Genomic DNA, 63,144 nt, shown 5'->3' on the forward strand with positions numbered 1-63,144 from the left:
GTGGATTAATTTTAAAATAGTTTCAGAAAGGTCTTTCAAAAGTGACGTTTCAATATCAATAGTGACATTTTTCTTATATCATCTTTGGCATTCGTCAAGTAGGCAGATTGCAATTTTACACAATAGAACAACTCGTTAATATTATTGAAACTTATTATGAAAAGAATTTCTCTTTAAGAGCTAATCTCAAAATTCGTGTCTCTTTACAGTGGAAATAAGCATTCGAAAGAGTCGTCAATTCAAAGGTTGGTGACAAATTTTAAGAAACTGGTTATGCCGAGGATAGAAAAAGGACTGAACGTTCTGTTGATGATATGGCTGCTGTAGCGCAAAGTGTTGCTGAACAACCTTCGGCATCGATATCTCGATTAGGCATTATTAAATCAACTGTTGGCAGACTGTACTTGTAGACGTGCTCATGGTGGGCATATACATGATGTAATCTTTCACATATAATTGTTAGGAACTGTATTTTGAATAAAAATAGTGAAGCCTTAAAGTATCTAAATATTTACATATTTTATTTTAAAACAACATAAACAACCTAGTCTAACCTTTAAAACAACATCTAGCGCGTTTTTTGATACACCCTGTATAAATACTCAGTTCGCGATCAATTTATTAATTCTGTAATTACTCAACTTAACAATGTTCCCCCAAAGCTCTAACCATTTTCAAATTCAACATTTCCGTTCAGACAAATCCGTCAAGTTGTGATAAATATTGTATGCGGTAAGTCGTATTTTTTTAATTCTAGTTTTGTTGTTTACGCATATTTGTACATATGCTCCAAATATTCAAGTGAAACATATGTAAATGCTCATTTGACATGTGTTAATTTCAATTAAACACGCAAAATTTTATTTGATTTCTACTCTACAGAAGCCGAGTAAAAAGGTTGTGGGGATGGATACTCATAAGTATTTCATATTCTGTCACAAATATTTGGAAAATTGTTTGTGGTTAGAGCAAATATTTTACGTTATTTATAGTGCACTTGTTATGCATAAATTAAGCAAATGTCAGATAAGATATCTACATACAAATACATACATATGTAACTACATACCAGCTATTTCGGTGCGAATTCGAACGTGTCGAGGGCAAAATATGCGAGGAAAAATGAAAAAAAAAAACCTAATAGAAATATCAGAATAAGTGAAGAAATGGCATTTGAGTACAAAATAATCAAAAAAAACAAATAAAATAAAATAAAATAAAATAAAAACAAATAAAATAGAATTAAATAGAACAAAATAAAATAAATAAATATATGATAATATAATATAATAAAATAAACTAACCCAACTTTTTTCCGGAAATTAATTTTGTTATTGTACATTTTTAGTGCTTAAGTTTTTAGGTTAAATAATATGTGTATGTATGGTCATTATAGATTCCAATATTTAATCGAGTATCTGAAATATTTCCTGGCGATCAAAATCACATGAAGTTTGATATTCTTGCATAACTAACACCTGATATTTCAGTATCACGTGACATCATGCCAGCGATGTTCAGTTTTGGCAAACGCTTCAAGCTTGAACTGAGCAATAAAAAGGCTTGAGAAAGGTTATCTAAAACAAAAACAAAAAACCAGAACATAAGAACCATAATATGGTAAACGGGCGAAACTCTCACCAAGGACGGTGCAGGGCCATGTGTGAAATTTGAACGCAACTATAACAATAGAAGCATCGCTGTCCTTACTGATATACAGACTGCAATCATGGCTTTCAACTCAACTGGTGCTGGAATGTTTTGATAAGCTTAATATCTTGGAATGGTAGATTGAATTATCATCTTATCAAACTGGGAATATACCCCAATGAATTTTGCAGGTTCTATAGGGAGGAAAATGAAACCGCCAAACATGAGCTGGCATCGTGCCCAGCACTGATACATAAGCGGATAGGCATATTTCACCAGAGGACGAAATAAAACTCAATAAAATAAGACAACTAAACGGACTTTCAAAAGTGACCTCCAAATGTCAGTAGTGAATAATTTCTACACACTTGTGTCATCTTTAAAATTTGTCAAGTAGACAAATGTACAATTTTAAACGATAGAAAAACGCGTTAAAAAGCAATGGAAACTACCAAACTCAATGAATTACATACACACACACACACTTTCTTTCCACGGGGTCATCGGCATAAAAACGCGAGCAAACGGCATTTGGAGGCTTTATATTAATTTGTGCTTCCATAATTCAATACACGGCACTTCGTTTTCATTAGGTTGCTTACTTTAAATCTCACAGATGACAATATTCCAAGCCAGTCACCAAATTTTCACAAACATGTAATTTCTCTACCTATTTTTTGTTTTGTGTTGGAAAAGAGACTGATGTCACACCTTTCAAAATCCCGTGAAATAAAGTACTTGTTTTAAGAAGACGCCACCTTCAGTATTTAATTCGTCTTAAGCGAAGACTGCGTGGATTTTTTTATAGCTAGCCAAAATTTCACAATCATTTCACACATATTCACACACTCGATCAATCAGTCGTTGTTCAGGCGGCACTGAAATGTCATTGGTTAATTTTTTTCATAAATCACCAACACAATCTCCCATGTTACGTCAATCTATCAGCTGACTTTGTCAAATTCGCACAGAGCCGAATAACGGTCTGCTAAAGAGCACACCTCTAAAAATCTTTTCAGCATGCACACCATCGTCCAATCAGTCGTTGTTCAGACGCCATCGAAGCAACATGAGCAGTGAATGTGCTGATTTTTTTCGTATAGTATATCACCAACACAATCTCAGTTTTTTCGTAAACAACCCGTTGGTTGGGGTTATCCCCGATTACGTTGGCCGAAGAGCTGATTCTTTTAAATTCGCTGAAAGCCGGTTAACGGTCTGCTATTAGCCACGTCTTATGAATTTTTTCACCTTTGAACATGTACTTAAGTGTTTTTCTTGAAAAATTGTGCACAACATTAGTTTTCGTATCGTTGTGTGATTACTGGTATTAAAGCCCTAATTTTTTCTTTAATTGCTTGAAAAAATATTTACCTGCCTCACCATCAAATTTGGCTTGTGAGTAATTAATTCTTCATTGCCACTTTGAGTACTGAATAATTAGTACAGGATGGGCCATATAGCGTTTGCTTTTTGAACTACCTATTTTTTGAGAATGGTAACACAAATGACATGTCAAATGTGTTCATAATTTACTTAAAGGAGCGTTACCGTGACATGCTCAACGAGTTTTTGTTTCCAAAAATTGAAGAGGATGACATGGACGACATTTGGTTTCAACAGGACGGTGCAACTTGTCACACTGCCAAAGTTACACTCGAACTTTTGGCTACCATTTTTGAAAATCGAATAATCAGCCGAAATCCCGATATCAATTGGCCGCCTCGGAGCTGTGATTTAAGCCCGTTGTACTATTTTTTGTGGGGAGCCGTTAAGGACAAATGCTATGCGAATCATCCAGAGACGATTGATGCTTTAGAACACGAAATCGAAGTTGCCATTCATGAAATTGGAGCCCAAACAATCGAAAATGTGCTTAAAAATTGGGTTGATCGAATGGCCTACTGTAAAGCCAGTCGTGGCAGTTATTTGAACGATATTATTTTTCATTCATAAATGACAATGTTCAATCTTCAAAATAAAAAAAAAGTTTGAAAAAATATTGATTGGTTGTTTTTTTTATTGCCGATTCAAAAAGCAAATTTTACCTGGCCCACCCTATAGATACCCACGAATAAAAACCAGTTTTTGAGCAGTTTTTGAATAACTTTTTTACTAAATAAAAAAAAAATATTTTGAGTGACTGAAATCTTTATTTTGACCTTTACGTGCCTCATTGTTTGTTTGTTTGCAAATGCAGCTCTTTAGTACACCAATGTCAAATATGATTGATGTGCGACTCTATTTATAAAAATTATAAATCTTCCGATGGTGTGATTGATTTTGCTCCACCTTATATATACTCTATATATAATACAATTCGGTGAAAACTTTCAGACTTTTCATAAGTTTTGCACAAAGTTTGAAAAAAAAACGATAGGTATTGTTTTGTTGCATGAGTTAAAATTTTATAAAAATTAATCGACACTACACAAACAAAAGTAATATAGCCAAAAATGTTGCACACCTATTTTATTGTGCCTGAGTTTATTTTTGAGCTAAAACTAATGAGACTGAAACTTTTGCTTATGCTTTATGTACTAATAAAAATATTGGAGTTTTAAAAAAGCATTACTTGCTTATTACTTAGACCCTTTAAAATGTTCGCTTCGGTTCCGCCTGAAATTGGATGCAGTTCGGTTCGGCCTTAAAAATCGATGTTCGGTTGCCTACCTAAATTGCATAAGTAATATTGGACTTGTCTTAAAAAGTAGGAGTATGAATTCATCTAGAACTTTTAAACAAGTCGAACCACAACAAAATAAACTCGATTTAAGATCCTTCATATGCAGACATATTGCCAAAAACCGTCGTTGCATTTAGCTCTGATACCTTTGATTTAAGGTTTTGATGAGTTTCACTAATTTATAAGTATCATATGCTTAAAAATTAGAAATTATAATTATAAAAAATAAAAAAGTATAAAAAAATAACATGGACGACGTTAGCTCTGGGTAGTACCAAATATCAGAGTATAAAAACTGAAAAAAATTATCATTAAAAATTCGCACCACATGTAAAACCGATTTTTCTATTTACGTTTTACACCCAAGTATTGCTTGAATGGCTAAGGCTAAAAACTATTTTTTGATTATTTGGAGAATGCGAGATTTTCAAAAACAAAGGTAAACGTTTTTCTTGGACATTTTTGCAAAACTTGTTGGCCGTTGATGACCACTGTGCAGCCTGACTAACAATAAAGAAGACGAGTTATCAAAAAGAAGGTTATTTTTGTACAAATCTAAATTTTTTATTTCTTTCCTTAATTAACTCAGCGGACTTATTTACACTTTGAAGATTTTTCAGCTTCTTTTGCGTGAATTGCATAGTAGAAAAATCTTGACGATAACACATTATTTATGTGCTCGTATATAAACATTAAATCACAGGCATATTATTAATTTTTACAACTCGACTTAGTTCATTAAATAAATAATATGCGCAGTCTTGGTCACTAACCGTATGAATAGAGACTTAAAAGACTTAGATGCATTACAACTAAAATACATTAAAAAATGTACGCTTAAAACTAATCTCATATCTGTCTCTAAGCGCTAATCTAATTAATATTCCAAATGATTGGCTGCTATGACAATTGGCCGTAGATGGGCTCCGAGTAGTAGAGCGTGGGCACACCCATACCCACCGTGTATGGTTCGGTGGGTGCGCGTGACGCTTGCAAGCTACGTTTTGAGTGTTTTTTATATCTGCAATGATAAAAAAAAAGGAAAGTGAATATGATTGGCTTTCATATACAAAACCACATAATACTTCTTCTTCAGACAACACGCCGTACACGCCGCCACAATGGCTGCAAGCCCAATAAAGGCCGCAAGTATGACTAGCCACGTGCCCGCCGAGGTCATCAAATTCGCCGCCACTGGAAACTTTCGCACCGAACACAATTCCACCTCACTCACGCCATACTCCACATACACATCGAACAATTCTTGTTTCATCTGTTCGGAATGCATTAGTTTGTGCATCTCCTGCAACGAGATTGCCGCGCCATTTTTGAATACTTGGAAGCAGGAGCTTGTTGCTGTAAAGTCCAGTGTGTAATCGGCGCGCGTCAGCACCTGCGTATCAAGTATGTGCAATTCTAAGTTGAGCGGTTTCAATTTCTGTTGCAGCTTCTCCTGGAATGGCCGTATAATGCTTTGTATCTCGGCTGGCGGGCGCGCAAAAACAAATTTTAGTAATGATTTGTCACGTATAACGAAAATCTTCAAGTTGTTGAAAGTATGCCGTTTTGTACGCTCCGAATTATTGGCTCGTATCTTCATGTGGAAATACCCATCTACGTAGTCGGCGAATGAGCCACCCGTACGCAGCTCGCCCGTTTGATTGTTGAGTGTGAAGAGGTTCTTCAGTGGTCTGGAGTCGATTTTGCGCGTGCGCTTATAAAATTGTGGCACGAAGGTGACATTGTCGATGGAGTAGACCACCGGTTGCGCTTCAGCATCGCGATCGCTTGCTTGCACCGTTGTGATAACGGTATCGACGGGCACATTTATACGTATGCCAATGGATGCGTCCTTATGAGCGAATTGCAGCAAATTGTCATCTATGTCGATCACTTTGATAGTGACTTGAATGAGTGAGAGATCATTACGCTCATATTCGTCCCCAATGAATTGGTAGTTAGGTGCACCATATTTTAAACACTTAACCGTTAACGTATACGCGTCCACTGATTCTCTGTCAATCGGTTTTGTGGTCTTAATAACAGCCACATTTTCCTTGGTACGTTCGATGGTGAACACATCTTCGTTATTGCCTTCGATTATTGCATAATCGATGAGTGCATTATCACCCACATCCTCGTCGATAGCGCTTACATTGCCAACAGTAGTGCCTTCAGGCTCCTCTTCAAGAATGCTGAAGAGCACAGGCACTGCATCCTGTAAGTAAATAAGTGAAATTTTCATATTGGTGAAGTGTAGATATACTTGTGAAGATAAAAGTCTTACAATTTCTCGTACAAAATGTGGTTCGTGATCGTCTACATCCAACACCATAACCTGTAGTATGCGTGTTACCGACTGTCGTGGCAGACCATCATCCGAAACTTCCAATATTATATTGTATAAATCTTTTTCTTCGCGATCCAAAATCTGTCGAGTCGTTATAAGCCCGGTTTTTTCGTCAATTGCAAACGCTTCAGCGTCTGGTGTATCCTGCAAAATTGTATAGGACAGCATGCCCGAAGGCGTGTTTGGATTGTCGGGATCACTAGCTACAACTTGAAATACCGGCGCACCGATTGGTGAGTTCTAAAGTGGAGAAAAAAAATAAAAAAGAAAATAAAACCTGCATTCTCGAATTTCACTAAAATTATACGAGGTATGACTAATACATAATGAGACTGACACTGCTATAGAGGAAGTACACAAATATGCGCCAAACGCTGGCGATTGTCAGCTGCTGAAGCCTTCTCTCTTGAATGAAGTACCACTCGCATCTTTAAACAGATTAGCAGAACCATAGTCTTTGTGCGTATTAGAGCTGCTTTTTGATTTGAGCAGAACATTATCGTGAAATTTCGCATTAAACTTGGAAAGCCCGTTAATAAAATTTTTAGTTTATTAAATGTTCTGATTCTTTCCAGAATAGCCGAAGAGGTCTTGCATGTCAAAAAACGGTTAACAATATCAATAAAATTGGTAACCTGGATTCAGGAAGGCCAAACTATAAGTCAAAATTATTACATCCACATTTTTGCTGAGTATCATGGAATAATAGGGAAAACACAATCCATATTATTCATTGACAACTTATGGAGTTTCTATTAAGAAGATGCGCGGGATATACTGCATAGCCAGCATCAAAGTATTGGTCCACATACCTTATTAGGTAGAGATTGCACTCTGCGGTTTCGAACTGATTCTCAAGGTAAAAATTATATTGATTGAAAGGAAGAAGTATTGAGTCAGTTGAAGTTGTCAAAGATAACGCGGTATGCAGCTTGATGAAGCTGGTAGTGTATTTAAACGCAAGACGGTTTCGAACCTCTTGAGATTCGCATGGTAGAAATAGAGGACGCTCGTATATTGAAGATGATAAAAAATAAATTTGTATGGTATTAAAATGAAATATTTTACAGTCTAAGTCTTTTTATATAATACCCACACCTCGTTGTCGTTCTTACCTCTGTTACATTCGCCATTTGTCCCACTTTGGGTGCTACAATGTATGGTATGCCATCATTTGCACTCACATCACCTATATAGACAATGACTGACACATCATTGGACAGCGACTCCTGCTTCGGCACCTGATTGCCATTATCTTGGGCCCGTACTACCAACTCATAAGGTTGTGAACGACCCTTACCAGTCAGCTCACGTTTTGTCTTCAGTTCCCCATTTTCCGAATTTATCTTAAACAAATCGTTTGCATCACCCTCATCCAGCAACTCATAGCGCACTTCACCGCCTGGTCCATCGTCCGGATCGTTAGCGTATACTTTCAGCACGAATGCATCTATAGGCGCATTTTCCGGTATTACCCCTGTATAGTTGCGCTGGCTGAATTCTGGCGAATTGTCGTTGACATCCAACACATCTATTTTTAGCTCGACGGTACTTTGTTTGGCATCGGTCGGCGCACCGGGTGAGTCTTCTGCCTTCACTTGTAGGTGTATGTGTGGTGTGCGCTCGCGATCAATCGTTTGATTTGCGGCTACCACGATTTCACCAGTAGTGCTGTTTATCTGAAAGAGTTCAGCATATTCGCCCTGCAATGAATAGATGATCTTGTGATAGCCGAGTCGTGCATCGCGCTCATTTAACGCTGCATCTTTATCGTAGGCCTTGACGTGCACTACTTTTTCAGGATGCATTTTATTTTCTATGATTGCGGCTTTGTATGCTGGCGCCTCGAATGTGGGACTATTGTCGTTAACGTTTTCTACTGTTATATTAACTCTGCTAATAGTTATACGTTGTCCATCGGCTGAAGTGGCTTTCACCTGAAAATCGAATTCCGTTTCACCAACTTCGAGCCCTTCATAATCCAAACGCTTCTTGAGTATGATTTCCCCACTGCGCTCATTAATTTGGAAGTATTCGAGTTCGGTGGGTTCAACCAGCTGGAAACTTGTAATCGCCGTATGTGTGACAGGGTCATCGGCTTGAAGTATGAAAAGCGCACTATCGATGGGCATTTCCTCCTTCACGATTATATGTATCACTGGTTTCGAACTACTCCAGCCTTTGTTTTTAAATACTGGATTTGTGTCTTTGAAGGATTGCACATAAATTGTTATTTCAGTTGTATCGATCTGTCCCTCTGGATCCACTTCTGCATTGAGGTCACGAACTTGCACGGTGAATGTGACCACAGCGGCAACATCATGACGCAACGTACTATTCACAAATATTTCACCAGTCACACTATCGATGCGGAAAGCTTCCTCCGACTTGTAACTGCTGCGATTCGCTATACTGACACCGGCTTTGGTGGTAGCTCTCACGACACCGGTTATGCTATATTCCAGCTTAGAATAGAGATCCTTATCGATTGCGCGTACTTTGAGTATACTCTCACCCACTGCGGTGCGTTCAGAGACGTAACCCGCATAGCTGGCGTGTTCGAACTTTGGCTTTTCGTCATTTATATCTTTAATATTTACATAGACTGTTGTGGTGGCGGTTTCAGGAATGGGCATGCCAGCATCTACGGCGTTTACAGTTATTTCAAAACTATCCATGTTGGCATCGCGATCGATGTGTGCATGCAAAGAAACTGTAATAAGACCGGTGCTGGAAAAAGTAGTAATGAAAAATAACTGTTATTTGAGTTTAGCTTAGCAATAATTCATTTGCTGCAAAACACTTTCTATCCTGCTCTAAATCTGGTAGTGAAGCACGTGGCCGTCGCTTCAGCACTTAGACTTAATAATATGGCGCTATGGAAGACCCGGCAGATCCGCCGTACTACTTATATAGTGTATGTAGTTATAATCAAGAAATCGACTACTCTTTCCCCTTCACCCGCCTTCGACAGGCTCTTCAAGACTAATATCCCGTCAAGAAGAGAGTGGCACACTCAAAGACCATGGAAAAGAGGTGAAATAAATTTTCACACGGATGGATCCAGCTAGCAAATAAAGTAGGCTATGCAGTTTTTTGAAAAGTCTCAGCCATAAAGGAGATAACTGTGTACTCCTATACACACGTCGTAACAAAAACTTCAATAAATATATTCCCGGACTGTCAAGCGGTCATCACAACAAAGGAGGCAGTTATAAGATCAAAGGTTGCTCAGTAATGCATGGCAGCTCTAGATAATATTAGCACTGTCTTCAAGGTCAGTCATATATGGGTTCCGGGACACAGAGGTACTTAAGGAAATTGCAGGGCTGCTTGAAAAGAGAGGCAATACTGAAATTCCTATAGCAACTTGCAAATTAAGGATAAAAAATATTATTCCCCAGAATACCAATAGGTCATGGATAGGAGAAAATACGTGTGTTACAACCACTGTAATTTGGCCGCAAATACGTAAAGAAGATCAGGAGAGTTGCTTAACCTCTCAAGAGAGAATATCTCGAAGACCGTGGCTTGTGTCACCGGTCATTGGCTTGTAGGTAGGCACTCTTCTAGCTAGGAATATTTTCTCATGAATAGAGACGTAAAAGAGGAAGAAACAGTAGAACACCTCCTCTGTAATTTTCCAGCTAGGAGTAGATCAAGGTTGTTAGAAAAACTATCTTTTGGCTTTCTTATGGAACTATCTGGTGCTGGGATAAGACCTATCCTACGCTTCATAAGAGATTCTAAATGGTTCAGTGATGAATAAAAACTGAGGTTCCTGTGTTACTCAGTGGTACACAACGGATCTACATGGACTAAGTGAGTTGGCTATTCTACATCGACTGCCACTAAAACCTAACCTAACCTAAAACACTTTCTGGCTGGTTGAAAACTGCGCTTTACTGTATGCCAAGTCTTATAAAGGAGAAATATTGTTGAATTTGGCGCTAGTTGCATTGGGCAATACCATACAAAATTTTTGCTGTCCGTGTTGCTCCTCCAAAGTATCACTCTTAATCAGTAAGTCATTAACATCTCGATGCATATATGGACCTAAATTCTAAGACGTGCAGTATAGAAAGTATTCCAAGTAGCAAAGTGTAAACTCTACAACTAAAACTTTCCGTACTCGACTTTTAATCTCGTATAGACAATCCACATTTTATCCTTCTCCGTTTTCTCTTTTTTACACTAGTGGAATTGCCATTCCTCGGCCAAGTATATATATCCGATCAAGTATTCTGAGCATTAAAGCCGTAATGAAACTACCTCGACAAATTCGGACTAAGGATTCTTCTCTAACTTTTTGGTTTTCCAAACGATCTTGCAGTTCCCTAGAATGCAACTTTAGTAATAAACTCTTCTTACACTTCATCAATTTCGAAATTATCGTTTGCTCCCACAATACGATATCTCAGCAGTTCATCGAGTCCATCCGGATCATGTGCGGAAACTGTGGTAACATTATAGCCAGCAGGAGCATTTTCCGGTATTGAAACGCGGTAACTCGGTGGACCAAGTACAGGCACGTTTTCGATGTTTTGGAAATGCCCCTTGAATATGGGGCGTTGATTACCGCTAATGCCAACGCGTATTAAGACGCGTGTTGTATTGATTAATGGAGGAACGCCTGTAAATATAATATGAGAAGACCGTAAATTAGATTTGCTAACATTTTTAAAACCTACCTAACATTTTTTAAAACTTACCAAAATCGGTAGCCGAGATAACCAACTCGTATTCGCCACGTTCCGTGTCCATAGATTTTGCAACTTTATGCAACGTTATCTCGCCCGTGTCTTCATCTATCTGAAAGACATTTCCGGAAATACTGTTCTCAGAGACAATCGCATACTTAACGCGTCCACCACCCTGCGTGGGCCCATCGTAATCATGTGCGCGTATGAAGAACTGTGGCTCGAAAGTTGCAGTACCCTCGCGTATAATGCGCGTATATTCATCACTTTCGAATATCGGATAGTTGTCATTGACATCCAACACATCTACGTAGAGGATTGCATTCGACTCGCGGCCACCACCATCCATAGCTACTACAGTCAAACTGTAACTGCTTTGCTTCTCGTAATCCAATGATTTCAGCACATGGAAGCCACCCGTTTCGGGATGCACGTAAAAGTTGTCCGAACCAAAGCCTTTCAACAAATAAAATATTTTACCAAACTCATTTGAGTCTTTATCGGTAGCCTTGAATACACCGAACTCTTCATTGATTGTAGCGTTTTCCGGTACAACGAAACGATAAGTATTTTGTTCGAAGATGGGAGAATTATCATTGATGTCTTGCAGGTTGACTTGCACCCTCGCTTTAGATTTTTCCTCGCCATTCACTGAAGCTACCAACTCAAAGTCAAACTGTCGCAGTTCCGGATCCTCAACATCATAATCGAGTTTCGTGGAATTTAATATACGTACGACCACAGGTGTGCGCCCTTGCGCTTCCCGAGGACTAACTGCGAAAATTCCTTTCGAATTTTTGACATTACGCAACGTCAATTCGTAACGGCTATTCTCAGCCATATCACGATCGTCCACAAATACCGATAAACCTGGCAATGCCATACCTTTTTCCAAATTTTCTGGTATGGAAATGTTGAAGAAGTTCTCATTGAACTCTGGTATGTGATCATCTACATCGGTGACAACGATCGTAACACGAGTAGTAGAGTAGTCTGCTTGTGGCTGGCCATCGACTAGTTCAGTGGCGCGTACGGTAAACACATAAACGCCACCGTTTTGTAATATCTCTGGTTTCTCACGATCCAAAGGTACATTTGTGGTTTTCAATACAGCTGTGCCCTCCTTTGGGTCGCCGAATGGCTCCAATTTGAAATGTCCGAATATCTCATCGTCAAGCGAAAGCGTGATATCACGTGGTATGCCAATATCACCGTCAATCGCCTTAATGGTTAAAACGTTAACATCAGCTGCTGTATTCTCCGCAACCGTAGCAGAGTATGGAGCATTCGTGAAGATCGGCGGTTGATCTTGTACATCGATTACGGTGATCGAAACGCTGGCGAAAGAGGTTAATCGATTGTCCAAAGCGCCGTCAGAAGCGGCCACAGTCATTATGTATGACGGGCGGCTCTCGTAATCTAATGGCTTCTTTAGCGTAACGCGCGCAGTGTAATTTCCATCGGCAATGCGTTCCGCGCGCACATCGAAGGTATCACAGATATCGTTTTCCTACGGGAAGTGAAACGAGTGCGTAAAAAAGTTTTATTTTTGAAATTACTTCATTTTAACTAACCTGCACACATTTGATTGTCAAAACTGCATTGATACCCTCATCACGATCGATCGCAATAATACGTGGCTTGATTCCCAATTCACCACCCACCTCCAGCGATTCGCTAACACTTGACGAATAGGGACGCCCAATGAAGGTCGGATGATTGTCATTGTAATCGCGCACTGGAATTTCTCGTCGCAGCGAGACCGTATTCGGTTCAGTGCCATAGATGCCCTCATCTGTAATGCTAATGATCACTTCAATGGTGTCTTGCGTTTCGCGATCAAGTTCTTGTCGCAGGCGCACAACACCTGTTTCACGGTCAACTGAGAACACTGGCCCAGATATGCTGTACTTTAAGCGGCTGCCCTCTGGGTCGATACCTGAAACAAAGGGAAGAAAGAAAAATAATGAGTAACGAACATGTGAATTAGGGCAGCATGCGCAGATTTGGTGTTCCGATAAAGTTGTGATTCGCGTATAAATTCAGTGATGGGAAGTGCGCGTTAAAACCACGCCGGGTAGCAATTCCATTCTACTAGTGCTGAAATGCATTATTTTGCAGCATTAACATTTTCATACTCTGAGATGTTTCTATGGCAGACAGTTGCTATAGAGGTAGCAAAAGTTATAGCCATTTGGAAGAAGCACACAAATGTATTAAGGCGAGACAAATTACATATGTACATATATGGGAATAAAAATTTGTATAATCTGGATGAGACAGAATTTTATGCTTTTTATAAATTTTTGTCAAATGAAAAAAAATTTGCTACTGTAGACACATATGTGTACTTGTCTAAAAAATCGATAACAAATTTCGACAAAGTAGAAGTATTTTATCATTCCTCGGCTAGAGTCATTCGTGGAAAGGTTAATTTTGCAGTTCTCTAGTGTATTAAACTTTCCCCTATTATGGAGTTCTACGGATACCGAAAGAAATAGAAATCTGAGTGTGCAAAGTTGGGTCATAAGTCGATGGATCAAAACTTCCTAGCCAAATTCTCTCAATTTCTATGGGATCAACAGAGTCGTACACATTTTCTGGCTGCAATTTGTATTATATACTTTAGTATCTATAACTGTTAGCAGAGTTGGAAATCAATCAGTTTACCAGATGGTAACAGCTCATATTTTATCATTCTTCTCCTTCTTCTTGATTCTTGATTGGTGCGAAAACCACTTATTTTGGCGGAGTTTAACAAAGCGCGCCAGCCGTTTCGTGCTAACCGGCGCCAGTTAGATACATCAAGTGTAGCCAAGTCCTTCTCCAACTGATCTTTCCAATGTAGAGGAGGCCGTCCTCTTTCTCTGCTACGACCAGTTGGTACCGCATCGAATACTTTCAGAGCCGGAGCGTTTGTATTCATTTGGACGACATGCCTCAGCCAGCAAAGCCACAGGTTCTTTTTTCGCTGCGCTATGGCTACGTCGTCGTAAAGTTCATAGAGCTCATTGTTCCACCGCCTGCGATATTCGCTGCTACCAACGTGTAAGGTCCAAGAATCTTCCGCAGGAGTATTTTTCTCTCAAGGAACGTCCATCTTCATCGTCCAAGCTTCAAATTTTTTCATTCTAATACCAAATATATTGCCATAGGTTCCTCGGCGTCAAACATGGATTTTATATAGTTTGAGAAGCAACCTTTAGCAAATGGAATTTCTGCTCATGAAATTTTTTAAGCACCGTCCGAATTGAGAAGTGCTTCCCCGAGCCATTTGTCTTTTTAAACAGGATGATTCCCTAATGAATGAATACTTTAATCTAATGTTGGAAGCTACAGAACTAGGCACTGTTAGTTCTATCATTTATACTATAAGTTACAATAGATACGGATAGATGTATCTTATGTCGTCAAATAAACACTCAGCGCTGGCGCACCTTGACACCAATGCCACTGTGGGCAGTTAAAATCTTTTAAGTACGTATTTTATTTACTTGGATCCAAAAATTCAAAGAAAATCCACTCATCCTCTTGTGTGGCAAGTAACCACGGGCAACGCAAGCATCCGATCAAGAGGTCCCTTGATAACATTAGGTTGATAGGTCTGTTGAAGGCTTACGGACTATTACGCTTTGGCGACGACGAACATCACAGACGATTGATACACATTAAAGTGACATAAGCTTGAAATAGTGGATCAAGATTAATCCGTTCCACTAACAATGTAAATAAAATTATATGAAAATATTCGATGCGGTACCTGCAGATGGTGGAAGGCCTCTAAAACGATGGAAAAACTAAATGATGAAATATTTGCCTGCATTTGGAGTTCTTAATTGGCGGCATATAGCACGACAAATAAATAGTTAAGAAATACTTTTTAGTTCGATTAGCAATAAAAGCGTGTTTTTTAGTTTTTTTTTAACTATTTTTTATTATGAATGAAAATTATTGTTATCATTGCAGTCAGTGAATTAAGAATTCGATATATTCGTGTTGTATTTAATTCTTTTCTTATCGACAGTGAGTCTAAAGCTATGCAGTTATCGGCCGTGATAAAGAAGTAATCGGGATGAAGAACTTATTTCGTGGAGGGAGCCTGAGAAACGGCTACCCCACTCCTGAAACGGAGAGGTAACAACAAAATATACTGACATAATCATTATGTTACATACTTTTTCCCATATAGATCATTGATTGAAGGTCGAGCCTTGTTTTTCTGAATGAAGTCAGTGATTTATAGTCCGATTTAATTGTGTTATATTTAATTTCTTCTTTACCGACTATATGTCCAAAGAAAGGCCAGCATTGGCCTTGACACAGAATAGATACTCTTAGCACAGAAAAAGGAGACCGTGGATTATATTGGCACATTCAAAACGAGATGTAAAGTTCCAGTTTGGTTTTTTTAGTTCATTTTTGTTGTGAATGGTACTTTAATCGATAAAATTTTATAAATGAAATTATGGTCATGATAAATTCCTTCTTTACTTGCCAAAATTTTGTTCCGTAAAATAATTTCAAAATTTATGTTTTGATTATTTTATTGTAATTAACAAAATCACATCTTATATGAAAATTACTTCATCTTATATGTATGAGACTTGTATAATAGTATCTACGCATGTGTAAAGACTATGCAAAGTGAGAATGCAACTACCCTGAAAACGTTTTAGTCTTCTATTCGTACTGCAGTGCCGCGTGCCCGAGCAAGTTCGAATTCGAAAAAGTAAGCCGTAGACTCCCGAAATCAGTAAGAGTAACTCGGAGAGTGCAGGCATGCGCAGACCGCGCGTTAGCTCTGTCTTTCTTACCCTTCTACAGAAGATCTAAAAAAAGAAAATATTAATCCTGGCAATCCTAATAAGGATAATGGAAAACTTTTATCAAATTATTGCATTGTCATCGGTCCTTGATAGGTGTGCACGGGTAGATTAATTTTGTGAATTTATGAGTAATTAATGCATTTGTGAACGTACTTTAAAGTAACTTATGGTTGTGTGTTTGATTAATATAATAAAATTAATAAGTTGTGATCACATTTGTGATGTGCGAATTTTTTCTTTCACTTCGAATTTTTCACCATTGTTTTGGTACTTTTTATATAGGAAATATAAATTTTATATCATTTTGATGACCTGCATTACTTTTCGCTTATGAAATTTTCTTCGTGTATTAATTTTCCGCGCATAAAAATGGCATCTCCCTAATGTTCACTGCTAATGTGCACTGACGAAGTTAGTTGAGTTAGCTACCTTCCCGTCATTTACTTTGCGGCAATAGTGATTGCCTTAATCGTGTGAAAAATGCTAATTACTTCCCACAACCTTGTTCACAGTTTTGCTTGCGAGAAACTTGTTGCTCTATATTTTGATTTGCTTTTGTTCTTCTCTGGACTTTACGCTTGTCTTGCCGGAATTTCCACACTTCGGCAACGCTAGCGGAACAACCGTGGAAATTGTGTTATAATATTACGGCAGTCAAAGTGTGACTACTTCGTACGTGAGAATGGTATGCATGCACCTACTTACCCCGTAAGGAAATCGACTTGTTATAAAGTGGACCCGTGAATTGTTATCGTTCGTATTCTTTTCCTATTTTTCAATATATTAAAACTATGTACTAATAAGTTAGGCAGATGAAGATATATTTAAAATACGGTCTATCCCTAATCACTATTTAAATCATCTTTCAGGCAATTTTTACATTTCTTCTCGAAAAGAAAAATGACCTGGTTTTTTGGTATAAATATGTAGTTGAAGAACAACGTCTGATTGGTTGAACCTTCCAATTTGTAACATTTGCCTGATCACTGAGCTGCTGGAATATGGCTCGACCATGTTTCGTGTTGGTTTGCTACCATTTTTTAGTCACTCGACTGGAGCGTATTTGCAATATATTCGTGAAATAATTGATTTCAGCAGCTTATAATAAATGGCACCACCTTAATCCCGCGAAAACTAAGCACATCTTTCAGACCTGGCGTTGATATAGACTTTGGTGTTATTGTTTATTATAACAAATGCTTCATATATGTATGTTTAAGGTGATATGTATGATACAGGGTTGCCCATATTCGACGGACCCGACGGATTTCGATGACTCTTTCGGCCCATTCCAATCGACGAGGCTTATCCGCAGGCAATAATCTTTACGTCAATTGAATCTTATACGGGAATAAATGCGACTCAATGCGGATACTTCGTTGTAAAGTGGTCCGAGCAATGCCCAACTGCTGAGAACGGCGATTTTGGGATGTCTTTGACGACGCCTTGGCCGTTTTTGATTTGGCCTCTTTGGATTAGAAAGAGCATCACCAGTCGAAAACCTTTCGTACAAACGTTTAATGGTGTTCTTAGAAGGCGCACTTTTCAAATTATTTAATTTTTTATACGCATGGTAAAAATTTGCTTGGACTGACGCTTCCAACGCGGTATGTCATTAAGCGATCTGACGTCTCTGTCAAAAGATACAGGGTTTCCAGATGGCTCCGTCGAATATTGGCAACCCTGTATGTAATCAGTGATGGTAACGTCGATGATCTTTATCATAGTACTTTATTCTCCTGAGATTAGAGTGTGCATTCACTTTTCATCTTCTGCCAAAATCCGGTGCATATAAACAGTATTTTGCAAGTCGAAACACAACTTTGAAAGTACATGGCAACGTATACGAAATTTCCTTACTTTTCACTGATTTATATTAATTTCATTAATTTCGGAGTAAATGAAACAAATTATTCTTGCTATCTTGAAACTTCTTCTGCTGCCCATGACGTTCATCGTCTCTCCCCTCAAAATTCCCTCAATTCCTTTCAAATCCTCGACATATTCCTTCACAAGAAATTGATAGCCTTCAACTGCAGGTTTTATTAATTTGGGATAAAAGAAATTTATTTATATAATTTGTTGCAATTTTAAAAGTATCTTCATATTGCTTCTCTCATAGAAGTCTTGGTCCTTTTTGGCGAAAAACTCTAGTAATCGATTTTCACAATGTTCTCTTGACACCAATTTCTTATCACTCAGGAAGTTGTGGAAAGAGAGAAAAAGGTGGTATCGCTTGGTTCCAGGTCCGGAATATATGATGGATGCATTAAAACTACCAAGCCTTGCCTTTGGAGATTCTGGCGAGCCACTACAGACCTGTGTGGCCTTACGTAGTCCTGATGGTACACAACACCTCTTCTGTTGGCAAATTCTGGGGTTCCTGGTCAATCGCTAGCTCCATACAGTAAAGATCTGATTATTATTATTCCTTTCAAGTTCCACCAAATACACAATAAAGGCTTGCTAGCCGTTAGCCCGGCTTCATCACGCTTAGACCACGATCGTTTTAGCCTGTTATTGTCGCATGTGACTCATTTTTCGTCCCCGGTCACCATCCATTAAAGAAATATGTTCGATTTCATTTCCGATTCGGGCTTGCCTGTGCTAGGTGCATCTTTAACATCAAAAATGCCGTAACGGAATTGACGAAACCAAAATTGCACGTAATTAGCTATTACAGTATCGGCACATCATTCACAATTTCAGCGGCCAGGCTTGCATTTTCGCCTTTATCAATGAAAAACTGTAAAGTAGGTAAGTAGGGGTCGTCCCTCGGCAGGCAATGGCAAACCTTCGAGTATATTTCTGCCATGAAAAAGTTCCTCAAAAAAATATCTGCCGTTCGGAGTCGGCTTGAAACTGTAGGTCCCTCCATCTGTGGAACAACATCAAGACGCACCACAAATAGGAGAAGGAGCTCGGCAAACACCCAAAAAGGGTATACGCGCCAATTATTATCATTACCATTATTATTATATACTTTATAATATTTACATAGCTATATAGTACTCTTACTATTATTAGATGAGGCGCATATTTTAAAAGTTTACTGAAAATTGAAATTTCAAACTAATCGAACCTTTTATGTTTATGTAAATTAGTCAATTTTTTTGCTAGCTGATGCACCCATCTTACCAAAGAGCCAAGTAAGTGAAAACGTATCAATGCCAACGTAGCTCGTATTGGTATTAACCAACGGCAAATCGACTCTTTCTGTAAAACCGCGGTAACTGATAGCTCTTCTAAGCAACGTTGCCAATTTTCACGCATTGATAATAGCTCAAATTTTCTAATTATGTGTAATAAAATTTAAAATAATTGCAAAGTTTTACTTTCCAAATATTCTTAGAAAATTTTCTAACTTTTCATAATAAATTTTAAAATAATTTAGTTATAAAATAGTTTTGCTAATCAATAAGAGTATGAAAGAAAATAAACAATAAATAAGTATGTCGCGGGTGCTATCGATGATGTAGTTTGGTTTACAACTTCCTTTTATCGCGGTGATGCAGGACATCCTATCGGAGCAGATTACGAATTTACCATTGGTTTTCGTAGTGTAGAGAGAAGCATTAAATTTTGCTGTTGCTCCTGCAGTGAAAATTAAGCATTCAGGATATAAAAGTCCTTGGGAAAGTACGTTTCCTTGTTCTGTTAAGACGGCATAAGTGGTCTGAGATGCCTTTTAGACATCGGTGAACTTCAGTTGCCAACCATTGAATTTGTACTTTTCTCTCATTACTAGGAAGTTGGATAAGTAAGCATCACTACTTGTATTCGCTTTCCTCAGATGAACCTCAATAAATTATATTATAGCACATTACGAAAGGGACTATCAGGTAAGGTTGTCGGCCTGCCTCAATAACCTTTTCGCTTAAAGTCGACATTGATCCGCTCGTGTGCACACTTCAAAATTTCGAAGTAAATGAGAAACATCGTCAACTTCGCTACACACACGCAACCGATTGCAAGTTGATACAATTTTTTGTCAATTTTGGATCGGTTTGCCAAATGCGCCATACACGTGTCAATCTGTTGAAATTTCAAGTATTGTTTCGATTTGTTTTCCGTCTGTAACCCGCATAAGGCATATTGCTGCCCAACTTTTTATACTACGCAATATAACGTACGAGTATATAAGTAGAAGATAACGCAAAGAGGATCAAAACTGAAAACGTGTTAAGATGGGCTTATATGAATATATATGTATGTATATGAACAAGTGTATGTATTTCCCCCACCATTTATATGCACCACCAATTTATGAATTTTGTGTTAATAGAAAGGTGTAAGTACACACTTTTTATACCCTTGGGCACAAATGCAAAAGGGTATTATAATTTAGTCCATATAATGGTTGCAAAGAACATCAAGAAATAATCGAAATAGATACAGGCATAGATATATATGTATATATGTACAAAGTGAAGTCCAAAATAAACAAGACTGCCGTCATAAAAATGTTCTTGATGGCGCCATCTTTTTAATAAGTTAGTGCGTTAGAAGTCGCACCCCTAGCTGACTTCTAGTAAAACCTTGGTGACATTCGGTTCAGTAGAAGGGAAGTTATTCCATCTAAGGTGTCAGTAGGTTTGTGTCATCGGTACAAAAACGAGTTTCGAAAAATGAGCTAATACCAGAATTTAATTTAAAATCGGTAAAACGCTTACCGAAACATTTGAATTTATGAAAAAATCTCCGCAAACTCCATTGAAATTCCATTGAAATCAACATTCGAAAGACCCCATTAAAGAGGCGAGAAAAGACGAGAACTTCCTTTACAACATTGTAACTGGTGGTGAAACGTGGTGTATCCAACACGAACCTGAAACTAAGCGTCAAAGAACCGAATGGAAGACCCCAGATGAGCCACCATTCAAAAATCGTGTTTAGGGAAGTCAAAAAGCAAGTCGATGCTCATTTGTTTTTAGGATTCCAAGGGAATTGTCCACAAGGAGAGAGATACTTACTTCACGGCCGTGGAATTTCGCCAGCAACATGCATTTGGCTTCTTGTGAAATGTTGCTAGTAACATTGATTGTCGAATGAAAACAAACGTCAAATTTGTGAGCATCGCCTCAGAAGCATTAGGCGCAAAAAAAAAAAAAAAATATAAAAAGATTCACTCACAATCTTTGCGAATACGTTTGGCTTTAAAATGCCATGTCTTCAGAGTAATCAAACTCAGGCATTTCACGTGCAAGCGAACTGTAAGTTTTCGCTCAATTTTAAATGACGTGTGAGCTTTACATACTAGGTGTGAAAAAATGTTGCTGGCATGTACGCTATATTTTCAGGGCGTGAACTGGGCGCGAAATACATACGAAATTTCAATGCAATTTGTATGGGTTTTGACAGTCGTTTCACGTGAAACACGAACTGAGTACTATGCCCCAAGACTAAATATCCGTCCATTCGTCTGAGTGTGTTTGATTCCAAAAAAAAAAAAAAAAACAGCCAACCAAATAAACCTGCTGCGGACTGAATTTAGTACTTCCTTACTAGTGATTATTTTTTGTCGTTGCAACAAAACCAACTGTACTCAGTAATCGCAGCAAAAACTGGTACAGCAATCAAGATGAGAGTTGAATTTTAGTTGAAGCTGTCAAACCATGAACCAAACCTTAAAAAACCTTCCGCTTGCGAGTACTGGCACATTAACCATAATGAAGTGTGGCATAGAGCTGCCTTCCGTTGTATCTGTTTGTTGTTGTGGTAAGTTAGACGGAGGTCGTGCGCATGCGCTCAATACAAACAAAACATTGGAAAGAAGAAAGGAGAAAAACAAATACACATACATACATACATATGATGTATACATGTGCGGAGGCGGAATAGTTGGCAAACTTTGGTGTCACAATCACAATTACATCCACATCCAAATCCACATAAAAAGTGGTGCATTGACCAGTTTAGATGCTTCTACCTTTGCGGCTGAAAGAAATTACCAAATAAATAATAAAAAGCAACAACAAAATGACAAGAAAAAATGTACAAAGTAGTGCAAAATGAAAAAAATGAAAAATAAGTGGAATGCGTTTCACACATTTTTCTATTCGAGACTTTTCCTGTTTGCAGCCAAATATTTATTTTACAAATGTGTTTATCTCGTGCACGCCGGTTGTGGTATTGATGGTCAAAAATAGCAAGAAGCAGTGGCGTAGATAGCTCTTGGTCATGGCGGGGACCGATAAATTATTTGGTCATAATTGAACACTTAAAATTTAAAAGTAGCCAATAATGAGAATATTATTTTGTAGATGTTTTTTGCAATTGTATTTCCGTCTATAATTTAAAGCTCGAAACCGAGCCTTAGCGTTTTTGATGACTTATCAATGACTTTGGTTACTGTGTTTCCAATGTCACGATGAGATGCCAGAGCAGCTGATCCATTTAAGCATTTCTTGGATATAGAAATATGATTGCGGTAGTACAGGAGTACGAAAAAGTGCTTAATTTAGTATTTTGTTGTTGTAACGTAATAAATTGATTACTATAATGCAAATTTATTTTTTCCTGCGTGCTTAAAAGCTTGATATGTACTCTAGGACTATTCGTCTGCCACATGTTTAAACTCATATTCTGTGTGGAAACTCATAATCTCACAAATTCAGTGAGGCTGGTCGTGGAATAAGGAATACCTTTGGAGTGTGGGTAGTAAAATAATCGTTTCTGAGACGTAATTTTGTTTTGTTTGTGTATTCCCCTCCGTTGCTCGCGCATGTCCCCGTTTAACGGCCTAGATAGGTTCCGGAAAGATTTTATTTGCCGTAAAGCCTTTTTTTTTAGTTTTTATAAGAATATTTTATTAAAAATAAAAAGTAAACCCAAAACTTAACCCATTTCTTATTTCTCACCTCCAAAAAAAAAAAAAAAACAACTTACAGAAATTATAAAATGCGTGGGAGCTGTTTTACTCAGATGAAATGTTGTCGTCGTGAATTTCTGTTCCTTTTGATGGAACAGAAAATATTCGTCTAACTTTCTCTGCTTTGCCCTCCTTTCTCTTTTGCTCTCCTTTCTATCATATTGCTTCGTTCTTCAATGGGACCATTTTGAAAAACGATGTTTATTCCCTTTTCGAAATAAGAAAGTGCATTTCTTAACGTTTTTATTGTTAGCTGCCTGGATAAAGAAGGCTCTGCCTCCTCATTAAGTGATCGCTCATTTACTAACGGGGCGCTGACCGTTTGAAAGAGGGGAGCCGTTTCACCGTCTCATTAAGTCATTCATTGCCCATATTATGAAACATTTTTGGCATAAATTGAAAAAGTGTCGTAATTTTATATAAAGAGCGGCCGTACAGCGAAGCATGGGTGTAATATTTTGCTCGTTAAAGAAATTGTTGCACTCCTAGTGAGAGGTTTATGGTCTTATTATACCCAGTGCAAGAATGAATGAAAGAAGTTTTGAATGCAAAGTAATGAAATATTATGATTTCAAATACTGGAAGATCTGGATTTCAAATGCTAAGCTTTCTGTATCAATTTAATTCGATTATTTCTGCAGTAGGAAGATGGTATATAGGTGAAATGGTTGAAGTACCAGTCTGGCACTGTTAAAGTATTACTAAAGCGCCGTTTTGATACCATTATGAGACAACAGGCAGATATCTACAGCCAGCCAAAGCTGTTGATGTTGCACTGCCCCAGGCTGTCGAAGAAAAGATCATCCAGTGATCTTAATTGTTTAGATGCCAAACCCGGACATTTACAGGGAAAGTGCTCATCAGGTCCCCACAACTTCTGCAATGGGAATAAAATATTCGTTCAATGACCGCTACGAGTGCGAAAATTAGATGGCGTGGAGTCCCTCGAACTTTCGGAGTTCTATTACACTGGGGCCAAAGGGTTTTCGAAATAGCACACGAAGAAAAGGAGTTTCATCTCTTCTGCGCTTTCTTGACAAACAAATTTTGCAATTCCGCTTTAACAACAGTCAAGTGGATGCCGATGACTGGGTAGGAGATCTCTGAGACCCAATCAGTCAGTCGGCTCATTCCTGGCAAGCTCATCAGCAATTTCATTCCGTCTATGTTCCTATGTCCTGGAATTCAGATCAATGAAATGTTACCTGAACTATTTATGCAGTAATTAAAGAAGATAACCCAATTGTTGCTTTGCAAAATGGATTCTTTGATAATTCAGAGTTAAGGGAATACAATCTGAGTTCAATCCCGCGATCTAAATAGAGCATTTCCTTTATTTTATTTGATAGTTCCTTAAAAAATTCTTTAAATTAATATAGGGATTTAAAAACGCTTTGTGAAAAAGATACATTAACGAATTGGTTATTTAAACACACGAATCAGCGATTAAAACTTATGGGAAAGGACGCATTATATTTGTTTTAAATAGCAAATCATTAACTTTGTTTATTTATTAAATTAAAGTATTGTACTTTTTGATGTTATGTATAAATAATATTTTCAATAACATAAAAGTAAAAAAATTAAAAATTAATGCCTGAATATTTTAACGTAAGTTGTAAGCGCTTCAGCAAGAAAAGCTAAGTATCATAACTGTGACAGAGAAATTGATGTAAGTGATAAAAGACAAACAGACAATTTTCTTATTGAACTTGATCGGATAATGCATTCAACTAAAATCAAGGCTACATACAAAAACTCATTCAAATTCGTTGCTTATAGCAGAAATAATAAAAAAAGCCTCCTCCTGTAAAATCTGTTATTTGCCACTAAAGCCAATTCGGCGCTTATGGTTCGATACGTACCTACTAATTTTTTTATGTATTATTTTGCCAATGTGTGTGAACAAGTTTATCCAACTTTGTTTTTCTAAAGCAAAGCTATTCAACTGCTATTGGCATCCGCGCCAGCGCCCAAGCCGTAAAATAGCAACTTTCTAATTTTTTGTACGAGTACTCCGCACTCATCTTCCTTCTAAGAAATAATGATGCTTTAATTCATAGCCAATTAAGTTAATCTTCAATTAAAGCATATTTGCGAGTGTGTTTGTTTATTGATCCCAATTTCAGTCGAAGTGAAATTAGTTATGCTTTTACTAAATCGTGTTTTCCTGATGTATATTTATTTGAAATAAAAATCGTTTACTGTTTAATGAATACACCGGACGCCACGTTTTTTTGGGCCTGGCTTCTAAATGTTAAAATTTGGTTTATTTTGCATAGAGAGAAAAATACTTTTTGTTTGATAAAAGATTGCTTTTGTAAAAACCACAAGAATTTTTCTAATGTCTAAAAAAGTTACTGATTTTTTCATAATTTTATTATATTGCAAATTACAACTAATAAACTTTTGCTGAGCATTAGAGTATTTTTAATTCAAATGTGATGATTAATAATATCATAAATTTGTAAAATAAAAAAATAAATACCACCTTGATTAAAAAGTTCCCGGAATATTTTCAGAAAATTCAAAAGTTGATTCCTCGAAATTGATATTATCGAGTACGCGCCATCAACTGCAACGCACTTATGCTAGAATCTGATCCAGCTCTCTTTTCGGTATTGAAATCAAAGACGTATTCGATTTTTCCATTACTTCCTTTCAGTTGTTAAAACGCATTCGCCACAGTGGTTTTTTGACTCGATCAAATGTGGTCAAAAACTCATAGATAGTGATGGCACTGGGCGACGATACGTTATGCTGGTCCGAAATGCACGAGTTATTTTCCCCAAAAACCTTTCTAAACGCCCAAATAATAGGCATTATGACTTCTGGCAAAAATTCGTTGTGCAAAATATCACTGTAAACCGAAAACTCGCGAGGATCGCTTTCTTTTTCGACTGAAAACGCCGTAGGTTTTTTGTTCTTGATCATTTGGAGCTCTCCACTTACTCGTCGAATGTCTATATTGGGTTTCGTATTCGTAAAGTTTTTTTATTAGTTTTATAGATGTTTATAGATGTTTTTATCAATTTTCGATGTCGATTGCCTGCCTCTACGTTCGCCATTCTCGATGGACCCACGATCTCTTCTGAGACGTTCATGCCACTCGTAAAACTTTTAAAACTGTAAAAAATCAAAAACTAGTGCGGGTTAAATATACTCTAGACGGCGTAACTTTTACAAATTTATTTGCATATGTTTTTATGGACTTCCTCATATTAAAGCATTTATCCACGTAAAATAGACAAAATCAACCTTAAAACTCTAAGAAAGGATAATTTGGTGCAATTCAATGCCTAGCATCAGAATTTATTCATTAAAACAGAAAGCAGGGCAAAAGGAACTTTTGTCGGAAAATATATGATTGCATTATTTTATTAAAATTTAAAAAACAAATTTTGGTGAGCATCGGACTCCAAAGGTAATAATCGCTTTATGATTTTGAGAAATTTGGGGCCATACAACCGTATAAATTTGTTTTTGTTTAAATTTATTATGTATTGGTGTTTCACCATGATTCGAACCTACATACTCCGAATGGTAGTCACGCACCAACCCATTTGACTACGGCGTAAACCTATACTTATACATGAATCCTAGCTCTAAGAAACAAAGAACTTTGAATAAAATGGAGTTAACCTTTAAATCCCAATAATTACGAACGAATTGCAAATTATTATGAATATTATTCGGGGATAATCGATTATAAATCCTATCCGCAATATGGACGAGCATTAGCTAAGTAAGAAAAAATAGTTTTACAAAAACAATTGTAACATCTCGATGAACAGTCAAAGTTCTAAGCAATTAACTATGGGGGTTTTGATGACCCTTTTTTCTTGAAAATATAAGCAATATTTTTAGGACAGATTAGATAAGGGAGCGTACGAAAAGCTCAAGTCTGCGGTAATTCGTTTAATTAAGAGAGATGTTAAAATCTCGCAATCGCAATGTTCATGGAAACAGGTGCATAGTTCCATGTAATACATGATAGGTTTCCAGTTTTGATAGAAATGTACCCTTCCTATGGCCCTCTTAGAACAAGTAGATTTCATTTATTTGCTAAAATGTATCCGAACGTAAACTTTGGACCCCAAATCACAAAGCTTTGATTGCATTTTATATCAGTAGCACGCCAAAAATCGAATCCAAGAAGTAATTTCAAGTATACATGCAAGAATAATGAAGAAACTTTTCATCAAAATCAGTCCAGCTGGGACCACTAGTGGATTATGCCGGAAACTTTTCAGTCTGCCTCTTGACGAACTAATGTTTGAATTTGCATTAACACTGCTGCTTGCCATACCTGCTTTCTTCATGCGTAGCTGACAACTAATAAGTTGGTAAGAATTTTGATTTCACGCTTAGCGAAGCATATTAGCAAATTTACAATTTACTAAATTTCCACCTCCGTTTACAGATTTCCCGTATTTCGTTACTGCTCATATGAATGCGCACTTACGCCTATGATTGACTGTGTATATACACACATCAGTATGCATTAAGCAGTTAAATATATAGTAATTTGCACTGAAAGAATATTTGTACTGCAAAATAAATCAAAAGTTTGGTAAAAACAAACGAAATGTTTTAGAGTAAACAAAATATTTTTTAGACCTCAACCTAAATCAGCATAAGCTCAGCGCAAGCTCTCAAAGACGGATTTATTGTAACCTTTTGAGAGCAGTTTTCAAAGTTTTATCCAATCCAATTGTATTTAAAATCCAAGCTTTTAAAGAATTATGTTGGCATTATTCAGCATTTGGTACGAAAAACCGAAATGTAGGGCCGCCTTAAGATCGCTCAGAGCTTAACTTACTTCTTAGAATGAAAATTCCGAGCCATAATCAATGGGTTCGCATTTGCAACTGAGATTACATTCTGGCTATTCTTCAAGAACCATGACTTGGTCTAGTTTTACATTCCTTAAGATCATAAGCTTGTTAGAAAGTTAGGGAAGTGATATCGGTATAATAAAGACCATCTGCATATGTTACTCCCAGAGTTCCACAAATACTCGTATACCATCCTATCTTACTATGCTGACCGTGATTGGCTTCAACCAGATGATAAGGTGGAAGAAAATAGTTATTAGCTCTTATTTTAGGCATCCCCTATGGTCCCAATATTTGTTTTTGCCTATTAAATACAAAACCCAAATTTAAATATTGTTTAATGAGGTCTTTTTTTTTCTTGTAGTTTTAAAAGATGTATCAACATTTTTGATGTATTTGTACATATGTATATAAATCCTAGTGAAATGTGATAAGCAGAACTATGTCGGGACTGTGAACGTAACTATAAAATACTGATCATGCATAAGTATCAACAAATAATGGACTAGTACCTAACTACCCTACATAAAGTTAATCTGTATACTGCGCGGAACATGCATATATATTTATTTTTTGTACGAGTTGAAGTTCATTCCTACTCGTGCGTAAAATTGCAGCAGAAATAATAATTTTGTTCAGTGTAGTTTTGCTCTAATTTCTCATACGTGCATACAAGGGGGTTTATGTACATTTTTAATAATTAATTATTATACGGCAGACTTACTAAAGTGTGCTTAAATATGTTTGTGTAATACAACATGAGTCAAAATGTACATCTGTATGTGTTTATATCTTCTACTTACTTAACCTTAATTGCCACACTTTTTTAAAGAAAGTGTGAAGTATAATCATGAAAAACATCTTCCAAAGTCAGTGGAGCTTCGTCAGAATGTCAGAATGTTTATAACTTTCATACATATACAGAGTTACCGGGAAAGTCGTCATACATATTTAAGGGCATTATAATTTAAATAATTTCAGATTAATTTCCTTATTTGACATGATGTCCTTACTTAACTGTTTTCGAGAAAATCGATTTTGAAAATTATTTAATAATAATAATTTTGACGAGAATGAGATATGACGTCTCTCTAAGACACGGATGCTGTTGCAGAACATCCGGGTTTGTCGCAGTAGTTAGTGAGGTTTATAATACCAATAATGTTTGTTCGTATCCAAGACGACTTTGCCGCCAACCCTGTATAATTATAAGTATACATTATACACACTGTGGAGCTAATTTTCAGTTCAGTTTGAGTTTCATTATAGATTTCAAATTAGAGGTTCTTTTTAAGTAGATTTGGTTTTGATAACTGAGGCGGTTCGAAGGCTTCTTATTTGACAGGTGCTAGGTAAAAAAACAACATTTTTTTTGTTGAAATATTCGTCTGCATGACTCGACAATTCAAAAGTTGATGAAAAATTTTCAAGAAACTGTTTTTATCGACGACAGAAAAAGCCTGGTAGACCAAAAACTAAACGTTCTGTTTAGAATATTGCTGCTGTAGGGCAAAGTCTTGCTGGACAACCATCAACATCGATACTCGACGTTCTCAACACTAAGGTACGCATGAGACGACTGTTTGGTGGATTTTACCTGTAGGCGGTGGACATTTATATGATGTTATTTTTTACATATAATTGATAAGAGCCGCATATTTCATAAAAACTATGAACGCTGAAATGCGCTTCTTTTGGCATTCATTTGGCATTTGTTTTCGACTGGATTTTGTTGTGCTCGTATTCCGTCCCAATACTTGATACTTGAAAATAATGGAAACATCAGAATTTTTTCTTATTTTATTACATCAATAGATAAAACTGTGCTCTTTAATCCCTAAAAATTCCATAATGGGATTAACATAACTTTTCGAGTTACAATCCATCTAATAAAAGAAATATATTCTAACAAACTATATCGTATGGGATTATAATACTTATTGTACGCATTTTATTTAATAAAAAAACTCGAGTCAAACTTTGTATTTTTAAAGTAATTTGGTCTAAATCCGCCGAATTTACCTTGACAACTGTTTGGCCACTCATTTTTGCTTTATTTTGAGTTCTTGCTTAACCATTGCCTGAACATTTTCGACAGGATTAACTTTAGGCGACTGTGAAAGCTAATCCAACAATTCATTACCATTTTAGACTTTACACTCCTTCTGCTTCGATGTTTGTGATCGTTGTCTCCTTATAATCGTAAAATCGGCGGTCGGCTAGTTCTTCAAAACATATTCCAGGGCAATAATGCTTTTGGTAAATTTTTTTCATCAAAATTGCCCTCAAATTGGCAGTAAACTCAAATAAATGACCAAATCCTTTTCGGGAGAAGCAGCCCCAACCATGAATCTTAACTTGAAGGTTAACATTTCATTGAAATTGTTGATTATCAGCAGTACACTAATGAATATTACGTTTGTCCAATTCTGTTTTGAAGTTGTCTTTGCCCATGTAAGCCTTTTTTCAATGTGTGATAAGGAGAGCTGCGGTATTTTCAAAGTGCTCCGGAATTTGAGGTGTTCTGCACTTAAACTGATTCAGATTCACGTAAGATTAAGTTCTGCTTTATCACAAACAAATCAATGATCTTCTAATTTTGCTTTAGGGAGGTATTTTTTTTTTTTTTTTAGCCTCTCCCGGAGAAGTTGTTAACGTTTTTAACTTCGGTATACCATTGCACTCATTTATTTGTGAACGTCTTTGATTTCTTGAAATATTTTGCTGCATATGTCGTGGTATTTTTGGATCCTTAGGGTGTGTACATAGGAACATTGTTTCAAATGGTTTTTTATACACGGAACTCATTTTGTAAAAATAATAAAAACTAACAAATTGCCCAACGCATAATGCGAAAAGAATACGCCTTTTTAGCAGCACTTTTTTTTTCTACCAGAACTCTGGTTTGAATTTCGCTGGTCACGCTTTTATTAGACAGACTGTATATTCAAATACGTATAGCAAACCAATGAAAAACACTGCATATCTGCTTACTACTTCAATAGATTTGCAAGTGGACTTAATGTACAACGGCAATGACCAAAATACTTGCATCATTGGACATAGAATCGTGCTGAGTTCGGTCCGCACTAACGAATAATAGAACTCGCTCAAATTTGGTACGCATACTGTTTCCCACTGCATTTAGATCCGATACAAAGATTTTTGAGATTGAACAAAAACTACGCCAACCAAGCTGAATTTCCTTCAGTTGGTCTGTTTTCAAAAACGTTAACTCTAATTGTCCATGAGTTCGTCTGTATCCAAAAATTAACGCCATCCCAAATTAAATTTTACTAGAGTATGCAATCTAGGCCTAATTTAGCACTTCCCCGCTAGATTTTCATTTCTTTCCATAATTTTTTTAGTTTTTGTTGATGTATGTATACATATTACATTTATTACAAAGACCACACACGTTGCAGATACAATTTTGTATTCAATAAACACTCAGCTGTACATACATCTACCATAGATTCGTGCATATACATATATTAAGTATAATAGCATTGTGTGATAATAAATTATCTGTCTATCTGTTAAAATTAAATTTGTTGCTGCTGACTGATAGAGTGGCCGATTTCAACGCCCCTTTTAAGCACCTCATAACATATTTAGAGAGATTAAGATAAATAATTATAATGATAATACACATACATATGTATAGTATATCTCCATTTATGATGCTTCAAATAATAGTGGCAACAAAAGAGTTGACTTTGAAAGGCGATAAAAAAAGAAAACTAAAATTATCTCATAGAAATATATGCCACTGTTGCACTAATAAATGTGTAGTTGCTGCTGGCGACCAGCAATGCGGCAGTAAAGCAAATCTTGATATGTTGATGGAGTGATGAAATGATAGACTGGCAGACTGTCTGAGTGCCAGTGACGGTAATTTTGGTTGCTTTTGTTGTTTAATGGAAACCACAAAAAAATGTGTGTGTGCGTGCACGTGCAGCCGCACATCAGATATCACATCAAGCTTCAGCTCCATCTACTTCATCTACAGCATATGCAATTATCTCAGGCTACCTGCCTTTGAGATGGAAAGTGGAAAAACTAAAAAGAAAAAGGAAAATATAAAAAAAAATGTTTAATAAAAAATACGAGCACGGTAGTTGAAATGTGTGATGAAGTCACTGAGACACACAAGCACAGAAACCGGCTTCAAAGGAAGTGTGTTGATGAATTAATTTGTGCCAACAGGTTGTTTCTTTGGTGATGTTGTAATATAGCATTAAAAAAAATCAAGTAAAACAATAATTTCATAACAAAACCAAGCAGCCAAATATGTCACTTCAACATGGCTTTGTAAATACGAATTTTCCCAGGATTTGAGTAATAAATATGTACATGTTTACCACTTGCAAGGGCGTTGCCAGTTAATCACAAAGGGGGGTGGAGGGGAACCTTTCCGAATTTTCTAATTTTATTGCACGGCTATACACATACATATAAAAAACTAAACTGTAACAAGATTTAAGGGATTTTTTTCGAACTTATTTAAATTAAGTTTTTTAATTACGCCTGAATTTCGGCAGCCAAGTTTCTGTGGGCACTCAGCATAAAGGTAACTTGAAAGGAACAAATTATTATATAATAGTTGTTACTTTAAAAATGTCTGTTTTTGTCATTTACGTGAGAATCGGTCATAGTATTGGGTGTTTTTTAAGAGCTTGAAATCTCAAAATGATAATACAGGACAGAAGTACTCTTGGAATGAATTTCTATTTATTATTATCTGGTAGACAATTTCATGACATTTATTTTTTGAATTTGATATACGGCGTATGTTCATCGGGGTTACGAGGTACAGGCCCATTAGAGCAATACAATTTTTGACTACTTTTTCCAATAAATCTGACCATATGGCGTCTATGGTGGTGGCTTGAATATTGCAATAAAGCGATTGTTAAGCGCGCTATAGGGCAAGTTGAATCGTCTTGTTGGAACCAAATGTCGTCGATATTCTGCTGATTAATTTTTGTGAAAAAACATTCAGTCAGCATAGCTCGATAGCGCAATTCGCTGTTTATCGTAATGGTAGCTCCTTCCTGATTTCGAAAGAAATAAGGACTAATGATATCACCAGTGCTCGATCTTCGCGAAAAGAATTTTTGTTTTTTTCAAAGTAAATTTCCACAGAAGCGTTGTTCTGGCGTTACACGATGATGACTTGTCACACCTTACTGAACAGAAATGTCAACAAAGTTGTTATTCTCAGCTTTCAAACCATAGTTATCGATAGTTCTCATGCAGTTAGAAGAACACCCTTTAATTCTAAACCAACTCTTTACTCTTCTTTGAGTGCTAAAACAAAGTTCTACTATAGTTGTAATGCAGATCATTGCAAACAAAAATCGATTGCTTGCTTTTTGGGTGAAATTAGGTTTGCTTCTAGACCCAAACCAGGTCTGAATTTTTGTTTTTGACAAAAATTTTCTCTCAGTTCTATTTCATTCACTATAACATAAATTAGACATTGAAGATCAATAGAAAACACTGAAAGATGTAATCATAAAAACCGCAAAGAATACTATTGGAGAGGAGATCACAGTAACGAATAAATGGTACAAAAAAAAAAAATGCAAAGCAGCTAATTATACGAAAAAGGAAGCCAGAATAAAATACATATATAGCAAGAAATAAGCTTGCAAATCAACTAGATGATGGAAGTAAAAGAAAGGAGAGTAATACGGAAAAAGAGTAGCAAATAGAACAAATTGAAAGTTATTCTAAGAGAAATAAAGACAAAGCTGTGCACCAGAATATCAAAAACAAACTAAAACATTTCAACCTGAAAAGCCTCCATAATCAGCGAAAAACAACAAGTTATGGATAGACGGAAAGAATTTGTAACTTCTATACCATAATAACTTGTACTATAAACTTTTTAATAAACTTCCTAAATATATACAACTTATTAAAAAGATTATCCGTTTTCCTAAAAGAACTGAAAGTATGGCTTCTTGGTTTCAAACTTTATGATAATGAAGTAATGTTGCGGCCTGTCACATAACATATCTTTCATTTAAAACAATTGCATTACATTGTTCTAAATTTCCCTAATAAATTTCTTTGAATAATAAGTGTATTTACGAAATCTACCATTTAGTCTTCTTCTTGTTAAAAGCCGTAATTTGTATAAAAATATTGAAACCTAAACGCGCGTATTTAGCAAGATCTTTTATTTATAATTAAAATCGTAAGAATTTCGCAAAATTCTAGTTACATCCGACTAACAAAGCCGCGTATTTTGAAAGACATTTATTACATTATGAAAGGTACTGGTAACTAAGACCAACAGAAATATAGGAATTAGTTAGAATTCGTTTTTGCGGTTTCCCTTAGCGAATTCAGCGAACTTTTCAGCCAGTTCCTATATGCTTACATCTAATGAATTTGCTGCATGCATGATCGTACCACATGTGCTTATAACCTTTTATTTGTGTAAATGTATAAGTTCTCCACATATGTACGTATGTATGTATGTAATTATTAAAATGCACCTTGCAATGCTATGCTTGCATGCCATAATCAACTGCAGTAAAAATTTAATGCGCCAGCTCTCATGTTACGCGCTTCTAATTTCCCAATATATGTAGGTAGGTAAGTATTTGTGCATGCATGTGTGTAGGAATGCACTTTTATGCAGAAAAGAAGTTTACGCAAATATTTTGCATACCCCTCACAATTTAGCAACCAACAATTTTCTTCTTTTTTTTGCACTATGCACTTTTGCAATTGTATTTTTGCCGCCGTCTTTTGTATTGCATTTCGCTGGCACAAACTGAAAATGTAATTAATCTACGTATTAGAGACGTATTTGTCATCCGCTTGACTGTTGTGCAACTTCTTGGGCATGACACACTTTGAATTGTAAGAAGAATAAAAAAAGGATTTAAAGAAAAAGTAGAGCAAACCGCAAAAGCTTACCAGAAGCATATAATAATTTATTACAAATAATTTTTTTTGTTGCATTGATATAGTTCTTCTAAAGCGCAAAATATTCATAGATATTTTACTTATCGGCCACCGTAACCGAATGGGTTGGTGCATTACTACCATTCAGAAGTACCCTGGTTCGAATCTCCGTGCACAAAAAGTCAAATAATAGAAACAGTTTTTTCTAACAGCAGTCGTCTCCTGACAGGTACTTGCAAACTTCCGAGGGTATTTCTGCCATGCAAAGCTCCTCATAAAAACTCATTTCCTGTTCGGAACCCGCTTAAAACTGTAGGTCTCTCCATTAGTGTAACAATATCAAGATGCACGCCACAGATAGGAGGAGGAGCTCGGCGAAACACCCATTAATTACCGCGATTATCCAGGTAAAATTAGGGCTAGTTCAGAAGGGAATTGTGCAAACGTAATATTCACGGATGAATCTTCATTTTGGGTGAAAAGTTGCATACGTCGGCCTTCTGATAATCAATAACTTCAATGAACTGTTAAACATCCAGTTAAGGTTTATGTTTGGGGCGGCCTCTCCAAAGAAGGAGTTCGCCATTTATTTGCGTTTCCCACTAATTTGAATGCAGTTTAGATAAGGGAAATTAACCAAAAGGCGTTATTACCGTCAACTGCGAAGATGCTTGGAATTAGCCAACCTTGGATTTTACAAGAAAACAACGATCCCATGCATCAAAGTCGAAGGTGTGTAGAGTGGAAATAGCAAAGTGAGATTGAAATGTTGGATTGGCCTTCAATGTCAACCGTGAATTCAGCAGATTTAGAGCCGATTACTTCCGTAGCTTCTCCGTAGCAAAAATTAGAGTATGATTCGAAGATTTGGATTCATTATCGCTAACGGTGGCGACTATAAATTTTATTGAATATACTAGGTATAATAAATATGGCCACACGATGCAGTTTGTTAGAATCGAATTGGTCAAATAGTTTCTAAGTTATGGCGGTAAGGCTTCTATTAGACATACTGTACTTAACACTGTCAAAAGAACAAGCAGAATAGCACAAATTTGCTTAAATTGCAACTCCCAGTAAATAGAACGGCTTCCATTTGGCTAAGGCTCACATCTAGGCAATCACAAGCCGCATCTCACAATCAAGTTTATGTTTCCTTGCCTCAACTCTTACACGGTTTATCTAATGACAGACAGATTCTTATCTCTTCTTTGGACAATCTGGCGCGACAGTTCTATAACAGAGTATGCGTCATCTTCGAGTCAAAACAAGATTTGCTAGAAAGAGAGTATTGTCATGGCCTTCTCTATGACAAAACAAGTGATTTATAAGGTTTTTATAGGAGAACGAAAAAAAAGTTATTAAAACTAAATGACAAATAATTTGAAAAAAGGTCAATAAGTCTTAGTGCTGTAGTTATGTAAAGCAGTGTCTATTTTCACTTATATATTGTAAAATTAAATACTCTTTTACCCATCGAACAGCTTACTCCTTAATTTATAAAGAGTTAAAAGAGAACTTTTTTTGTCAAATGACTTTATTTTTGCTCTTTACTTATCCGCAATTTATATAAATTTGATGGGGCAGTTAAAAAAATTAAATCACTCACCTCAACTTATACAGTATATACTTATATTCCGACTGTCATTTGAACAATTACATTTAACCATAAATGCTGACTTCACTTCATACCGTTGTGTGCACTTCTACATACGTAAACCACATTCGTATACCAATTCATACTCCACATAGCTCACGTAATTAGATCTTAAAAATTTGCTGATGGTATGATTTTGGTTGGTGATTTTTGCGCTAGCTTCAAAACTAGTTTACGGTTACTTTTTTGCACTCATTGAACCTACATGGTTAACCTTGTTAAATTATGATTTTTTTCATTAATTTATTTGCATGCCTTATATTTTCCCATACACCAATCTGTGCACATGCGAGTATATCTGTGGACTTTTAAAGAAACAGCATTTTCCACTTTAGTAGTTTTTGTTTTGAGTCATATATTTCATAAAAAACCTCAATGCTTTAAAAAGGTTAATATTTAATTAATAAAAAAATTAGATGGATTCTTAAGGTACAGCTATGAATGATTAATAGATGGTTAAAATATTGCATTACAACCAATCATTTAATGAATTATCTGTAGAATGCGCTAAATTGATTTAGGTTGTTTTGTCAAAAATCCACAGACGTGTAGTGTACACTTCACTGAAATTCGTACACGGTTTAATTCAGAGCTAGCAATCAATTTGGCGAATATGATTTATTTGAAATAGTCTTATGAGATTATTCATGATGTTTGTGAGTGGAATTTGTCTGTTATTTTTATAGCAATCGCATTAGGGTATTGTAACTCTCCAATTGCTCAACTTGTGGCATTATGGGCTAGGTTTGCAATTACAAAAAAAAAAACATATTGTATAATTGGCGCGTACACTTCTCTTAGATGTTTGGCCGAGTTCCTTTTCCTATTTGTGGTGTGCGTGTTCATATTGTTTCACAGCTACAGTTTTAAGCCGACTCCGAATGGCAAACGGTTCTTTATGAGGAGCTTTTTCATGGTATAAATACTATCGGAATATTGCCATTGCCTGCCGAGAGGCGACAGCTATTAGGAACACTTTTCCTATCCTTTGGTGTTTCATATACGGAGATTCGAACCTAAGCACTCCTGAGTGGTAGTCACGCACCAAGCCATTCGGTTACAGCGGCCGCGGCGCCTATTTACAATTACTTATTTATAATACTTGGCGAAAGCACGCACCTCCCATCTATTCAATCCGGCTTCGACAAATATAAAATACTAAACTACTAAGTTATAATAAAATAGGGCAAATAGTAATATTTATTGAGGAAGTTGAGCTCAGAGATGTGCTCTAAATCCACGAAGGGAGCGCAATAGATCTTTGAAATCTCAATGGTAAATGCCCTCATAATAATAATAGTATGCATAATTTTTAAACCGCTTGCCGACCCCTTTTACGAAGTGAAAAAGGCGTTAAAGCAGCCAGCGTTGGAGAATGCAAGTTAACGCCTCGTATACCACACACCACTAACCCAGTATGTAAACAATTAACCATAGATTAACCACAATAGCGCAAGCCACTTCCCAAAAAACGCTTACCATTAGCGAAAGTGTCAAACATGTCATTGACACTTTGCTAATGGAGGAAGTGGACATCACATATCACGTATGGCCCGCTTTCAATAGAATTAAGACATACGTAGAATTAACCTAAGATTTAAGCTTCACTTATGAATGTAGTTGTAAGCAGATTCTGTATAAATATTGAAATTAATAAAGTTTTTTTTGAGTTTTTATCCGTTGTGCATTGCGCGACAAGCATCACAATGAAGACTCGCATTTTTTAAAAAGCTTTTGCTATTGAAGCAAAAGTTAATTTGAATACTAGTGTTATTCACTCATCTGCCTTCATCAGCCCGCGCGCCTGAAGCTCTGCCAACAAAAGCGAATAAGAACCGCAAATTCAAGATCAAAGCTTCTGAGGATCACTCCGTGGGCATTCACAGAGCAATAAAGTGCAGGCTCTTGGTCTTCTAGATGCGTGTCACACAAGCCGAGTCTTTAAACACAACGCGGTAGAGATATTCATTTATAGGTATAAGTTCCGTAATTAAGAAAATAATGGATCTTAAATCACGTTTCTCCAAGCTTAGAAGAAATTTGATTCTTCACCTTGTTGCACTAACGATTGAGGGATGCTCTATCGGAACCGTACTATGAACATTAGCTAACTGCCATACCTTCTTGGTTCAGCCCTTTGTGCAGTACGCGTTAATACTTCTTTCTTTGTAGCCAACTTTGGAGGAGAGAGAGAGAACAGTGCCACCCCCGCTATTAGGCCGTAGTACGCAAGGTGCTCTATAATTTTTTTGTTCAGCTTACATAACAGCGGTATCAAAATTGCAGCTGTCCAAGGCGCCTCGTTGTTGTAAGAAGATCTCTTTTTTAGTGTCCGGGCCAACTCAATCTTGTTCGTTTAATTTAGCGTTTTGGTAGTCGTGCTGGATAAGGTGAATTGGTCTTTAATGGAGCGATTCCGATTTCAGCCACACAAATAATTTTCATAATAAAGTGTTTGCCACATGCGGCCGCCGCAGCCGAATGGCTTGTGCGTGACTACTAGGACGGTAGGGCTCGAGCTCGAACGGCATGAAATATAAAATGATCGCAAACTATTTTTCTAGTAGTGGATGGCCGCAATGTTAAACACCTCTGAGTGCTATTCTGATATTAAAAAGCTTTTTAATAAAAATCCATAAGCAGTTCAAAAGCAGCATAAAATCTACTCTTGCGGAATAACATCAAAGTGCACACCACAAGTTGGAGGATGAAGCCGGCAAATACATATCAAGGGATGTATGCGCTAATTATATATTATATATACAGTAGGTTCTGTTTTTATGCGGTAGATACGTTCCGCAATCTACTGGTTCTATAGTAAAACTATGGATACGTTTCAAAAGTGCTAAAACCGCATAAATCTGAAATAATGTAATAAAATCGCATAAAAAAGGGCACTAGTCCCATATTATAACTATAGATACGTTCCATAGACCGCATGAATCTGAAATAATTAAATAAATCGTTTAAACAAAATATTGTATTTTTGAAAATTATATCTTTATTTAAGAAACGTCAGAATCGAAAAATAAATTTAATTCAGAAATAGAATCAGACAATACCCACATGTTGCCCGTTCGTTTAGGATTTGGCGTAAAATCACTTTCGTCACTTGAGGAAATGTACACGTCTGATCTAGATAGTTATGCAGGCGGTTCCATACTTGTAGGGTTAGCATTTCTGATGTAATCTGTGATGAGTTTTTGCTTAGCTTTAGTTTAGAATCTTGTTTATATGTACAATTCCCGATAGGTCGACATGCATTTTGTAATTTAAAAAAAACCGCACTATTTCAAAACCGCATAAAAAAAAGCCGCATAAAAACAGAACCTACTGTATATCAAAATTGTATTATTAAAATAAATAAAAATTAAGTATTATTAAAATAAATTTTAAAATAATAGTTGTAAAATGGTATTCTGATAAGGATATACATATTAAAAAATTTACTAAAGCCCTAAATGCAGTTTAACTACAGATGAATACAGAAATAAGCGCACGAACTGATGTAATTTTTGGCATATCAATGCCCGCAAACTCTATTTCAGACTAAAGTTAACTTAATTTGCTGACCTAAATAAATAGTAATTGCCGTTTTACGACCGCCCAATTTTTTAGTTACAAACTACTTGCGGAGGACGTTTGAGTTAATTCTACTGCGGTGGAAACGCTTAAGATTTCTGAAACTTTACAGAGTGCGTGAACGCAGTTAATTGATGGAAATATACTACTCATTACACTTCTCTTTATATCAATTTTCTAGAGCAGTCAGTCAGATTTTTTGACAAAAAACAAGTTGCATCTGCCACTAGGGAAAACCACTTCCTAACCTAATTATGGCACAATAAAACTTCAAATGTACTTTTATTCTAAGCTTAACTATTTGTTGCTGCCTTTTATCGGTCAAAAATTTGATTGGAAAACAAAATAAGAAAAAAAAAACTGAAAAAATTCTCTTCACACTGAAGAAATTAGAAATTTCTTGAAGCCTTTCTATTTCTATTTTTTTATCGAGTTAAAGAAGATGATTTTTTTTCTTGAGTGAAAGTTAACCGGAACCAGCAAATTGCTCGAAGGCATTGTGAGAAAAACCTTATTTTTCTGGCACTATACTTACAGGTAAGCACTACATACATACATATGTACATCAAGCAATCCATCATCAACTCACTCATTTAGATGCTGCAATGTAATGACTTTACTATTGAGTGTGGTGTTGTTGTGAACAGAAGGCTGAGTGTTTAGCTGCAAGAAATTTGCTGAGTATGCATTTTTTGAAACGTGCTTTTTGGAGAAATTTTGTTCTGTTTTAGGTGCACAAGTTAACAAGTGCATGTATCCAACCCACACATACATACACACATTATTTTTATTTTTACTATTTTCATAGGGTTTGTATTTACATCTTTGCTTGACCTTTGATGCATTGTCATAACACGAAGTGCATATTATGACAAGGGAAAGTTGAATTTGAAAATATGGTATTCGGCATTCCCGAAAAAATAAATAAATGCATGGGCTTTCTCGTAGGTAGCTTAGCAAATTATACTCGTACATCAAATAAATTAAATTCCCTAACCTATATTATCTAACATAAGTTTTATCACATTCTCAGTTTTTGTTTTAAAGTTATATAAAAAACCTTACAATATGCAAAAAATGATGAATAAAAATTGTTCAAAACAATTTAAGGCATAATTTGCAGATTTATAATTTTTGCAAATGGCGTCGTATGTCAATCATATCTGACACTTCTTAAATAAACAGCAGTAATATACAAACATATAAGCAATGAAGCGATTACAATAAAGAATTCAATAACTCAAAGAATTTTTTTTTTGTGTATTTAGTAAAAAGGTTATTCAAAAACATCATTGTATGATTAATTTTGCGCCACTTTGTATTCTGCACGTTCTCAGAAATTTTGTAACCCACTAATAAATTTTATAAGCGAAATTAAAAAAAAAAACTTTGTAACCGTTACTTGACGTCGTGAAACAGAACTAGAATGTAGTGAAAATATTTTTTCATACATCGATAGCTAGTTTGAGCGAAAATGTAGATGATGCATATTTTAAGCAGCACATTTGCCACGATCGATTAATTTGCCGATAAAAAAGTGCGATTTGTGAAATTGAGAGCTTAAAATGAGAACACAAAACAGAAATATCATTGGAAGAATTTTTTATAACAATCTTGTACATAATTTCATGGCATTTATTTTTTTATATTAATATAAATATTAATAAATCGGTTTTAAGCGCAATGCATGGCAAGTTGCCCTCTATTGTTGGAGCCAAATGTGGTCGATATTTAGCTGATTAATATTTGGAAACAAAAATTCAGTCAGCATTCACTGTAACTGCAGCTTCCTCATTTCGAAAGAAATATATGTAGATCGATGATGCCGCCGGTGCTCTAGAAACTTCGCGAAGAGAATTTTTTTTTCAAAGTAAATTTCTACAACTTGGAAGCTTTGTTCTGGCGTTCAAAGATTCATGATGGTTTGCCAAACCTTACTGAGCAGAAATGTCAATACAGTTTGTCATTTTCAGCTCTCAAGGTATACTCGATAGTTCTCATACTGCTAAAAAAGCACCCGTTATATACATATATTTATATCAAATAAGAGATCATTAAATTTTCTTAATTAACTTAATACAAAATCTTAAAAAAAATTAACAAAGTTTCGAGTTATTGCCAAAACTATCACAAACATTTTTTTTTTTACAAAATTTCGTAAACAATTAAATTTAACTAATTTCTGTTGGCAAAAAACAAATATACATAAACATGTTTAGTATTATTTGGAAACATTTAAAGCCATAATAGAAATAAATTCACAGTTAAGTATAACACTTATTTACAAGAGATTAAAAATGCCCAAAGTCTTGAAAACTTCATTAATGGAAAAAAATTGTATAATTTGTTGTACTCAGCGACCGATTTGGATAGGAACTGAATAGAAATTTTTTAACAGTCGATGTTTGAAAAGTAAAATTATAAACAATTCATTGATGAAAGGCTTCAGTTTTCAAGCAAACGTACGAACCTTTTAGACGGTATTAATTCTTGCATTGTATTAGTGTTGGCAAAGTGGACGGTCCACAAACCTTGTGGTAGGGACACCCTGTGGTATAGAGAAAAACTTTACCTTCCTTGAAAAAGTAATTATATTGAGTATTTTCTGTGAGCGTCTAGATCAGTCTTTACCTTCTAGAGTGCTTATGATAAATTAAGATATGTCATTGTTACAGATACAATTTAGTACTTCTTAGACCACTTCCTATCTCCTTGAAATATCCCAAATGTTTCATCATCTTCACAACAGCTGTATAGAGAATTTCTATATAGGTATACCTGTCGCGGAAAAGCTCTTACCATAGCTTTGCTTAATCTTAAAACCATAATTATTCCTTTCTCGTCTAACCTAAGCTATGGTATAATGACTTAGGTTGGACCTTTTTGCACTGTCACTAAATTTCACTGTCTGTTCAGTGGCATTATAGTTAAAGTGCAAAATCCATGCAGTGATGATGAAATTCATATTTTAACTACCACTGAAGAAGTAGTGGTGCATAAAACTCTTATTGCATTTAGTTTTTAGTGCATTAAGCCCAACCCTTTCATGAAGCCACATGCCATTTATTATGATTATTTATTTGCTGACTTTTATACATCAGTAGATGAATCAAAAACAGTTGCCTATATCTGCACCACTGACTTGTATTTGCGAGCTATTTCTAGCCATCTAATCTCCCTTTAAATATCCTTCCAAATTGGTATGCTTGGGTACACAGAGAAGAGTGTTCTTTCACGACCTCACTATTTTGGTTATCATTGCTTGCACTGCAACCTAATAGTCAACGAATATATTGAAGTTGTCAGCCCTAATCATCTTACCTTGCAGACGACGTCCAAAAGACAGCATTCACTTTTAAGAACATGAAACTGTATACCTTAAATACTTGACTATTTCGGAATCATAATTACAAGAATTTAATAACAGACATCTAACTGGTTATGTGTGTATCGTAAACATAAATTTAAGAAATTAACAACATACGTTAGGAATATTAAAAATTAAGCAGCTGAGTACAATTTGTTACATATAATATGGACATGAAAAATCCATTTAAAATTCACGAAAAACTGGTTAGCATGGCGAAACTTGGCGCAAGAACTTGCCACTCATAGCCAACATAAGACAGCAACCTCCGCAATGGCTGTGCCGGCTTGGCCAGTCAGCCACAACCGGACAATGTTGGCGACAGGTGCTTGCAACATACAGTGCTAATAATCATACAGGTATTTATGTACATATAATATACATTTTTATGCGCATATATGTATATGTTCAAATTCGCCTTTTAGAGAAAAAAATGTATGCATATGTACGAGTATTAACACTTACTTATGCGAATGACATTAAATGTAAATATGACCAAATCATAAATTAACAACAAGAATTCACTTACCGCGCAACTGGTAGATCGGGCTGCCGACTGGCGTGTTCTCGAGCAGGCTGAAACGTGACATATCACCACTGCCGGGCACGAAGTGTGGCGGTTGATTTTGCGTTTGGCCGTGCGCACTGCGCATGCTCAATTGTAGTAGCAGGTATACGTGTAGTAGAAGGGCGGGAAGTAGCGCCATATTCCGATTGAAGGTAAGTCGCCTGCATGACGTAGGCGAGGAATTTCGCATTTTGCTACACCACTATGAAATAAGAGTTGAAAATATTTTTAATCGATTTACCGGTTTACGAATATGCACTTCAAATTGTATGCAGTGAGAAAATAATTTCATTTTCCCAGCTCATATGAACCATATACACACATACGAGTCCATCAACTAACCGGTGCTAAGATTTACAGCGTCACGTACTTTTCAATTTAATTTTATTTTAATTACAGAATGTTATTAGTAAAAGTATGTTAATTTAATTCATACTATTCAATCCTTAAGTTGTTCCTACGTTAAGGCTACTAAAAATGTGTACAATAGTAAGCACCTTACGCGCCATGGAGTTCTACTGAATATCCCAATAAGCTTCAACTAGTACTAAATCATACTGTAAGCTTACCTGGATGCCTAAACCATTTCATCTGGGGGACTTTAAATCAACATTTATCCAAGCTCCCTTAACAGACATAAAATCGGCGTATAGTTGGCATAACGGGTGCTTTGAGTCCCATCTTAGACCAAGGCGCGTTTTTGTACTCAAATAGCGCCCATGCGCCAATCGCAGTTGGTCAGGAGGTTGTAGTTGCGTAACTCCTTAAGAAGACAAATGGTGATAAAAATCTGAAGCTTCTTCTACCTTGCTAATTGTTCACCCAAAATACATATAAATAATATCAGACAACCACTTGAATAAGATACATAATTCTTCACTATAATGAAGACTTTCATCTGGTATTGATGGATGAAGGGCCGGTTTCTCCACGTTGATCGCAACTAAATTCATCGGTACTTTAAAAATATTTTATTTCTTTGCTTGCTTGTTGGGTGCATTTCATCGAGAAATGTTAACAGACAATGTAACGCTTGATCTGTTTTTTTTTTATTAAGCTGCCACATCTTTGGTTAACATTTCTACCAAAATTTTATCGGCAGTGCTTAAAATTTTTAAAAGTTACGCCGCCTTGGGTAAATCTACCTCTGTACGTGAGTTATATATATAAAACCAAGCACTAACACTATAGATGAATTCATTGCAAATATAATTAAAGAAAAAGTGTAATACTAAATCTATTTCCGATTTGTTTACAGAAATTACGATTAAATTCATAAATCAAAATTATTTTTCGGTCGCAATTCCAAGAATTGCAACCGTCCCAAATTAACTAACTTCACTGTCTGCTTACAATAAATATTGTCAAATCGGAATTTCCGTTCCCACACGAAAATGCAATATTAATAAGTAACACAACAATTTTTTATAAACCAATGTAATTAGCAAGTAAGAAAACAAAATTGTAAAATATACCGAGTAAGCAAATATGTACACATATGTAAGCTTTGATTTTACCTTAAGTAAAATAATAAAGTTAGTTTTGTTCCTCCCGTTCATTGGAATAGTTGTCATTGAATAAAGTTTATAAGTAAAATAAAAAGAAAACAAATTTAGTTTTTTTTTATGTCAACCGCGATCCGGTAACGAAATTCGTGTTTTCGATTTTTTACAGTTTAAAAAATGGATTTGAACTCGCAACAACGAGTTTGTATTAAAAACGGATTAATTGGTGCGAAAACCTTAGAAAGGTTGGCTTCGGAAGAGCCCATGAGCTCTGGAACTGATGAAAATATTACTAAAGTAAAAGAAAAGTTGACCAATAACTGCAAATAAATCATCAGAGAGATGGCAGAGGACTTGAAAATTGGTTATGGAGCAGTACAGGAAATTGTAGTTAATGATTTGCGTTTGCGTCCTGTTGTTGTAAAGTTGGCCCCAAAGAATCTGAACTTCGTGCAAAAAGTTATCGTATTGATATGGCCAACGACATGACTTTCAAAGATAAATCCGACCCAATATTCTTCACTTCAAATGCATCATTACTGGCGACGAGACGTAAGTGGATGAGTACGACACGCAATCTACATAGACATCAGGCGAGTGAGTGGAGAGCTCCGAGTGAACCAAGACCAAACAAACTACTTCCTTTTCAGCCAAAAACGAAAGATATGGTCACGGTTTTTATGGATAAGGTATTGTACACCACGGATTTTTACTAGAAGGTAATCCAATTAATAAGGACCATTATTTGGGCGTTATGAAACGTTTACGTGAAGTAATTCACTAGAAAGTAAAAGATTTGTGGGAAAAAAACTCGAGAACAATGATGACGCACCATTGCGCAGTGCCTTCAGTATCCGTGAATTTGTGACCAAGAACGAAACGAATACCAACCACGAATATCAAGAAATCACTACGGAGAACCACTTCGGCGTTTAAACAGCCGAAAGGAAGTAATAGAAATCGAAGACGGCTCTGATGGCTATACCAAAAATAGAGTTCCAGAAATGTTTCGAGAGGTGGATCAAACATTGGCATAAGTGCGTTACAGTAGATGAAGAGTACTTTGAATGTTATAATAGCTAATTAACTTTTGAGGAATAAACTTATATATTGAATTTTCTAAATATACTCCGGGAACTTTTTCAGCGAGGTGGTATTTCTCTTGTATTTTCTTTGCAGACATGTAACAGCCGGTTGATAATTCTAATAGGTTTATTTTTAAGCTACATTATTAATAGATATAAGTACAAATCGGGGTGTTGAGCGAATGAAAATGAACACACAAAATAACTGCCTGTTTCGTAATGTTCACATTAGCAAGAAGTTGAGAAACGACGCGGGAATTTTTCTAGTTATACATTTTTATATCCCATTGAATTTTAAAATAACAAAGTGAAGTTTCAAGTGATAAAAAAATGCTGGTGATATTCGACAATTTTTTTTCGTTGCCTTTTCTATTATAATTTACTCTCCAATGCCCGAGTTTTTTTTATATGAAAGAAAAAGCCTATCACCGTCTCCTTCTTAGCATCACAGATTTTGATGAACCATTGCCTTATTCACAACCACATGTCATCGCTATTCAAAGCCACTTCCTTCCAACGCTTCACGTTTATCTGTTTAAAGTCTGTTTCCACATCTTCGAGCCATATCTCTCTTGGGCGTGCTCTTCTTTGGTCTGCAACTGGGCAGAATTCAAGCGCTTTTCGTGCTGCTCGCTGAGTGGAAATTTTCATTACGTGGCCAAGCCATCTTATCTAGCAGCATCAACAAAAAAAATTCCCAGAAATAAAAAGCATTTTGTAGTCACTTGTAACTTTCATTAAAATTTAAAAGGCTATAAAATTGCATGTTCGCGAAAATTCTGATTAAAAAATTGAAAGTTTTGATAGAATTTTGCAAAATTTTGAATAAAATTGGAATTTATATGCTACATGATTCTTGTTGTAGCACAAACTATATTTTTATAAAAAAATATTTGTGGGCTTATAATTTTCCAACGGGGTATATTTGAGAAGAATTAATAGTGGTCAAGGCATACTTGTATTTTCATAGACACATACATATATACAATTTTAAGTATTTGTTAAATTTAATTTAACTTTATTTGTTGTATTCATTTTAATTAAATTAAGTTTTTTATTATTTAACCTATTTCATGTCTTGATTAATATCACATACGTTGTTTGAATTATAATTATTTTTCACTTATCGGCTTACTCAACGAGAATTCATTCTTGTACTTGCTGATATTAACCTTGAGTTCTGATCTGATTTCATTGTCCGATGTTGCACGAGCACCACATAGCATCAGTTGTTATTGTTTTCTATGCACTATGTTCATTTTTCTATTTTTCTTTTTGTTATTCTTTTTTGAGTTAATTTTATTGTAAAGCAGCATTCGATTTGTTCTCTGTTCTTTGAAGTACTAAAATCACGATGTGGTCGTTATTTCTCCCCACGACTTTTAATTTGAGCTACATATTGGCCATTTCGCGCTGTATATGAAGTTGGTGTTACGGATTGGCAATCATTCATGATTGTTTTTTTTTTAACTTTGTAGATTGAGTATTAAAAAGGCTTCATTTAAATTTCGACCTCACATTCCTAAACGATTCGTTCAGAGCAGGGCGTTTTATAGCTATTCGCGTTTTATATCCCATAAACGTGTTTGCATACACTTGTGGTCACCCAATCGAGTCACTCAAACATTTTAAAATATTCGCAATATTTGTAATGTTAGTTTATTATGTAACAAAAACTTTAGAAATTGCTCGTGATGTTCATAGAGAAGGGCAGCATCATCGGTTTTTATTTCTCTCGAAATGAAGAAGCAGCTACCGTCACGGTGAATGACGAGCACTATCGAACCATAGTGACTGAATTTTGGCTCCCAAAATTAATCAGCAAAACATCGACGATATCTATTGTAATTCCAAAGAGATGGCGTCCTACAGCGCGCTTAAGAATCGGTATATTACAATATTCAATCCATCATTGACGCCATGCGGTCAGATTTATTGGAAAGAGTAGTCAAATATTGGACTGATTCAATGGGCCATGCAACTCACAGTAGCCCTGGACATAATTCGGATACTACACTAAACAAATAAATGCCATTAAATTATCTATCAGATTATAATAAAAAAATTCACTGCAACAGTATTTCTATTTTGCATTCTAATTTAAGTTTTCAGAGCATAAAGCACAGTAATGATAGAATTCAAGATTGACGTGAGTGACGTTAGTACAGAAACAAAACAAACGATAACAAAATGAAGAATAAGTAAAGCCAAGAGGAAAGCATGGAAGAAACTGCATTTGGAGGCTTTATTATTCTCCTCTTACGATTTATCATGCGGTATTTTATTTTTACAAAATCGTTTTTTAAAAATCAAAATATTCGCTGATTGAATCACAAACAAGTAACTTACAACACAAGTAAAAGTTGGTTTCTTCTCTGTGTTGACGGTATTAAAAATAACAGATTTTCTCAAGTTCGCCTAGAACGAAGTAAGTATACATGGATAACGCCATCCTTGTATTCCCTACATCATGCATATACTTATAATATTAACTGTGTACTGTTCTGCTGAGACTAAGATGCGACACCGTTATCTGATTAATTATTCCTTGAATGCTTGGCAGAGCTAAACTCGGTGGACACATCGTTCCATAAAGTCCACTCAAAGGTTTAATTTTAAAAGATAAAGGGAGAGTGGAGTTAGAGCTCCCTCAAACGTCCAATCAAAAGGAGCCAGCAGACTTGATTATCGAGTTACTTCAGTCTCAAAAATGGTACATTTACCAGGTTTGCTGTTTAATTATGGTGAAAAAGAAAACTGAGAGGGGAACTTCGGCTGCCACGCCACTTGGGAAATTCAGCCGAATTCGGTACTATCATTTCACATGTATTCGCCTTGCTTTTGTCCAATCAGTCGTTATTCAGATAGCAAGAGAGCACATGAGCGAAGACTGTGCTGATTTTTTTTCGTGCATCACTAGCACAATCTTATCGCCAGCCGAAATTTGCACGAACTCATATTTGCACACTCGTCCAATCAGTCGTTATTCAGACGGCAACGAAGTGCCATTGGTTGATTTTTGTGTTATATCACCGACACATTCTTCGTTTTTTGTAATCACATCCCAAGTGACGTCAGCCCCTCAGCTAATTCGTCGAATTCACTGGGAGCCGAATAACGGTCTGCTAAAGAGCACACCACTGAGAATCGCTTCACCATACCTCACCTAGTATAATCTTAAAAAAAGTTGAAGGCCAAAATCCCTTCAGGACTCGAAGATGTTTTTCTAAACACCATGAAAATACAACAAACCGTGGAAGGAGGGTTGCCATTTAATCTTACAGCAAAAATTACGAGAAGTAAAGCAAATCCATTATTCGATACAAATGATAAAATTGATTACACAGGCCGACAAAATTGTGAGTCAAGAAAGTATGGAATACTTTTACAAATGTTTAGACACTATTTTTTTTTTTGTCAGTATGCCAAATTCGGTTATACTAAGAAATTGAATAGCTTCGAGAATATACTAAATTCCACTTACAATTTCTCGGAGGTAAATAAAGATTGTGTTAAGCTTCAAAATAAATTTCTTAGCAGTGTTACATTATTTTCAGATATTGTGATGCTCCGCTGTCTCAATTACATACCAAAAAAAAATTTTTTTTTTTTTTAATTTTTAGGTTGAAATATCTGCAGAGCTTGACTTTATGCGATTATGCTTAGGCCAGATTCGCATAAAGCACTTCAAACTCTGTCGTTGAAATATTGCATGGTTCTGCAGATCCATCAAATTTTGTCGTCTTATACTTTCGATATTTCACTCTTTCCTATTTTTCAAGTCTCACACTGACTGTGAAAAATATTTAAATTTCCTTTAACGTTTTTTTAGCGAATTTCTATTTTGGTTTACATATTCATAAGAAAGTGTTACCTTTTTTTGCAGTTTCAAACTATCTACGTATGATTTCTCTTTTTAGATAAATTATTTTATATTTATTAATTTATCTGTTTTTCTTATACCCGTGAGCATAACAGCTGTAAGGCACAAAATAATCTAGATAGATATACAAATATGTACATATATCAAGAAGAAGAAGATAGGCACATATGTGTACAAAATGATCAGAGTATTGAGAGAAGTCGGTTATCGATGCTGTTCGTCCGTCCGTGTGCACGATAACTCCAGTAAAAATTAATTCTCTCATTGTCCATGTGTTTGTTTGATTCCAAAAATTAGCAGCCTGAACAAATTGAATTTTTCTAAAATGTGCGTTAGTATATAAAGTTGGGTCAGGTCCGATTTTATCACTTCCCTACTTGTTAAATATTCTGTTTTTAAATGGATAATCATGCCTCAGTTTCAAACTGATGTACATTTCACTTCAATACAGCCAGTTACGAAAACCTTGCCTGCACGTATAACTGCCACATAGGCAGCTCGAATATCTGGTACTAAGGTGATATGCCATTTGAGAAAATCTCAAAGTGATGAGTTAACTACCTGTGATGATGAGTATGTTCGTGTTATTAGTGTTAATAATAATGAGCTCGTTCATTAAGATACTAGTCCATTGATTTCAACGACGGCTATTTATTGTTGGCAAGTCTTAAAAATATTGATGAATACATAAGTAAGATTTTGCTGGTGAAGAGAATAAATTACTTCTACTACGAGTATTACAACTCACGCTTACTGTTAATCTAGCGTTAATTCTTTCGCTTTTAGCCGTATGTGCCAGACGGTAAATGTTTTTTGCAAAATGAGAAATGCATTTGCCGATGGGTAGAACAGTGAAAACTTGAATTAACTTGCACTGTTATTTAGTCGTATAGAGTGAAGCTTCGATAATTCGAATTTAAAGCTAAATTATGCAAAGCTCCTGACTTCGCCACTACTAAGCCTAGATGCGTTACAAGTTAGTTTTTTTCTAACTACCAGTTAACCAAGCTATGAATGCACTTTTATCTCCATTGCAAATTGCGTAATTCTCTTTTGAAACATAGGCACGGAATCACGTAAGCTACTTTATTCTATAGAAAATTTTGTATTTAAAACTACGAGCAGCTGCAGAAGTTGAAACGTATCATCAATTTCTAAATACATTTGAAACATTTTATAAAATATTGTTTTCTCTTGTTGAAAACACTTGAGGCACACGTCCAACTTTCATGAAATTATTTAACCCTAAAAGTTGTATCACATTTGTGCGAACAAAAAGCTTAATTACGCAAAAACTACGTATACACTATATTTCAGAATTTTAGTTTGGATATATAAAAAGCCTTTCAAAAGAGAGCCTAGATGCAGCTTTAATATAAAACGTGTACAAATTTAGATTCTTTCAGGTTTGATTATTCTTATTGAAAATATGGGTTTTAAAAATTGTACGTGGAAAATAACATCATCTAAATGTCCACGATGAGCGCGTCTACAAGAGTGAAAAATCAGCATCACGGTCAACTAACCAATTCATGAAATTTCCGCATCAATAATGATCCGCTGGTTTAAATTCTTGTTCTAATTGAATTTTTTAAGGAGAAAAATACAAATCCGTATGTAAAATCTGCCAATGGGTCGATTCATGAATGCCTAATTCTTGAAAACGTCGAGATATCGATGTTGAACGTCCAGTTTTCGAAAGGACTGGCAGCTTTTTCTAAACTTGGCAGAACCAGTTTCTTGAAATCTTTCCAACAACCTTTGTATTCCCAACTCATTTGGCTATTACCATATTTCTATAAAAAATAAAAAAAAGTTTCAATAATTTTAGCGCATTTTTCTATCATGTAAAATTGTACATCTGACATGGAAAATGTACCCTTTAGGAATAATTCACTACTAACATCTAGGCGTCTCTTTTGAAAGACCCGTTAATATTTTTTGCAATAATTATTTAAAATATACTACTGAGTTGTTTCGGGAGTCGCGACTATCCGATCATGCTTGCGAAAGGGATAAAACGACGATGAATGGAGTTCTAGAGTTAAAAAAGAAGATAAAAAATAAATTTCAAACCTCTGAAGAGCTGATAACAACATCATATCATCTTCTAAAAAGCAGACAACAGTAAGTTTTATTGGTCTGGTTAAATTTCAATGTATAGATCTAATCTAATCGTGAAAAATTGTTCGGCCGCCGTACCCAAGTGAGTTGGTCCGTGAATCTCGGTGAAACACCAAAATGAAGAAAGAGTTTTTTCTAGTAGCGGTTGCCCCTTGGCAGGCAATGACAAACCTCCGAGTATATTTCTGCCGCGAAAAAGCTCCTCATAAAAATATCTGCCGTTCAGAGTGCGCTGGAAACTGTAGGTCCCTCCATTTGTGGAACAACATAAGACGCACACCACAAATAGGACGAGGAGCTCGGCAAAACACTCAGAAAGGGTGTTCGCGCCAATTATAAGTCGCATATTGAATGCATACATAAATAAATATAGAGAGCCAAATAATCACCGTACTTTTTTATTAGTTGCATCTTCTACTGCCTGACAAAAATTAAAGTAGTCGGGAATCGTACATTTATTTATGGAATAAAATCCCTTCACACGAATTCGATTCAAACGTGTACAAATACTCATGTTACTGTTTCGAAATGTTATAGATCTTTCAATCGACATTTGGAGTGAATGTTTTGCTGTTAAATCTTTTAAGCACTGTCGAAACTACTCGTATATATTTAACGGTATGCCTTGATTAAGAGTAGGGCAAAGCATTCGGCAACTAATTGCCATTCTTGAATCAAAGAGTTCTCAGCGAGCTCAAGAAAAATTAATTTCGGTAACAAAAAAGGCCTTTACGGGCTTCTAAAGGCTACTTGGCAAGCGTGCTATCATAGCGTTTATTTAGAAATGTACATATGTATATATACTGGCATGTATATGTATATAATCAACAAGTTCCCATTGCAAGAATCTTTTCTAATGTTGGGTTACCTTAGATTGACTGCTCTTACAAATGTTCATTCGGTGCCCTAAAATGTTCTGGAAAGATTTTCTCAGTTCTATCGAAACACGTTCTAAAATTATCCGCATCTTTTAGAAGTCATTTTTCAAGAAGTGATTCCCCAGAAATCAGAATTATCTCATCATTTCTTTGGAGTACGCGGTATTCGCAGAGGAAGCGCTGGATCGGTTCTATATCTACTTAATCTCTAAATCACCTACAGAAATGTTAAGGGATACCATAAAACTGGTGACTATATTACTACTCGCCTTTTCCCATGAATATTCTTATTAGTAGCCGCCCTACAGCAAATCCCGGTACATAGTTTGAATTCTGTTTCAATTAGGGGAATTCCACTATAATCCACTCTATCCACTACATACAAATAGAGTGCTGGACTCTTCCTATTATTGTTTTTGTACGTAGCGTATAATTGCTATGTATGCGGTATGCGAAATATACAGAGAAAACAGCCTCACTTTTTGTTGCCTTTTACGTTTGGGTGAAGAGCTGGTAGCTTAGCAGCAAGAAGAAAAACACAAAAAAAATTACGGTAAAATCGCGGTCATGCCCAGTGTTAGCAGCGAAAGAAAGCAGTACCAGCACCATTAAGTCAGCCTCTTCATCTTTCGCTGCTGCTGGCCAACAAGAATGAGAATTGAAAAGTATAAACAAGTTTTGCAATGTAAAATTTTGCAGCCTCTACAGTAGAAATTCTACTTTGACAAGCGATTGGAGATATATATGTACGTATGTGTGTGCATGTATGTACGTGAAATGAAATGAAATTTGAAATCTGCGAAAACCTTGTACACTGCTTTTGGTAGTGCACGAGTATTTTGGGTAAAGCTGAGTAAAATATTTTTTTTATTTCCATTGATTTTAATTATGGTTTTAGGTTATAAGTGCATAGTTATTTATATATACGGATGTACGTATGTATGCTTGAATAGAAGTATAAAAAATATATGCATATTTTATATCCTTCAGATCCTTTTTTGTGTGTATGAGCATATATTTTTCTAACTTTTTTTGTACATTGATATCTCGAAAACTCAGCCAGTAATCAAAAAACAATATTTAGGTATGTTGTCTAAGCATACAAACAGCAATAAACATCCACAGAATTTAATAAATACATACACATATAGTAAATTTAGTAATTTATGGTTATTTTAATATAATTCACGTCACACTTCTGTTTGATTTTTAGCTTTTTTCCAAATTTAGCAACTTATTTTTGTTCTTATACTTTTTGACTTCAAAACTATTTTATTATTTAAATTTATTCGACTTATTTTATAACTGAAATCTTTTGCGCATGCGTCATCAAATCACTACTTCACCAATTCCACTTTTTGTTTCCTTTTTCATTTTAATATTTGCCAGTTCTTTCAAATAGCAATGAGCTAGATTTCGGATTTATGCAAATTTTACTACATATATTTTCCTTATTTTTAATTCCTCAGTGTATTTTGTGTTTTCGTCGCCAAAAACATTTTATTTTTATTACATTTTAATACACTTTTATTTAATTTTTGTAACTTCACGATTCTTATTTTCTCATTTTCTGCAAAAACTTGATTTTGCCTTTCCACCGTTTTGATTCTTTTTTTTTTATTTGTTTACATCTTTCAAGATTTTTACCTGCTTCTACAAATACACTTTAATATCTTGAATTTTGTTTTTGTCCACACTGCTTTAGTTGTTGCTTCCAATTTGCCTTTCGACCAGCGTTCACGTGAAGCACAACCGCACGCCACGATTCATTCTCAACAAATGTTGGTTAGTCATTCATTGCTGCTTATCTTAATACCAGACGTGACTTGGCTTGACTGTTGAGCGGCGTTCAAGGTGCTCTGTGGTGTGGTGAATTTCAACTCAAAAAAGTGTCTTATGAATACTGGTTTTCATGTGCAAAGTATTTGTTACTTTTGTTGTGATAAAAAAGAATTGGCGCTAAATTCAATTTTCTATAAAGTGATAATAAACATAGATTGGAACTATCCCGTACTGGTTTTACTGATTTTGGATGGGTTAGCCGATGAAATCCCAGATAGTTCGCGGAAAAGTCAATTTTGGTTTATTTAAGCACTGAATCGAATCCGAGCATCTTTGACGATCTTATATATGTTTTCAAATAGTGATACAATTACTCGCTGATAAGAACTTTGGCTCGATTGTACTTATAGAAGTATGATAATATATGAAATAAAACAGACGTCAAATAATTGCGGAAACGTGAGACGAGTTATATCGGTGTAAAAGAAGATTGAGTTAAAAAAAAGATTTTTTTTAGTTTAAATTTTCAGGGACTTATTAACCACTTGCGATATATTATTAGTATCTCGGAAACGGCTTTGATGTTCTAGATGCAATTGTTCATCCAAATAAAGGTAGTCCAATGGGAGATAAACTAAAGAATAATGCCGATGATGATGAAGTAAGTAAGTGTTCGGACGTCTTTTATATAGAAGACTTCAAACTCAGACTTTATTATATTAAAAGTGAATGGACTATAAAACTGAACATACATTTTCTGAAGGTTCTGAAAATTTTGATGGATATTTTTTTCTAAATGTATAATATTTTTATCTCTTCTGCAAATATTCAGCGGTCTGTTCCGCTTTAAGGCTCAAAGCGAGTTCACAATGGAAGACTGTCACGCATGGACATTCAACCATATTAGTCTCCTATACGGATATACCTAGTGATTGTGATTATCACCCTCTTATTCTCTGCTTTGAAAGGAATTTCTCAGCCTGGAATGGCTCGAAGAAGATCCATCACCCAACACACCCGTTAAGATCTATACGGACGGATCTAAAATGGATTCTGGTGTAGGATCAGGGTTATATAACGAAGATCTTTTTACCAGTGAATCCTTTAAACTATCAGATCTGTGCAGTGGTCTTCACGCGCAAATAAATGCTATTCATGAAGCCTCAAGATGGTTAGAGATAAATAGAATATCATCAACAGATATCTGCACTCTATCAGTCAGCTAAGTTACCCTATGTGCTCTGAATACGATCCAGATAACATCAATGAGTGTCTTACATTGTCATCAATCTCTTAATGGGATGGTTAATGGGATGTGCTGAGTTCCAAGCCACATAGACATACCAGGAAACTGTAGAGCTGATCAACTTGCAAGAAAAGGCACCTGTATGTAATTTTACGCCGACACCTCTCACAATTTGTAAGCTTCTTGTTATGGACGCACTAATCAATTCTGCGAAATTGCTAAGCAAACATAGCTTAGGCTAAATTAACGTCTATTCAAGAATATCATAACATTGAATAGACTCCAAATTTGCCCTCATAGGACATTGTCTCATAGGAAATGACGCAAGCAGATTAGGCATTTACAAGTATAGTTTCTATCGTAGCTGTAGGAATGAAGAGGATTTGGAAACAATTCAACACCTTCTTGCACATGCCCGACTCTAGCGAGAAGCAGGAACCGATATCTAAGATCCTACTTCTTAATGAATATAAACTCAGGATGGTTCAATCTGGAAAGGGAAATGTAGCCCAGTCCCTGCGGCTCAGAACGGATCCATTTCGTAGTTTAAGTGGCATCGTTGTTCCTATATGCGATACGATTGTGTAACCTACTTCCCTACCTGACATTTTTCTGAATTTTATGTAATAAAATGAAAGTTGCAAGTGGCTACAAAATACCGTTGATTTTTGAAAAATTATGTGTGGAAGAAAATGGGGACACTAAAATTTAAACTGTGTGCAATAAATGATTCTAAAAATGTTAACTAAAAAGTGAAAATTTTCATAATTGTTGCACAAATTTTGAAAAAAAAAACGGTGTACATGGTTTTGTTGTATGATGAACTAAACTTAAAAAAAATTTAATAGACTCTGAATAAACAAAAGTAAAAAGTCCAAACAGTTCAAATTGTCGCACACTATTTTATTTTTCATGAGTGTATGCATACCAAAAGACTCAGAATGATGAGAGGAGTTGATTTAGGCCAGTCTGTAAGTCCGTCTAGCCGTGCGCACGATAGCTTGAGAAAAAATGTATGCATATTTCATTGAAACTTGGAGCTCTTTCAAACTCCTTAATAAAAGTAAAGCCTACATCGATTAATAACCATGCCCACCTCCCATATATTGGTAATTTTCAAAAAGAAAAAAATTGTGACATTCTATTTTAAAAATGCTCCAAAACTAGAGATCCGAAGAAGCATATTTCGCACAACTTCGCATAAATTTTGAACTGTCAAATAAAAATCTATTGAATGTATATTGCAAGTCTGATTAGCGGGAAAATGGCGCAGCTTACGAACTGAATTTAAATTTTACCTAAAGTTTTGTTAAGTGATATTTCAAATGCAATGCTACCAATAGACATATTTTTACAGATTTTCATGAAACGTATATTATTATATTATTAAACAATTTAACATATGAAAATTGTAAATGTAATATTTTTTTTTTCAGAAATACTAATTTCTATATTTGATTTGACGTGAAGCATAATCAGCCTGACGTCGTGCGAAGTATGCATAATCTGACCTTAACGCACGCTTTCCTACTGATGAACTCGGCGCTATTATTAAAAAATGTAAGCGTACGGAAAATATGTATAATATGTGTATGAAAATGTAGACGTCTGTGGTGTTATTGTTTCGTATACGAAATTGAAAAACTACGCCGTCTATAGTTTGTCAAACTCAAAGGTATGCCTTTTAAGCGCCTACATTTTGCTACCTCGCAAAATTATTACCAGTTGTATTATGGCAACACCAATCCGATTAATATTTTCAAATTTTTTTTTTTATTATATGTAGATGTTTTCCGTATTTCCATTTTAGCGCAATAGCTAATGAAAAGAAACAAATCAAGGTAAGAAAAGAATTATTTTATGTGTTAAAAAAATATGTATTAGCAATTGGAAATTGAGTTAAACATTTGCAATTTTTTCGGACAGAAATGTAAAGGCGCCTTATAAAAAATGGACTGAGGCGGAGCAACAAAATTCAATGGATTTTCTATGCGACAATCAGCCTTTGGAAAAACAAAGTTGTAATGTTTATTACTCAGCCTCGGTAGTCAAGCGTAAGTGCACTAGCCTGCCATCCCCGAGGTTGTGGATTCGAATCTCACGTAAAGCACGGTCCTCGCACTTTTCCAAACTTACCTACTTTCCTAGTTTCTATATAAAAAAAAAATTATTCCTCAACCCCACCAACCTTGTCTTTCCAATCCTTACTCCCACACAGAAGTCAGCGCATTATGATACTTGCATTGTGGCTGCTAAAACAAGCAAAAAAATAAAGAAAAAGGCACAGTTACGCACTGCATCAGTGGCGCCAGCAAGAGGAAGCGGGCAATCGCGGTAATAGCGCAGCCACACCATATTTAGCGAAGTCCTCAATCATCTGTGTGATCCTTCTGCCAGAAAAATTTGACACACAGATGGCGCTTCAAGCAGTAAGAAGGCGTTGTTCCTAAGCAAAGACAGTAAAGAAGTAAATTAGAGAGTATCCAATGGAAAGCGGTTCGTAACAAAGTGTGGAGTTTGCGGCAAGCGTACATAAGGGCAAAGGAAGCCGAAAGCTCCGCAAGCGCTGGAACTTTCATGGAAGGAAAAACTATCCGAGGTTGGTAAAACATATATGAAATCTTTTGTAAGCCTTGCCATATTTTAAAAGCGATAAGATGTAGCTAAACTCATCGATCTCAATACGTATATTAGCATCTGACGACATCTTTTACTATCGAATTGCCCAAGCTCATTTTGTGTCGAATCCTGTGTTGTCGGAACATTAATAAATCTAGTGCTTTTTGGAAGCACAGTCCATTTAAAGTTCTCCTTTTTCACTCGTCGTCGGCACACGTATCATCGTAATGACAATTTTTTCCGAACAATCAAAGCAGAATGTGAGCTATAAACTAAACTGCCGAATTGACGGAAAGCAGAAATGTCTGGCAACACCAGTAAAGTTTTGTGGCAATTTTTCGACGGCTGCTAGAAAGTAGTCCTCACATTTTGATGATAAAAATGTCTTAAAACGTAGACGCCTACATTTACAGACAAAATTTGGAACTAAATGTGAACACCCCAATTGTTCGAGTACCTTTAATTCCATCATTTTAGCTGTATGTTATTTTTTGTTTTTGTTTTGCATTTTGTGTATTTTGTACTGCGAAATAATATAGCACAAATTAAATAAAATGCCTGCATATGTTTTTTTCATTTTAGCAAGATTTTATGAAATATAGAACACTTTACAAAAAATCGTATCAGCTTCAAGTAAAATCCAAATTATTCATATCTGAACTGCTATTATTTGCTACGGACTTTCTATCGAACTTTCGAGTTGTAGACCCTTTCAGCTAGTACTCGTTCTCGTATTAGTTTTTAATACAATAAATCAATCCATATAATGAACCCAAAAACAAAAACAAAAAATACGACGCCAGTAAATTTCAGAAAAGCGGGTATTACTACGCTCACTTCTGGGTGTATGTCGGTAACGACTTAATAAAACTCGCCCAAATTTGGTACACATTTGTTACCAACCTCATTTTAAAGAAAAAGTTCACCCTCTTAATATATGCTCAGACCCTTAGACCAACTTTCCGTCCGTCCGGCCGCTTAATATGACAAGCTAGCTAAAATTCTCAGTGCCTATGAGTTGGTTCTATTCCAACATTTAGCAACGAGCAAAAATTAAATTTTATTGAAATGTGTGCAGGTATATAAAGTTTGGTCCAAATTGAACTTAACAATTTCTTAGTTTTTGTTTTTTATAATGCTGCCTACCCGCCCGATAGCAGAAGCAAACAATGGAAGCACCAGTGCTTGGTATGTGCGTCATGTAAGCCAGACAAGGCTTTAAAATCGCCACATACCTGCCCATCATAATAGTTATATATTTAAGCATTTCAACAACTTTTTCACGATCTAATATGTTTTTTGTTTTTTTGTTGTCCAGAATGAATACAAATGTATGGTTCCTCATTTCCTTTATGCGTCAAAATAAGTTTCAAACTCAATTTATTGCTATCAATAAATAGACGTCTTTCATTTGTATTTCGAATTTTCAAGAGGTTTTGCTTGATCGTTTTTCAAGGTTGATACCTACTTTCTTTCTGTTTTTAGAACAAGTTTTCCGAAAGTTTTGTTAATATTTTTGTAGTTTTATCATTTAAATTTATTACCTCATGCAATTTATTACGAGAAATACCACCTAATGTTATCAAAAAATTCACTCCACTTGTTAAACTTTACTTAAGTATGATCAGTGCAAAACTTAGTACTTTTATATATCTATTCTCATGCCAATAACTTTTATATCTATTTAAGAATTTTTCCATATATTTATATATGTGTATATATTTTCATTTTCTTTTTTCTGGATATATTATATTAGGTTTCATAAGTAAAAAAATTTCAAAAATCGATTCTTTATATATATATTTCTTTTAATTATTTGTAAGTACAATTTTTTAGTTTTGTAAATATCTTGAAAACGTTTAGTTAATCTAAAATGAAGCATTCGTAAAGATATCAAATTTAATTACCTTTAAATTGATATACCATTTTTTTACATCCAAAAAAGCATAGCGAAACAAAATGTGAACTTTCAGACGCCGCGACCGATTTTACATAGGAATAGGATAGTTTGACTCTTGGGAAAAAGTCATTGAATATCGGTAAGCCTGTGAAATCATTTAATACAACTTTGAAATTTGACAAGAAATGGACACCTTTATATTTTATATATACACATACATATTTACTTATATATAATTGGTACTTACACCCTTTTATTGGTTGTTAGCCTGCTGACTTGTGGTGTGTGTTTTGATGTTTTTCCACAATTGAAGGGCAGTACAGTTTTACGCCGTCCTCCAACCGCAGATATTTTTTTGTAAGTAGCTTTTTAATGGTCCACCCATTGCTTCCGCTTTTCGTAAAAAAATAAACACAATTTTAACACTCTTTCGATTACTATTTCCTTTGCGCATTTGTGACTTACATACATACCCGTGCCACCCAAATTACGAATTCATTAGCCAGTATTTTCTGCACAGCTATTTTTTTTTACTTTATTACCACCAGTTTACGGATTGTTTAGAATGAGCATATGAAGTAAATAAGCAGATAATGCGAGTAGTCGTCGGAGAGCATGAAATGCATCTCATACGCGTATCACCTTTAATGCTCAGTTTAGTAAAAGATTTAAGTATAATAACAAAGTATACTTTTGGGCTGGAAACAATGCTTTTAATAGTTTGTTTAAGCAAGTAAAAAAGTTTAAGTGAAACTACGAATATACATATGTATATGTACTGGTGCGTACGGTATGCCCTCAAATACTAGGGTAAAACTAATTAGCTCTTATTTTGAACAATTTTTAATGAATCTTAACCCATTTTTTACACAACATTAACTTATAACCTATAAAATCATTCAATAAAATTTCATCACCTGTGCTAATCTCTCCGATCCGGGTCCGAAAACGATTGCATGGTCGAATCAAAAGCTCCTTATTCATGTTCACCATAACGGTATTGACTGTATCCTTCAAAGAAGATATGATGATATGAAGCTGCCTCTTTGGTTTCACGCTCAACTAAGCCCCATACGTAGTAATCCAGGGGAGTAAGGTGTGGGGAGTTAGGCGACCATAAATTCGGTGTTATGAGAAATGGAAGTTTCGAGTTATCCATTCTTGTGTCGCAATCGCTTTATGTAAAGGAACAGAGTCTTCTGGAAGATAAGGGCTGACCCCACGTACAGCATCAATCCATGGTTGCACTTCTGTTTCGTAGGATTCGAACATAACCATCTGTCATTCTAATCGTTTCCATGGTGGGTCTTTGGTCTCGGCCAAAATTGATTTAGTCGAAAAAACCATAGCATCTCAGGCGTTTCAGGGAATTAAATTTTGTTTAGAAAGGAAGAAAAAATAATGGTTTCGGTAAGTTATATCTACATATTTGTATGCCCTGAACTACCGTATGCACCCTGAATTTGGTAACAAAGATGCTGCCACAGAGTATGAAAAAATTGTTGAACAGGTTGAATTCCAGCTAACGAGGCTTCATTGGAAACCGGAAGAACGGCAGATATCGGTATAGAAGAATCCTTTATCTAAAACAACAAAATCATTTAAAAGACATCTCGCGAAGTCGATTAGACTAAAAATCGTCCCCTTAGTATAACAATAGCCTATGTGCTCATAGGCTATTATTTTTTTTTTAATTTTTGGATTCTCCATCGTCGATTTTATATGTGGTCAAAATTTTGTCAAATTCTAGTTCCACAAAGTGGGTCAAAACGTCAGTCAAAAAATAATAAATATTTACAGACATAACGAGATTTGAGTGAGAGCTACTTTCGACAAAAAGTTTGAAATTCATTTTCTCAAAACATCAAAAAATGTATAGGCTATTTTAATACTAAGGGGACGAAATAGGGTAATCTCGTGTCATTGAATCGAATAGAGGTTGCATTTACCACGGTCAAAATGTTTGTCTGCCCCGGGATTCAAAATGGTTTTCTATGTTGAACGAGTTGAGAACGTTCTTCAGATAATCGAATTTTCAGATTTCTTCTTTTACCAGTAAGTTCGTCCATTTTGCTTGTTTATATCCTGTCCATTTACAAA

The 63,144-nt window shown here is 35.6% G+C and overlaps 1 protein-coding gene across 3 annotated transcripts; it reads right to left on the reverse strand.

Annotated features, from left to right (window-relative positions):
- Positions 1 to 4,875: 4,875 nt before the first annotated feature.
- Positions 4,876 to 55,261, reverse strand: LOC129240858 (cadherin-23-like). 3 transcript variants are annotated; one of them, XM_054876889.1, is made up of 9 exons: positions 55,145 to 55,261; positions 43,984 to 44,224; positions 12,961 to 13,325; positions 11,399 to 12,896; positions 11,058 to 11,319; positions 7,802 to 9,416; positions 6,624 to 6,926; positions 5,422 to 6,554; positions 4,876 to 5,357 (listed from the first exon to the last, which is right to left on the reverse strand). In XM_054876889.1, the coding sequence occupies exons 2-9, from the start codon at positions 44,210 to 44,212 to the stop codon at positions 5,237 to 5,239; spliced, it is 5,526 nt and encodes a 1,841-aa protein (XP_054732864.1). In that variant the 5' UTR covers positions 44,213 to 44,224; positions 55,145 to 55,261; the 3' UTR covers positions 4,876 to 5,236. The 3 variants fall into 3 exon arrangements, with proteins under 3 accessions (XP_054732864.1, XP_054732866.1, XP_054732865.1); XM_054876891.1 differs by lacking the exon at positions 55,145 to 55,261 and adding an exon at positions 54,641 to 54,699; XM_054876890.1 differs by lacking the exon at positions 55,145 to 55,261 and adding an exon at positions 54,270 to 54,344.
- Between the last annotated feature and the right edge of the window lie 7,883 nt (positions 55,262 to 63,144).

The sequence above is a fragment of the Anastrepha obliqua genome, chromosome 3, assembly GCF_027943255.1.
Source record: "Anastrepha obliqua isolate idAnaObli1 chromosome 3, idAnaObli1_1.0, whole genome shotgun sequence".
NCBI lineage: Eukaryota > Metazoa > Arthropoda > Insecta > Diptera > Tephritidae > Anastrepha > Anastrepha obliqua.

Excerpts from the sequence above, each read along its gene's own strand:
- LOC129240858 (XM_054876889.1), bottom strand. The coding sequence starts at position 44,212 with ATGCGAAATTCCTCGCCTACGTCATGCAGGCGACTTACCTTCAATCGG. Across the intron at positions 12,897-12,960 it reads TGACAATCAAATGTGTGCAG|GAAAACGATATCTGTGATAC; the intron begins GTTAGTTAAAAT and ends CACTTCCCGTAG. Across the intron at positions 11,320-11,398 it reads TATCTCGGCTACCGATTTTG|GCGTTCCTCCATTAATCAAT; the intron begins GTAAGTTTTAAA and ends TTATATTTACAG.